The sequence below is a fragment of the Lygodium microphyllum genome, chromosome 19 (genome assembly GCF_053477565.2).
Source record: "Lygodium microphyllum isolate KBCC chromosome 19, Lygodium_microphyllum_v1.1.10, whole genome shotgun sequence".
In the NCBI taxonomy this organism is placed as follows: Eukaryota; Viridiplantae; Streptophyta; class Polypodiopsida; order Schizaeales; family Lygodiaceae; genus Lygodium; species Lygodium microphyllum.
Window position 1 is genome coordinate 55,870,266 of NC_141153.1, and position 72,089 is coordinate 55,942,354.

At 41.4% G+C, this 72,089-nt stretch overlaps 1 protein-coding gene across 4 annotated transcripts; it reads left to right on the plus strand.

Moving 5' to 3' along the window:
• The first annotated feature begins 13,159 nt into the window (after nucleotides 1–13,159).
• On the plus strand, nucleotides 13,160–52,213 carry LOC148019899 (uncharacterized). 4 transcript variants are annotated; one of them, XM_087700085.1, is made up of 6 exons: nucleotides 13,160–13,381; nucleotides 13,489–13,836; nucleotides 14,721–14,771; nucleotides 50,744–51,714; nucleotides 51,811–51,912; nucleotides 52,005–52,213. In XM_087700085.1, the coding sequence occupies exons 4-6, from the start codon at nucleotides 51,295–51,297 to the stop codon at nucleotides 52,059–52,061; spliced, it is 579 nt and encodes a 192-aa protein (XP_087556211.1). In that variant the 5' UTR covers nucleotides 13,160–13,381; nucleotides 13,489–13,836; nucleotides 14,721–14,771; nucleotides 50,744–51,294; the 3' UTR covers nucleotides 52,062–52,213. The 4 variants fall into 4 exon arrangements, 3 of the variants coding, with proteins under 3 accessions (XP_087556211.1, XP_087556212.1, XP_087556214.1); XM_087700086.1 differs by having other exon boundaries at nucleotides 14,730–14,771; XR_015694885.1 differs by lacking the exons at nucleotides 50,744–51,714; nucleotides 51,811–51,912; nucleotides 52,005–52,213 and adding an exon at nucleotides 44,789–45,830 and having other exon boundaries at nucleotides 13,164–13,381; nucleotides 14,730–14,771.
• The last annotated feature ends 19,876 nt before the right edge of the window (nucleotides 52,214–72,089 follow it).

Consider the following 72,089-nt stretch of genomic DNA (forward strand, 5'->3'; position numbering starts at 1 on the left):
TACGTGAATGACACATTCGCATACATTAACATAATTCAACGCGTAGTATTGCACTTGAGATTGTGCATAACCAATAACGTAACTCGTATCCGTACGTATTACTACTTTTGATGCATTCATACGTTAAACAAAAATTAGGAGTCGTGCGTTTCAAGAAACAAAACAAAACAACTTTACTCAATTATTTGAATTCAGTACATATTGCATGAGATATTATGTATAAATAAATAAATATTCCAATGTGACAGAGTATACAAAATTTTTTGGCCTTTCAAGTGCTATGGTTCTATAACACTCATTACAAAACCTTGCATCATTAATCTAGTAACCTATGGTGGAGTCCCCTTACCGTGTCAAAGCCGAATGATAAAATTCATGTCTTTATCTGTGATTGTGACACGCTTTGCATGAATGGCCACAAGCTGTGGTGCTAATAAATATTCTTGCACTCGCGCCCAAAATCTTCCCATCCCTTTTAGCTCCAAGTCTTGCATGACTTCCTGAACAACCTTATGAAAAGAACTTTTCGGGATGAGAAGCTCGTATCTGTGTTGGATTCTCCTTATCTCTCGAAGGGCGATAGTGCCCATTTTCCATCTTCTATTCTTCAGCAGTGGTCCTTGCGCTCTATGGGAAGCACCTGTTGCTGCACTAGAGGAGGTTCCACCTTGTGCTCCAGGTGGCGGGCCTTGGCGTGAGGTCTTCCCGGGGCCAAAACGGCGACATGCTTGCTTGGTGCGTGCCATGCAAGCTCAAGGAGGGCAAGACGGAGAAGAGATAGAGATTGGGGATGTGAAAATGGAGAAATCAAAGAAAGTAAGATGTGAAAATGAGAAGAAGAATGAACTTTTAATCCATTTAAACCCCAAAACCGAGTTAATGCAGCTTTATATGCACTGTCCATCATGTGATCGTAAATCCATAGCCTTTTATCAGAATGCGACGAAACTTCACATGCACACTCATTAGGTGGCCAAGAGCCCAAAACAAAAAAATTGAAAAAAAAAAGCCTGCAGACCCCTGGTCCGAAGTCTGGCATCTGGAGCCACTTTCCTAGCACACGCACTTGTTAGGTGGCCAAGAGTCCAAAACAAAAGTAGCTCCAAACGCCAAACTTTAGACCAAGGTCTGCATGCATTTTTTTTCAAAAAAAAAACTTTTGGGCTCTTGGCCACCTAACAAGTGCGTTGTGAAGTTTTGTAGCATTCTGATATAGTTTAGTATTTTAAAAATTATCCCACACCAAAATTATGGATGGATTGATAATTGAGAAATCAACATCATGACTACTGGCCCTTAGAAACTTCACACCACATAGACTATACAGAGACATCATGAGTAAAGTCTGCAACAAGAAATGGCAAATTTTTACATGTTTTTTCTATTGAAATTGACAGTGCTAACAAAAACTGTAAGAATTGAAAATACAGCAAAGATGCACAGTTAAAGTTGAGAGCGAAGGACAAGTATAAAATTTTAATTCATATTTTAAGGGTGCATACAATAGTTTTGCACTGGGACATAGTCATATGTCCAATGCACGAGGATAACACTATGCCAAAAAAGATAACATTACAAACTGTGTTCATTCCATTGGAACGAATGCATCCTTCACTGCTTGAAGATTTCTTACAAGTTGGAAGTCCTTGGGGGTTATAGTGATGCGCTTTGCATGTATTGCACAACGCTGAGCATCAGTCATCAAGTTAACTAAAAAGGCCTCTGCAGCACACTGTAGAGCATAAAGACATTCTTTTGTGAAGCGATCATGTCTATCCTAACCTTGTGCCAAAAACCACCTCTAGTTTTCTATGTGGTAGAGGTCTTGCACAATCTCGCGAACAAGTCTCAAGAAGCTCGCCTTCGGAATGATGAGATCAAAAGAGCGTTGATACCTCCTAATTTTTCTCAAGGCCACTATACCTGGCTTCCACTTGCGTTTCTTATGGGGATACTAAGGAGGACCCTTGTGAGGGTGGCTTGAGGAAGGTGGGTTAGGTTGAGAAGGTGGGTTAGGCTTGAAACTAGTAGATGCTCCAAGGGGCTGAACACGATATGGGGCTCTGAGCGGAAGCTTATTTGCAACTACCTTAGACCTAGCCATCTTTCCTGCACAAGAGATGTGAGAACTCAATGAATAAGATAGAAAGTGAAACCCTCTTTTATATAACCCTAAATGGTAAGACTCATTCACATAGATGCACACTCTCCCTTTCTCTCTTAAACTATGAATTACATTCACATTGAACACATTGTTCATCTTACTATCTTAGCTCTCTTTGAACCCATTTGCTGCCTTGTCAAAGCCTTGTTTCTAGCCATTTGGCATGGTTTTCTTTGGCACTTGAGGCTTCATAACGCACTCTTTTAGTGACACGATGTGATTCCATCATGTCTGCAGCCGATTCATCTGCACTTTCATTTGCTATCTTTTGCGAGAGTTTAGCTTCATTCGCTACTATAATCCTATACAACCAAGATAGCAATTGGATCATTGGATTGCTACCATTCACCCCTCCATCACGATCAGTTTTTCTTTGGTATGCACCATGTGCTATCCAATGTGAATTTTCAATCCCTTGTGTGGACCAAATTCCAATGTTTCCCTTTTCTGCAAAGCATGACCCATGTGCCTCAAGGATATGCTACAAAGACACATATTACACATGAGTAAAACTATGCTCAATAGTTTATACAATTTTAAAATATTAACTTAGTACGCACCATGTAATGTGTGATAGAGCTTTTGCCCCATGCTTCCACCATGTTTTCGTAGAAGCTATGTACAACATTGATACATTCTTGCTTATCTTCATTGTTAAACACCATCTTGCGAAGTAAGGGAGCCAATTTGTTAAGACTTATCCAAACCTTGGCTTTGGCCAATCTTGTTTTTCCTCTATTAATTTGATTAGGAACTGCAAAATGTAACTTTTTCCACCCATCATAGTTCTGCGGCCTAGGAACCATGACATTTCCTTCCTCATTGATGGGTGCTGAGAGAAACTTCCTAGCCTTTGCTCCTCCAAAGCAAGGCTTTTTTTGGCAAGTTACCAGATTTTCCTGATCTCTTCTCATCTTTTTCAATCGTCACACTTGATGCTTGTGTAGCCCAATTTCTGATAGCACTCGCTCCACATTCCTACACGTTTCAATGGCTTCTTTTTCTGGTTGCATCCTATAAGCAAAGCAAATATATTCATATACAAGTTTCTCCATGATTCTAACAAAAGCATGCAATGAATAAATGTGAATATGATCCAATGGAATGTTGAATATGGGCTTCCAAGTGGGATCTTCTCTATTGCGTGTCGGTGGAGCACTTGTCACCCTTTGCCAGTTCTTCTTTCCGTCCTTTTCGTCCACCCTCTCTGTCAAGCAATATAGGCATGGATTCTTTGTATTTGCACCATTGGAGATTCCACACATGCATTTTAAAGTTTTCAAGTTTCTAGCATGATGCCATTCAACCAAGTATTGACCATATCCTTCAACCGAGAGCAACTCACCATGTTTTTGACGATCGATGATGCTTGGAATGCTTGTGTATATAAAGAACAGTTGCAGCATCTCAAATGTTTCCTTAGAAACTTCAAATGCAGCGAGCCACCACATATTGGCGCTCATATTAAACACTAAAGTTCCTTGGGTTGTTCTTATCGAATTGTAAAGCTCTATTCATTAGAGTTACACTAACTCTTTCAAGCTCTACTCCTTTGATGACCTCACTTTCATTTAATTTTATAACAAACTGCAATTTACCATTACATTCCTCAACAGACATATTGTAGTACATTACCACTGCCGACTACACCTTGTACAAATCTAAATAGTATTTGTTGAGTTCGATGAACTTCACCTCATATTCATTTTTTGTCCCAACCTTTAGTGTTTCCATGCATTGAACATGCATGGGATCTCCTATTAGCTCTGAAACCTTTGTATTAAGTTACCGTCGGGCCTCTATTAACTTTGAAGGTTGAGGAAGAGGCACGATTCTATTTCTCTTCAGTACATGACCAAACCCAACCTTCACACCTTTGAATATCTTTGAGTAAGTCATTGTGCAAATACCTTTCCCTGTCACAAATAGATTGTGCATCCACAGCTGAGAACTCATTTGACACATCTTTTAATGTGCACCCAATCACCTTTTCCTTCACAGTCTTAAACTTAGGATTGCTCAAAGCGTTTTTCAATGTACTTGCCTTCAGCAATCTACTAATACACGATCCAACCTCACCCTCACCTATGTTCTCTTTCTGAGCTACCTTATATGCTTTGATTGGCTTCTTCTTTCGTTTGCGCTCCTATGTTAGCTTGCTGTTGATCTTTCTCAAGTCGTCCAATTGTGCCTTTGCCTCCTACTATGAGATACCAATGCCATGGATAGTGTCCTGCATTGAAATAATTTGATTGTTTTGTTGAATTATAGTGTCATTCAACTGTACCACTTGTTCTATGAGCTGTTGTATATGAAGTTGATGTGTAGCGATCACATCATGGCAATTTTTTATGGTTGCTTGGCAAGTTGTAAATACTTTGAATGCCTGATCATTGAGCCTCCTAGTATAACCGAGTAACCCATTTTCACCCTCACACATATACTTCAGCAAATTTGTGATTCCTGAGAAAGTTGGAGGTCTATTGTTTAAGGGGTCAATTGGGTAGATTCCCCCATCAACCCACAAATCCACACGTTTCAATCCCATTTGCCTATAACTCTGCAAAACCTGAGGGTTAACACTGGTATGATAGGTTCTTTTGAATAATGGGGTATATTCAATCTCTACCTCAATATGTAGCTCCTTCTTTCCTGTATTCATTTTATTATTAATAGAAACGGGGACCTACTTGGTTGTCATAGGAGGTGGAGTGGAGATGCACAGAGAGGCACACAAAGGTGCCAAGGGAAAGGAGGGTGTAAGTAATTCACTATGTTAATAAAGGTTACATAAACACATAGAAGAGATCACAATAGAGCCATGAGAGAGTATAGATATGGGAGAAAATAGCTCAAAGGGTAGGGATGTCTAAGACTTTTCATATTTTAGACATTTCTATTTTACCTCCAAAAACATCTCAAAAAAAAAAGAAATTTGACCACTTGGTTTGTTTTTTGACCAAAAGCTAGAATATAAAAAATCCCCAAAATATCTTAAAAGAAACTTTTGAAAATTCATTTTCCTTGTTCTTGATTAAAAAATTAATTATCTCGTATATATTAATCATTTAGCATTGAAAACAAAGCACCACACTCCCGTAACTAACTCCTTTTTTAATATAAAATTTGGTTGAAAAAGACTTCTTGAATGAGGAGAGAGAAGGAATCTGAGTATACCTTTGTAGATAATATAAAAAATGCAAAATGAGATTGCAAAGCTAGAGAGAGAAGAGGATTATTTTACTATTCTTCTCTCTACTTTTCCTTGTTTTAAGGAGGAGAGAGGACGGGCTAAAAGGCCCATTTGTGAGTTCATTTTTTTCCTAATGGTATCTTGCCATGATTTTACCGTCGCTTTTATTACGCGATCTTGTATTTATTTTATATATCAGTCTTATGGATTCAAGTACACTTTGCCTTCATTTTGATGACCACTGTACACTTTACTATAACTCTTTTGTATGGCCCAAATAAAGCACATAGTGCTATTTGTGGCAAGGCACTTGCACCTTGCTGCCATACAACAATTTTTTTTTCTTTGTAAAGGTCACTATTAGCATTGCAAATTTACTACATGTGTTGCTATTAGCGTCGCAAATAGTGACTCCCCTAGCGACGTCGATAGAGATGATTCTATGGTGTCGCTAATACTGACGTTTTTAGCGACAATAGGTGCAAATTTTGTTTATGAACATTTTCATCGCTTTGAACGCCGATATGAGACCTGTATCTTGTAGTGAGAGAGAGTGTGTGTGCGTGTGTATGAGAGAGTGAGTGAGTGAGTGAGTGAGAGAGTGAGAGTGAGAGAGAGTGTGTGTGAGTGAGTGAGAGGAGTGAGTGAGTGAGTGAGTGAGTGAGAGGAGTGAGTGAGTTATGACTAGGCCAGGCATTCCAGCAATACAGTCCAAGATGAATCCTAGTTGCACCAGGTTGTGTTGTAGTTGGCAGTTGTGTCCATGAGAGTGGGTGGGATGGTGCCATATATCTGATTGAGGTCAAGGTGTGGAACAAGCTTCTTAAATGTGACTCTATCATGCAGCTACGAGGCCTTAGGTGCATATAAATAACTTGTGGTCCACCTTGTCATATTCAACAAGTGATTGCCACATAAGCGAGTTGATTGGGAGGCATAAAAAATGTTTACCGGTGCCCCTTAGAAAAAAATTCAGCAAAATGTTAATACCCAAGGTGCAAAATGATGGACCTTGGAGGGAAGGGTTGAACCCCCCCACATTTGCCATAATAGTCTGAAAAAAGAATTGCTTACATTAGGATAACATGCATTTCATTGCAGTGAATGCATTTTGAAAATTATTTACCCGTTCATTTATGTCTTTTATTTTTCTAAATATATGCATGTGTGCATATATACATCCCACCCCTAAAATTGGCTGGTGATTGCCATGTTGTAGAAGGAACAAATGTGAGTGCAAGTTTTTTATCCAAACCGCGAGGCCTTGGCATACCACCTAGGCACTTGGGTACAAGAGAGGCTACAAGCAATCCACCAACCTCACCCGGCTAGTAGACAATGTGACACAATGATGGTAACAATAGGGCATTGATGTTGATGATTTCACAGATAGCACATGTCATAACGTTGGTGCAAGACAAGGGCCATAGCAATAGACCAATATGACACCCCTCATTGATCGATAATTCCTACCACTAGGTGCTTGTAAAGCAACAATAGTAGTTCACCGTGGAGCTCACGAGATAGTTAAGGTAGTAGATAAGAGTTAGGCCATGCCAAGGTCTTGAGACACCTAGGTGTGGTCATGGGAGTGAAGTCTAGGGTCATGTGGTCACACGGCCCTGGCATGCACCCACAATCACTTGGACCTTTAGCGCAGCCACATGAGACTGTCTACATTGAGTCGAAGGAGTTGAGAGGCACCTAGGCCACTTTATCGCTAGTAGCCTCCTTCTCCAATTATTTCCCATCACCCTTTCTATAAAGGACTCCCACCATCTTGCGTCGGCCCTCTTCTGCCCCTCCACCATTGCATTGCTGTAGATTTCAGAGAAAGACAGAGAAGAGAAGCTACTAACATTGTGCTCGATGTGTAGAGATGTTTGTGAGGTCTCTTTTCGAACGCACTATCGGCATGAGCCTCTCCTTAACCCACCTTGCAACACCTTGTGGCAGTTCAACTCTATGTGTGCCATTAGCCAAGTTTGCATTCTGTCAAGCTTCTACGATTTCAACCATGGCAATCGTTGCATTAGTGTAGATCCCTCTACTTTGGTATTTGTTGTGTTTTTTCAAATAGATATGGGTTTGTGATAATTAGTGTACATTTTTGGTATTTGTTGTGTCATGTGTTGTGTTTTTTCAAATAGATATGGGTTTGTGATCATAGTGTAGATTTTTGGTATTTGTTGTGTCATGTGTTGTGCTTTCCAAATAGATATGGGTTTGTGATGTGCATGTCATAACCCCCACCTCCCCCCAAAAAAAAAAAGAAAACCAGCATTCTAGGATATGATATCCCTAATTTTTTTTAAAAAAAGTAGATTACTATGTCATGCTCTTCTCTCCCGCTCCGCATCTACGCGAGCATCCACAAGGTGAACGTCCTCCATTCACTACATGCATTGCATGGAATCAATTGCACATTGAAATGGTTATTACATGTGTGCTGGTCGCAGGATTTTACAACAAAAAAAAAATCCACTTCCATGAATCCCTGCCATTGAATGCTTGAAAACTATACGGATACTTGGTTTTATTTCCTCTAGCATGACTTCATTTCCTTTCATTACATGTGTGCAGATTAAATTAATTTTGTGCATATACACATTGTTTAATTCACTACATGCTGCCATTCATGTCCATGCATAAGGCAAAAATTGTTTCTAGCTAGCACATCAAACAAAAAGTGTGCTATGTCTGACATTTCCATTGAGTGACAACACTTGCAATATTCTAAAATTATCGTTTCTATATTAAACAACGAATAGATTTTTTTGTAATGCATTCTTCTATACAAATCCATAAGACATTCAGAATCTGCTTGTTTTGGTTATGTAAACTAAAGTTAAGAATATCTGCCCTTTTATGTTACTGTCATTCATGGAAAGGAAACCTCATTTTCAATGTCACGTATCGGAATTTCTAGTTCTGTGACATTTATAAATGATTGACAGTGATATGATGCATCCATGAGTGGTTATGGTCAAAATTAATTCATGTTGCATTGTCCTTCTAAAATGCATCATGTTCCACGATCTTTTTTCCACAAAGATACACTTTTATATCTCTTATGCCTCCTTGAATGTGATGTGCTAAGATTTTAAAATAAGATTGCTGATTGGGCATGTCCTAACATGCATGATTCGTCTCCCACGTGGTGCAAAGATTCATTTTGTAGTGACAATCAAGATGCATATATGTCAAGTCTTGCAAGTGAACTGCAACATGTGGCTCATGAATTTCATCCTTCTGCCATGCACTCGTAAACAATTATGCATGTATCCATCATAACAATAAATCAAATCTTATGTCACATGGACTGATGATTCTTCTTATCATTGCACCAATAGATTATTTAACCATGTCTTGTGTTCTCACCTTGTGGATGTATGCACCATCCATGCTACACTTAGATGATTTGTTTTTTTGGTTTGGGTCATCTTTGATTGAGGAAACAAAGTTGTGTTGAAATATTTAGAGTCACATATTTATTGTTCATGCAATGCTATCAATCACTCTTTTATGTGTAGTTTGTGCAAAATGGATGTAGTTGCATTTCAATTTTTGTTTGTGTTTCTTGCATTGAGGCAAATGTATAGACTGATGTGATTTTGTTAGTACTTGCAAATCAACTCTTCATTGTATTCAATGCATGCACTATGTACTACTAGTTTCATAACACAATTAAAATCCATTTTGTGCTTAAGATTGTGAATACTCCAACATAAATGCACTATCACCTCAAAAAGAATGTAAGCAATACTTCATTTGTAGATACAAATTTTAGTTGTAAAGTTTGATTTTATTTTAGTTGCATTGTAATTTGAGTAGGCAAACTCAGTAAATTCAATGTTAAATTTTCTTGTGTTATAATTTGCATGGTCAAGTTTTTTGGCTATATTTAAATCAACACTTGCAAAATGTGGCCCTTTTAACCATAAACAAGAATGTGTGCTTGCATTTTTCCACCATGAACAACAAGAATATGTTTTCTTTGTTTCCGTTGCACTCGCAACGATTTCAAAATACTTTGCAAGTCTAGAAGTATTATGTGTTAGGACATTGAGCAAAAATTATATGTTTTTCGTAATTAGGTCCCCTATAAATTCCAAGGAAATGTATTTTCGTCTACCACTTGCCTTCTCTTCAAGACCCCCCCATGGTGCGAGGTCCACAAATAATGAAGTTCCATGTCCTTCCTTGCAAGTAGATCATATTTCCAATTTGGTGCATGCATATGTCATTTTGAAAAGTGTAGACACATGTAACTTCCACTGCCAAAATTTTTTGAACCATGATTTGGCTTTAAACTAAACATGCATGTCTTTGAATGGTAGGCAGTATGGCATTGTCAAGTAAAAATGTAGATATCACCTATGAGAAAGAATCATTTCTCAACAACCTTGAGGAGACAACCCTTGACTTTGGGAAAAGAGCATTGAGGACCAAATCGACTTGCAAGGAAGCATTGCAAGAAGTGAAACATGAGCTAGATGCAGTTATTAAAATGATGTCTCGCATGTTGGAAAATGGATTCCAGTCTAATCTAGCAGATCTTGACATGTTGAAATTGAGATTGCATGCGGCCATTAGGTACATGCATGCTTTTGAATATATACAAGACATTAATGAAAAAATGTTTCATGATGTTGGCTAGTCTGTTGTTGCTCATCGATGAAATCTTTGATTCCTACAATATAAAATGTAACACAAATAAAGTGATAGTACTATCCTTTCTTGATTCCCATCATATATAGAGTTGTACTAGGCTATATTTCCATAGATAATCATGCCCATATGTTTCTTGATTATCGAGTCTAGAAATGGCTGATTACTTGTGCATCAAATTGAGCTATGGATCCAAAGGACACATTTATAACTTATTGAAATAATATAGTAAGCGTAAAACAAATAGTGTTATTCTAGAGAATATAACTCCTACATTCCAGGACAAGTGATAAAAGGGATCATTTTTGTACTTGTTGAGGAAAGACCATGATAACCATCATCATATACCCATTTGTTAGCAATGGTATTGATTTGATGTTGTTTATCATATCAATAGCTTCATATGTTTGAAGGTAGGAAGAGGTCAAGATGCCTCAAAGTGGCCCTATTAATGAAATAGTTGCAAGAGGCATAATGAAGAGGTGCATGTGACCTATACGCAATATAAGTGGAAAGTGTTTGAGAACCTTCTGGTTTGTCCTTGCAAGTCCTTTCGATACCTGTTCAGCACCACACTTCAAACACATCTCCATAGTCCCATAGTCTCCTCGAAACAGCACACAATCATTAACATATGCATGGATACTGTTGTAGTCCATGCCAAGCTTTCGTAACACCAATCGTGTATCATCACGTGACTCAGGCATAGTGTTTCCAGGTGGTAATATATGATACTTTAGCAACTTGAAAAAAAGTAGAAGATGCCTTAAAGAGTACAGGAAGTGTTTCTTATTTTATAATAGAGTCAAAAAAATCAATGAAACATAGAATGTACTTGAACAACTCGGTCACACTCGCATCGCTCCACCCTTACTTTGCATGTGCACTTAAGAGCACAAGCAACTTCTTCATGGCGAGATACTTGGCACCAATCATATAATGGTACATACGCTTCTTCTCTTATGGATCAGATAACTCGGTGTCCATGGGAATCAATGCATTGATTGTTGCCTCTATCTCAGGTTCCAAGATTGGAGCAAGGTCTAAAAGGCCCATTGTCTCCTCAGGTATATTGAGAGTGTAGTCTGTGTGGCATATCCTCCAATTGGTGTATTGGCTTAGGTACTCCAGTCATTGCATGTCCACGAACTCTTCTCCCAATCAGCACCATTTTCAAGGGGAGGTAGGACCAACTTGATGTGTGTCACATGTATGGCCCCGCAATAGTTGGGAAAACTTTGTGAAACTTGGACTTTATTTGAGGCCATTGTAATAAATGTCTTCCATGTTTGCCAAAAGAATATGCAAAGTCTATACCAATTTTTGAAACTGTGGAGCATCTGCATCCAAAGTGTCCAAAGACATCTATGCAATGCATGCTTGATGATAGTTGATGGATATAGATGGCGACCTTCCGCTCCACTAAGAAAATCATGCTCGATGCATTTTGAAGATACATTAGAATCCTTCCTTGCTACAAGTCATCGCAAACAAGCAAGCAAAAAAGGTCAAACAATTCAATAGGAAGACTGAACACCTCTTTGAGTCTTGCGTCGTCCGCATGTGCAAAGGAGACATAATGGTTCCACTAGATTATCGTTGGATGATCTTGGTTTCACATATCATGACTCTAGTGGTTGTTGTGGAAGCAATGACATTTTGCAGCACCCACTGAGACCATAGAGGGACTTGCTACAGAAGTAAGGCCTCTTCATCCTCGCTTTTTCCCTCTCTGGATGAGACACAAGCGTGTTGGGTGCAGATATCTAGAGCTCGCTAAATAACAATTAGTATAGTCAACAAGGTTTGTTGGAGCATGAGGAGCATGAAGCTTGTTTGCACACCCTCGCTAATAGACCTGGATCAACATCAATAGATTGTAGGGTTGCATCATCTGATTTATTGGAGTTCACTAATAATGGTGTCAGCAGCCATGATGAATGAATCCATGCAGGCTATAAAATGAGGATAGAAGGGAAAGTGCAAAGGCTTAATGGTTTAGAGCTTGCATGAAGTTTGTGATAGAGTGATCTTGCGACTTTGTAGTTGGACTAAGTGTGGAAGAGAGACTATCAAAGATAGGATGGGAGATGCAGATACAATCTACAAACACTGTGGGGGCTCTGTTTGGATGTGCCCTTAGCTAATAGGCAAAGCCACCACTTGATTTGTAGGTGTCACAATGTTGCACCAACAACTTGCACGCACGCACGCACACACACACACACACAAAGAGAAAGTTTAAATTAGATAGTTTAACCTATATGAGAGAGAGAGAGAGAGAGAGAGAGAGAGAGAGAGAGAGAATTTTTTATTTAAAAAGATGTTTGGTTTAATTAAAGGGGAGAGAGAGAGAGAGAGCGCCTAGGCTAGCCCTACACATGAGAGAGAGGGGGGAGGAATTTAATTAAAAAAGAGAGAGGGAAAAGAAAGAGAGAGATTATAAGTGAGAGTGAGAGAGAGAGAGAGAGAGAGAGAGAGAGAGAATGTCTTACAATGAGAGAGAGAGAGAGAGAAGGGGAAAGGGGGCACTTTTAATTAAAAAAAGAGAGATTACATGTGAGAGAGAGGGGAGTGGAAATGGTTTTAATTTTAAAAAAAAGTTTGAAAAGAGATTGGAGGTTTAGAAAACCCTTTGGAAATTGGGGGCTTCCAACCAAAATAATATAGTAATAAAATGTAAAATGGTAAACCTTGCAATCAACGTTTCCTGAAGCGCTAGACGGGGTGCGACTGCGAGCCACCTGTTTTGAAGGGCGGGCCCCGTGGATGTAGATATTTTGTTCACGTCTTAATATAATATGTTAATGCGAGGCTACTGTTCTAGCACGTGCCCGTTGGAAAGGCGCAAGGGAATGTGCTTGAAGACGTCTCTCTCTCTCTCTCTCTCACTTGCAAGTTGCCAACTTGCCGTCTGTGTGGACCCTTGACTCATCAGCGTTGAGCGGAAACCGGAAAGTCCTTGGAAGGTGGCTAGCCGCATCAGATAAGCTGCCTCTTTTTCAAAACGTGAAAAATGACGCTGAGTCAAAGTCCATAGATTTCACTTTTGAAGGAGGCTAGCTGGCGGTAGATACCAGATAGATAGTAGGCAGGCGCATGTTCTCTCTATTTATGGGGCAGACTGGGTAGTTGAGGTGTGTGTGTGTCTTTGTCTGTCTGTCCGTGTCTATTCAAGTAACACAACAATACCCTTCTTTCCCTGCTCCAGCTTCCTTTCTCTCTCTTTGTATCTTCACAAACTTCGTCTCTCTTTGTCCCATTCGAAGCAATTAGCGCCATGGCCGCCACCTCCTCACGCGCAGGCTTGCTGGTGCTTGTAGCACTGGTTTTGGTGGTGCAAACTTTTGCATGTAGGTATTTTGATGCGAGAGAGAGAGAGAGAGAGAGAGAGAGAGAGAGAGAGAGAGAATATATATATATATGTCATTGATTGATTTTGGAGGGTGATAATTTGCAGATACGTTAGTGCTGCCCATCAAGTGCACCCACCCCCAAACAAGCGACGGGAAGCTGATAAGCGTAGAGTGCCCCTTCATTGCACGTAGAGTGCCCCTTCATTGCAGGCAGCACGACGCAACGCAACGGCACGGTCTGTCTGCCCCTGTGCCCAAGGCCCGATGAGGTGGGCAGATGCAAAGGCCGGACTTGCCGGTGCTGCACCACCGGCGTCTAACGTGGCTCTCTTCTCAACATGTTTGTGCTTCGCTTACATAGCTGCTAGCTGGATGCGCGCGCGAGGGTTGTGCACTGTGTATCCACGCACCTTGCCAGCTCTCACAAGGACGCATACATGTAAACTTTAAAGGTATCTTTGTGATTATGAAGCTCTGTGCGCTGGGAGTGATTACATTTTACATGCCTCAAGAATGAGTTACGTCCCACGCTTTACGTGCCTCCGGGCCCGAAACACAATTGAAAATTATTTTCATAATTACATGGTCTGTTTCCATTAAGATCTCTTACGCAAGCTTCAAACCTTGAATTGCCATTTCTGAAATGTTGGTTAATGTTGAGAGAGAGAGAGAAACTTGTGTACAATTGTATGCATAGCAATGAATACACGTAGATATCCATGTATATATATGTACACATGCCGGTACACACCCCACCCCAGCTCCCCAACTTAGATATAGCACTAGTGGTCTTTGAGTGTGGACATACCCAAGAGCGACACATTTTGGTGGTTTTCAATGTGAAACATTCCACTAGCCCACCACATTTCACAAGTACGCTAGCATCGTTCTATTACAAACACCTTAAGAGCATCGATCCCAATGCCACAACTACAAGATACTAATGATTGCAACATTTAAAAACTACGGTCAAAACATGTAAAAGAGCAATAGAGAGGGTAGAGAACGTGCTTAAAAATGCAAGGAAGAGAATGACAAATTCATTGAATAATAGTGGGATGTGCACTATAAGAATACTCTACTATACCAAAGTCTTCACCTAACGATTTTCACATTATATATGGCAATTTTTGTGGCAAAATAGTGACACACTTTTCATTTGAATGCAAATTACGATAGATATACCTATGGTAAACTAAAAAAACAAAATTGCAGATTTGCGGAGAGAGAGAGAGAGAGAGAGAGAGAGAGAGAGAGAGAGAGAGAGAGAGAGAGAGAGGGTGTGTGTGTCTCTCTGTGTCTGAGTTGATTAAAGCCACCCACCTCACATGGCTAGGGAGATCAGAAGCATGAAAGAGGACATGGAAGTACATCATCAAGCTTCAAGGTGAGTCCCCACTTTCTTTTTTTCTACAATCTTTTGTACATTTTTGTATATATATACTCCACTCTCTCTCTATTGTGAGCATTAAATAAATGAAATACTTTCCTCTGCCTTGCGTTCTCTTTTTTTTTTTGTGGGGGAGGTGGGGGGCTGCCATGTGGCGTCCGCCCCCCACCTCTCCTTAACTAATTAGTATAGATGTAGAAGAATAGGCTTAGGTTGGGAACCACTATAGCTAGCATGATACTCAAGTCATAGAGCTTCAACCCAAAACTATAACTAATAAAAAGGCAAAATATAGTGTGGTGGATACCATGTAAACACATTTAAAACCACAAATTTTATCCTCATATGACACCACTAAAACTAGGTTTGCTCTACACACATGCAAAACCTAAAATGATCATATCTTCTCGATACAGTGATTCAGAAGATGTTTTAATGTGGCAACTTCTCATTTTACACAAATAGGCCTAGTGGGAATATGGAATATATTTCCAACATCAATATTGTCCAAGGCATTGAATCCACAGATCGGACTACGGAGAGAAATTCAAATATTCCTAGGATGGAGCAATGTCTTAATAAGACAATTTCTATGCGTGAATATTGGACTACTAAGAAAAGAAAACAGAGAAGAAAAGAAATAAAAAGTATCAGGTTGAAAGATCTATCTTCAATGGATGAAGCAAAGCCAAGAAAGCGGATATGTATAACTATGGAAAAGTGTTGGCGCAAGCAAACACTAGGGCTTATAATAGGTACTTGAAGAGAGTTATTCCGATAGCTCTTGCTTTATTTGACTATTTAGGATTTGCAATCATTAATAGTTAATATCGAGAGAGAGCTTCTATGCAACATTTATAGCACACTTAGCCAGCTCAAGGTACCCTACACACATGAGCTCTTCTTGAAGAGATCTTATTTGATGATGGTGTTGAATAATACCAATGGCAATGGTATAATGATGATCGGATTCACTATAGGGGTCTATATCAAATGAGTTACACTCCCACTCAAAGTAGATTGCCTTTTTAGGAAAAGGGAAACGCTACAACTTCCTCCTCCCTTAACGAACTATTTATGGCATTAGGGTCGCTAAGACCTCTCCCTCATAGGGGTATCAAGCTGCTACGTTGAGGGGAATACCTCCTAAGGAATTCAGCCCACCGTCCAGCCCTTTAAGATCTTTTCTGTTTTTGGATCTCAACTTGATAATGTCTAGTAGGAAATAAGGGGTCTATTTTCGATGCTCTTTGGCATAAACTAATTGATTGGCCTCTAATTATAATACCAACGATTCAAATTTATCTATAGTCATCATCAAGAATATGCATAGGATGATTCATAACACTTTTTCATCCAATTCCATTCTGATGTATATCCATCTAATTAGATAAAGCTTAAGTCTCTGGACTCCAAAAGCTATATACTAGAGCTCTTACCTCACGATGTCATGGAATGTTTGGCATAGAGTGTGAAAGTCGGAGATGTTGAGATATCGAGCTCCACTCGTAATATGCTAGGGTGACCGTTGTGCATTTATGTCACCGACTTGTTAGTTGCAGATGCGGTTGGTGCACTGCCCATGAATAATAGCTAGATGATAGCTATCCTTATCTACTCTAGTTCGTGGCTCAGTTAGTATGCCACCTTAGTTAGTTGAGTTTGGTTTGAGACCCATATATAGGGTTCTTCTATTTCTCTGTACTAGAGTTCTTTTGGCTTACACAACTAAGAAGAGGAAAACTATTTTCAACCTCCACCTGTGTGTGTATTCTCCCATTGTGCAAGCAAGAAAGCTACAAGTGAGACTCCTTCCTTCTCTCCCACAATCTTGACATGGTATCAGAGCCTGGTTCATGGTAAGGAGCTCAAGAAAGCAAACCAAGTTCGCGGCGTTCTGGTAAGAGGACCAGTGTTGCTTTCATTTTTCGAGTTTGGAAGCAAGTCTCTGCAAGTAGCACAGCCGGAAAGTGCAAGAGTGCATTGTCTCTGATTGAGACGTCCTTCGTGGTGTAGCAAGAGGGCAGTATATGCTGCGGGTAAGGGCTTTAGCCCTTGGTTGCCCTGTTTTTTTTATTCGAGGCCATTTCGAGGCTTGTTTTGGAGGCGGAAGTTTTCCGCACGCACTCAGGAAAAGACCTTGTTTTTTGCTGTGCGACCACTGTTCTACAGTGATAGAATTTTTTGCAGTGTTCTGTAATGGTGTCTGCTTCTCTTTCACAGTTTGTCACTGAAAAGCTTGACAAGAACAACTTCCAAGCATGGAAGTTTAGAATGACGAATTTCCTTACGGGAAAAGAATATTGGGAATTCGTCGCAGGAAACGAAGAAGAACCAGTTCTTCCTGATGTTCCCAATCAACAACTAATGCATGCATTTAAAGGATGGCATGAGAGAGCCATAAAAGTTATGTACTGGCTATCTATCAGTATTTCAGACTCTATGATTATGCATATTCAGGATGCAAGTACGCCAAAGGAGGCGTGGGATACTTTGTCAAAAATGTATAGCACAAATACGCAAGCTAGGAAAATGCAGCTCAAGCAAGAGTTGCACAATGTGCAAAGAGAAAGATGAGCATCAATGACTACCACATGAAGGTGAAGAAGATTACAGATGCACTTGCTTCCATTGGGTCACCAGTGGAAGATGATGATTTAGTTTCTGTGACCTTGAATGGTCTGGGAAAGGATTATGCACAGTTCCGAACATCGATTTCCATCCGTGAAAGATTTCCTGATTTTGAGGAGTTGATTGCTCTTCTAATTTCTGAGGAGCAGAGAAATGGTGGTGCATCTTCTTCAGGAGGAACTTCAAAAAAAGCTATCTTCTACTCAAATGCTAGAAGAGGTGGAGGCAGAGGTAGAGGAGGCCGATCTGGAGGCCGTGGTAGAAATTAGAATATGCAGCAAACTGAAGAAAACCAGTCCTATGGAGGAGGACGTGGTAACTCTAGAGGCAGGGGGAGCCAAAGAGGTCGTGGTGGATGGCAAAGAGGCCAAAATGCAAACAGCAATGTTGAATGCTACTACTGTGGTAAAATGGGTCATATGCCTAAAGACTGCTATAAAAAGTAGAATGACATCATGAATGGAAAATTGCAACAAGGAAATTATGCATCTTCTAGTAGACAGGGTGATGATAGAAATGAGCATTTGTTTATGGTGCAGCACATGACCAATTCTGTGACAAGTGTAAAAAAAAGCAACGATGTGTGGTATGTTGACTCAGGTGCATCAAACCACATGACAGGTCATGCAGAATGGATGCAGGATGCAAGAAAAAAGGAAAAACCAGGATTTGTGGAGACTGGTGATGATACTGCACATCCTATTGTGCAGATTGGAAATATTCCTTTGTTTATGCAGGATGGGAAAAAGAAATACATGTCGGATGTATTTCATGTCCCGAATATCACCAAGAACCTGGTTTCTGTTGGTCAAATGGTTGAGCAGGGCTTGCAGGTCAGATTTAATTCTCATGGATACTTTGTTGAGGATATGAAAAATAAAGGTCACTTGATAGCAAAAGGAAAGAAGAAGGGTAGAATGTTTACGTTGGATGCAGACATGCCTGAATTGAGTGCAGCAATATTTGCACATGGGACCGATGTAGTTGCAGATATTGATATCTAGCATAAACGCATTGGTCATATTAATGTACAGCAACTTAAATCAATGCAAGCCCAAAATATTGTTGCAGGATTGCCTAAATTCAAGGTTGCAGAAATGCATAAGGTATGTGAAGCTTGTCAATTTGGAAAACAGGCAAGAAAACCATTTCCTAGACATGTTCAAGAGAGTAAGAAGCCATTGGAATTAATCCATTCTGATGTGTGGACTACTAAAGCTGCATCTATTGGAGGCTGTCATTATTTTGTTACTTTTATTGATGACTATAGCAGAAAAGTTTGGGTGTATTTTATGAAAAAGAAAAGTGAAATGTTTGGGCATTTCAAAACTCTTAAAGCTATGGTTGAAAAAGAAACATGCCTGCAAATAAAATGTCTAAGGTCAGATGGAGGGGGAGAGTACCTCTCAAATGAGTTTACAAGGTTCCTGCAGGAGCATGGCATAAAGAAACAATATTCATGCAGTCATACCCCACAACAAAATGGAATTGTAGAAAGGAAAAACAGGCATATTGGAGAGGTATCTCGTGCCATGCTCAACGAAAAAGACTTGCCAGATTTTTACTGGGCTGAAGTAGTTGCTACAGCAGTCTATATAATGAACAGGACTCCCACTGTAGCAATACATGGGATGACTCCAGAGGAGAGGTATACTGGTAGGAAACTAGATATTTCTCATTTGAAGATTTTTGGTTGCATTGTCTATGTTCATGTGTCAGATGAGTTGAGATCCAAGTTGGATCCAAAAGCTGACAAGTGCATCTTTATTGGTTACTCTCTGCAGCAGCAGAAAGAGTATAGATGCTATAACCCTTCTACTCGTAAGTTTACAGTGAGCAGAGATGTTATTTTTTATGAGATGAGTAGCTGGTATAAACCAGTAAATGTGATTGATGATGTAGATGCACAAAACGGTAATGCTGCACATAATTCACATCAGCAGTCACAAAATATTAGTGGACCTAGAGTGTCCTCTAGCAGTGGTTCACATTCTTCGCCATGGACAGGCAGATTGAGATAAGGAGAATCTCCTCAAAACAATGCAGATAGTGGTATGCAGGTTTCACGAAAAGGAAAAGAGAAGATAGATCAGGTCATGTTTGATATGAATGCAGGTCACTCTTATGTGGATGGTGAATCTCGTGGCTCAGAACAGAGTATTGATGATGAGTTGGGTATTCCTTCTATTGTTACACCTGGAGTAAGGAAGACCAGGGATGTTTTGAGAGTACCTGGGAGTGAACCTACTTTGCGCAGGTCTACCAGAGCTAGGTATCCTGTGGATAGACTGAAATATGATGGATTTACATCCATTCACTATGCCTATATGGTCAAAGTGATACAGGAACCAGAACCCACTTCTTTTGAGCAAGCCATGGAAAAAGAAAAATGGGAGAAAGCCATGGATGAAGAAATGGATGCCTTGGAAGCAAATGCTACATGGGAATTTGTACCTTTGCCTAAAGATAAGAATGCAATTGGTTGTAAGTGGGTTTATAAGGTGAAACACAATGCAGATGGTTCTGTGAATAGATACAAGGCAAGATTAGTAGTTAAGGGGTATGCACAAACATATGGCATTGATTATGAAAAAACATTTAGTCTGGTTGCAAGGATGGCAACCATAAGAGCAGTCATTGCTATGGCTGCATCAAAGGGATGGTCTTTACATCAGATGGATGTAAAGAATGCCTTCTTGCATGGTGATTTGCAAGAAGAGGTCTATATGGAGAAGCCACTAGGTTATGTGCATGTTGTTCATCCTGAGTTTGTTTGCAGGTTGAAGAAAGCTTGAAGCAAGCACCTAGAGCATGGTCTGACAAGATAGGACAGTATCTTGTCACTATTGGCTTTCAGATTTCCAAGGCAGATTTCTCACTTTATGTGAGAAAAACAGAGAAATGTATTATGCTACTTGTCATTTATGTTGATGATTTGATTATGACAGGTGATAGTGATGAAGATATCCTTCATGTGAAAATGCTATTGAAGTAGAAGTTTGAGATGAAGGATTTAGGAGAGCTGCGTTATTTCTTGGGCATTGAGGTGATTAGATCACCAAGTGGGATACGGCTCTTGCAGAGGCAGTATGGATTGGATATGCTGTCCAAATATGGGATGATAGGCTGTAAGCCTATTTCAGTTCCTTTGGAGCAGAATGTGAAGCTGAGCGTAGATACAGGTGAGCTTCTGGAAGACCCTACTATGTACAGACGCATAGTAGGAAGTTTGATTTATATGACTATTACCAGGCCAGATTTGAGCTATGTTGTTGGATTGGTAAGTCAGTTTATGCAGGCTCCAAGGAAACCGCATTTGGATGCGGCTAGATGCATACTCAGGTATGTGAAGTCCACATTGCAGTATGGACTATTTTATGAGACTGGGGTTCAGATACAGTTGCATGGATACACTGATGCTGATTGGGCTGGTAGTATTTCTGATAGACGATCTACCAGTGGATATGTGTTCTCTTTTGGGAGTGCTGTAGTCACTTGGAGTAGCAAGAAACAGCCTATAGTTGCCTTGTCGAGCACAGAGGCTGAGTATAGGGGTGCAGCAATGGCTGCATGTGAGGTAGCTTGGTTGCATAAGCTACTTTATGATATGCATCAGCCTACAGATGGGCCAGTTGTCATTTATTGTGACAACATGAGCAGCATACACTTGGCAAATAACCCAGTCTATCATGCTAGAACAAAGCACATTGAGGTGCATTATCACTATGCCCGGGAGAGGGTTTTACTAGGTCTTATTGATCTAGTTTATGTCAGCACAGAGGATCAGGTAGCTGACATATTCACGAAGGCATTGGGCGTAGAGAAGCTGTGCAAGTTGAGAGACCTGCTTGCTATGCAGGAATTGGGATTGAGCTCGAGGGGGAGTGTTGAGATATCGAGCTCCACTCGTGATATGCTAGGGTGACCGTTGTGCATTTATATCACCGACTTATTAGCTGTAGATGCGGTTAGTACACTGCCCATGAATAATAGCTAGATGACAGCTATCCTTATCTACTCTAGTTCGTGGCTCAGTTAGTATGCCATCTTAGTTAGTTGAGTTTGGTTTGAGACCCATATATAGGGTTCTTCTATTTCTTTGTACTAGAGTTCTTTTGGCTTACACAACTAAGAAGAGGAAAAATGTTTTCAGCCTCCACCTGTGTGTGTATTCTCCCATTGTGCAAGCAAGAAAGCTACAAGTGAGACTCCTTCCTTCTCTCCCACAATCTTGACAGGAGATGTACTGTCATGTGGATGAATTCATGCTTTAGCTACAGACTAGTAGGTAAAGGCTCCTTGCTTAATACACTTCTCAAACTTGCTCATTATCATGGTAATATGAGATAGCCCAGTGATAGTTAGTGAAGTCTTGGACAGTCATGATCATGTGGCTTGGTATAGTGGCTTTGTAGCCACTTAAGTAACTTGTTCTAGAGGCTAGTGATGTGAAGTGAATCATGAAGATCAAGAATACCATTCAATGCAAATTAAAGGGTGCCAATAGGACTGATTATGTGGCTGTTGTCCAACATGGCCAGAAAGCTAAAGGAGATGGCATGTTGTTAACCCTAGTGCAAAGAAAGCAAAAAGAAAATTAAAAGACATAGGGCAAAGTGAAAAAAGGTAGCTCAACTGAAGAAATAGGAGGAAAAAAGGCCAAAAGTGCAAGCGCAACCTTAAAAGTTCAGGGCAAGTGCAAAAGAGAAAATGTGCATTTAAATTAAAAAATACACTCTGAATCTTTGTAAAAAAGTGTTAGGCTTCCTCATATGCAATTTGTAAATGTAGAGGGGCATGGGTGAAGGCACAATGCAAATAGAAAGAGAATAGAAAAATCGGACCTAGGCTAAAATGGCCGGTATATAAAAAGGGATGGGTGCCCAAAGGGGATTAGGGTTAGGGTTTTGTATAAAAGGAAAAAAGTAAATGAAGAAGCTCATTCTTATGTGTGGCCAAAACTAGCTCTCCTCTTCTCTTTTTGTTCTTGTTCTTGTTTGCTTGAGCTTGCGCTTGAGAGAGGGAGTGCGAGAGAGTGAGTGCGTGAGGGTGAGGGACCGTGGTGGAGAAGCTCTCCATCTTCTCTTCTCTTCTCTTCTCTCACGCGTAGCAATGAATCACGGAGCTTGGAGCTTGAGGATTGAGTTTGCTTGAGGTTGCATCTTCTTGGATCATGGAGCTACCGAAGTGCTTAAGGGAGGAGGCCAAAACTAGCTCTCCTCTTCTCTTCTTCATCTTGTTCTTGCTTGCTTCAGCTTGCACTTGAGAAAGGGAGTATGAGGGAGTGAGTGCATGAGGGTGAGGGACCCTAGTAAAGAAGCTATCCATATTCTCTTCTCTTCTTCTTCTTATCTTCTCTTCTCTTGTCTCGCGCGCAGCAATGAAGCATGGAGCTTGGAGCTTGGAGCTTGAGGATCAAGCTTGCTTGAGCTTGCACCTTCTTGGATCGCCGAGCTACTGAAGTGCTTGAGGGAGGAGGCAACTTGATCGAGCATGGAGGTAATCTCACTATACTCATAGGTGTGAGAGCACATATGACTATGTGAGAGAGAGCCATTGCACTTGGCTTGAAACACTTGAAATGATAAGCGGTCCGTGAGTCTTGGTGGTCAAGCGAGAAGCTCCCACATTTTGGTTCCATTACTGGGACCAATGGATTCAAGATTTGCGTGCTTCTGCACTTCGAATCGAGCTTTGAAGTAGGGTTTGCCTTGAATCAATGCTTGAGATAGGTAGGAAGTGAGGAATTTGAAGGGGTATTCGATCTCCTTTGTAAGTAAAATTTTTTGATTTTTTGGATTTAGGAAGTAGATTGGAGTAGTATAAGTTACTACTTGTGATTTTAATGCATTTAGATAATGAAAAAAAAAACACAGTAGGGTTCTGATGTAATAGTAGGCCCAAAATGGGGTAAAAAATAGAGAAAAGAGAGCTTCAAGGCATTAGGAAAACAAAGAGAGAGAAGGGGGAAGTAACAAGGCAAGAGAGAAAGGCTTAAGAAGCCAATAGGGCAAAGAGAGAGCTTATTTTTCATTTTTGAGTTGAGGGAGAGAGCTTGACACAGAGAGAGAGAGCTACAGGGTTAGAAACCATTTCGTGCTTAATCTTCACTACCACACTTTTGAGCCATGTAAGTAAGCTCTAAGTGTGCTATTGTGTTGGATAATTGCTCCCAAGATCATAGATGGAAGATTAATCTAGACGTGTGTGAGATTTGGCAAGTTTTCATCATTCTAGAACTTGAATGGATTCCATAGTTGTCCGCCCAGTCTCGCTACCACTTGGACATAGTCCAAGTCACAAGTCCACTTGGATAACCAAAAGCCATTCGAGTTTGAGACTCGGACTCGGATGTCACTCGGATAGGTCCACTTGGACTCAGACAGTACACTCAAAATTGCAAATATACCCACTCGGATGGTCCGGTTAGACACTCAGACACAGTCCACATGAACTCAGATGGATACCTAGACTCAAACATTTGAGTCTGAAACTCAGACACTATCACTTAAATGAGCTACGCAAAAGTCAGATCTTGGAAAATTGGACCCACACCAAGGCATGCAAAGGCTAGGCCCAATCTAGACAACAATTTCCTAGGCCTCCAAACACATAGAACGCCTCATAGGGCCACCAGACTCATTGAACAAATATGCTACTCCTCAGACCACACGTCTAGGATGCTGTAGAGACTAGAACAAACTAGCTAGAGTGTTCATTAAATGCATCGAAGGATCAAGAAGAGTATGCTGCACTCTATTTTTTTCATTGGATTTGCACATTGCATCAATTAAACACTTGACGTGCATAGAAAAGCTGGTAGCCTAATTTCTCACATCGCACTTTGAGGAGCACACCTCTAGTATCTGAGTGCAAGTAACATTGAGGATTGTTTTGAATAACAAGCAATTCACCTAAGGTAAGATAAGTTGAACGAACCCACTAATAGGAGGAGACCCCCAGACATTGAATAGTGGCTAAGTATCCTAATTATCGAACATTGAGAGACTCGAATCATCAAGCCGTTTAGGGAGCAGAAACCAGCGCCAACTTGGAAAATGATGAGCTTGACTTGGGAGAATTCCTAGTCGACACCCATCAAACTGATGACCTCGTATGACTTGCAAACCAAAATGGAGCATCATGGTAGACCAATCGAGGATATCTTAGCCGATCTAGAGGAGGAGAGAAGGTTGGCAAGGAAAGCATTGCAAAGCATGGCTACCTACGACTGAGAGCAATGAGCTCAAAAGGTGAGACAAGATATAGAAATACATGAGGTTCAACAACTGAGAGCAATGAGCTCAAAAGCTGAGAGAAGATATAGAAATGCATGAGGTTTAACGTGTCTTAGCTCTTGCCAATAGAGCCAGGACATGACCAAATGGTGAGAGGGAGAGAGCCTTAGAGGCTAATCTTATGCTAAGCGAGCTTCTCACAAAGTGACTCTTAGACAACATAGTTGTGGAGCAGAGCAGAGAAACTCTAGCAATTACGTTGCTAGCAGGACTAGGAATCATCCCAAACTCTAGGAGCTAGACCAAGATACTTGTGGTTGCTAAGCAACTCGACAAGTATCAGCCTGACAATGACCCATATAGCTTTGTGGAGCAATTTGAGCAAGTATGCGAGGCGAATGGCCTCACCGATCGTTCTCAACTTGCACAAGCTTTCAGACTTTGCCTAGGAGACAAAGGACGAGTCTCATACACTAGTCTAAACAGTGATGAACGCAATGACTTTAATAACCTCAAGAGTCTCTTCATCAAGAGATTTCTGAGGTAGAATACTTTGACAACCTCATTGTTAGATTGATAAACATTCGTCAAAAGGATAAGGAGGATATCCAAGACTATGTCACCCACGTGCAAAGTCTCTTTAAGAGAATCACAGCCACAAAGCGGCCTAGCAAATGAGCAGTCTCCATTGTGTTCATAAGTGGAATCTGAAGTGAAGAGCTTTACTAGACCTTGGTGAGCAACTCAACCTTTCAAAGGGATGTGCTAGCTAGGGTATGTGAAGAAGCCATACGAGTGGATGACCTACTCAAGGAGAGGAGCTCAAGGCCCACAACCTGAGATAGCACTACCTCTAGAATCTCAGAAAGAGCTATGACTATTTTAGTGAAAGATCCCAATAGAGCACCCAAGGCAAGGGAAAGAGTATTGAAACCAGAGCCAAAAGTTGGCGGACGTGAAGCTAGAGTTGGCTAGGCTTCAAGAGATGATGAGAAGGCTTGCACGACCTCACGTTGTCGTATTGCTGCGCATTCGAAGTGTGTAAACCACCCAAAAGTTGTGCATGGGAAGTTGTGCATGGGATTTGGTACTTTGTACATACTTAGTTGTTGTGATAACATTTATTTTATGCGTATAAGTATAGTGGGGAGGAGTTGGAGACAAAAGTGGCGAATATGATGAGATGCTTTCAGCCTATGTTGAGCAAGGTTGAGTGGAAAGCACAACTGATGCTGGTGAACATGTTAGGACTTTGTCTTCTCCTTCTCTAGCTACATCAAAAATACCTAATGATAACCACATCCAGGAGTTGGAAAGAAGGAGGCTAAGCATTGAAATGTGCTATGAGAAGCATGGAGTTAACACTGTTACAGTGTGTGCTTGTTTTGGGTTACAATGTGTTGTTTACATGGGTGCCAAATATATGGAACGACATGCTCTTAAAGTATTCAGAATGAGACTTTTTGGAGTTGAGGTACGTGCTGTCCAGTTTGGTACAGGTACGTTGAAAGATGTGGCATCAGAAGCAATAAGATACTTGGTTATAAATGAAGAGACTACACATTATATTTTAAGGTCCGTAACTGGATCTCACCCTTATCCAATGCTGGTGAGAGATTTTCATGCCATTATTGGCAAAGAGACTTGACGACAGTGCTGCTAATGAGGGATTTCAAATGCTAAGAAGGGAGGGAAAAGAGGAGAGTGTGACGAAAAGGAGGGAAGGGGCAATGCTAATTGGGGAAGAAAGGTGAGAAAAAGCAGGGGAGGTCACGAACGGAAAGAGGGGGGAAAGAATTTGAATGAAAAAGCTTTTTCTGTCATTTTGGGATCTCTCGGTCTGTTTGTGTCTGTGGTGGGTCTACCTGTGTACCGCGGGTCAGCATTTCTGCATCAGGGCTCTTCCGAGATCGAGCTGCTGCTTCATTGACCGACCTGATCCGACAAATTCCTCCCGGTCTCAAATATATTATTGTACTTCTGAAACTATTACGAGGGGGAGGAGAGAGAGACTGCTGGAATGATAGAGAGGAAGCTAAGTGCTGCTGTGATAGTGATGGAGCTGGACGTAATCTTCGGAATTTGATGACGCAGTAAGACAAGGATAAGAGACCACGATGCAGGTGAAGAAGTGGAGGAGTAGGAGGATGGATAGGGAAGTGAAGAAGCAACTACGGCGAGAGTAGGACAATGTGCTGAGGAGACCGAGGAGCAGCAAAGCAGGGAAGGCATACAGGCACGCGGGCAGACATCACATGGATCTAGCGAGAAGGGTTAAGCCTGGCGTGCTCGATGCTGCCTTCAGGCTGATCACCTGAAGGAATTCTGTTTATGTCTGGTTGCTATCAGGTCTCTGGCTGAAGAAGTCTGGATGCATCGTTCTCTGGAAGTTTCCGTCTGTAGGTGTTGCCCTTCCTCAACGATGCAATCATTGAAGGAATTCTGATACATCCTTCTCTGGAAACATCCAACTATGTGCTTTTTCCCAACAATGCAGCAATATCGATCAGGAACAAATTTCGAGTTTTATTAGATGATCAGTCTGCTGATTGAGCACCTAAACTCAGCATTCCAGACCAATCGGAAGCTGCGGATTTGACCTCTACTGGGAGCACTACAGGGTTCTATATAACAGAGTGGGGAGGAAAGCAGCTTTCATGTTGGAGTCCCTTGCTGTCTATGAGTGCACCTTACGGCTATGTCTTCTGAACCTTTACTTCTAGCTGACAGCAAAGAGCTGTACATTACTGCAGAATGCAATTTCCAGATTCATTAGGAGGTGCCCTTGATCGGGTTCGGAAAAGCTGTAGGGCTACTAAAGGAATTGAAGGTGAAAGATAAGACATTTTAGGTTGGTCCCAGAGATGGATTCCAGATCGGTCGACATCACTGAACTCTGAGCAGCTGAGGGTTGAGACGCCATGTCTACAGTCTGTGGTTTTGATTGACGACTCCGGGATAACAGTTCCATGGGAGCTCAAACTGAAAATTGGATCCTGGTTCTTCTTCTTCTCTTCCTTTGAGTGTGCTTGTGCTACTACAAGAAGATCGAACTGGAAGAGCGATGGAGAGGGGAGAAACTTATGGATTCTTTCCCTTCATCTTCGATTCCTTAATCCAAGCGCAAACACTTCCAAGGCGAACTCGGAGAAAAGCGACAAACAGGGAATAAGAATAAAGGATTTCCAGTGCTATGTCCAATCAATAAGGAGAAATTTATTGGAGATGTTCATAATACTTGCTTCATTAACTTATTTAAACTAAAACCAAAACGACCAGAATTTGAACCTGTGACAGATGAAAGAACTTGTACTGAATCAGCTGTTACTGAAACAAATGATATCAACTACACTTTAGACAGTACAACAATGCCTGGTGAAGGCAAAGTAAAACTTCTAGATATCAAGACAGTGTACTGCAAAAGCAGATTAATAGAAGGTCCAAGAACATTGGTTGTATTTTCAGAAGAACACAATCAAGGAAAGATGGCAATAATCAAAACAGAACAGGGTATCTGCCATGAATGAACATGCTGAATTGAAGATCAGGATAACTGTCATGAATGAAGATGCTGAAGTAAAGACTGTTTTTCTTCCTACTTCTACTGTCAACATACACCTGAATGGAGACAGTTTATGATGAACTTCAATTTATTCTAAACATGAACTTCTTGTAACTCATTTAACAAACAATATGATGATCTTGGCATCAAATATTGTGTTATGGAGATCTTCTTGTTAGTCTTAATCTCTTGCTGTACCTTGAACCCCGTGTTCTGCAGCCCTTGCATGAACTCTACGACAACGTGCAATGCGTGCATTGCGGAGAAAACCACCTTTGACTAAGTGCATGGATCCTAGATCTAGACCCTATGCCAATTGCAGTAGGTTTGGCCATGATGCAATGCATTGCCAATATCCGAGGCAGTTTCCATACCTACAGCCATACAATCAGTCTTACTACCTAGGGAATATACCACTACATTACGGAAGGGGAGCTCCACTAGCTCTCCCAACACCCAATGATTCAAAGCCAGTTGTCCCTAGGATGGACATCAATTCCACATGGATCGATGTCCATCCACTAGCTCTCCCAGCACCCAATGATTCAAAGCCAGTTGTCCCTAGGATAGACATCAATCCCACATGGATACCTAGACCTCTTGGACCCATATTGTGACCCATCCATTGAGTGATGCTCCAATACATTACGTAGAGGAGCCGAACGAGGACAAAGCATACGTAAACCCTTATGTCTCATATGACGAAGAGGGTAATCCCAACTTAATGGATTTTAGACCAATGTTGGTGATGGTGTTGGGAAGTTGAAGAGGTAGAGATCTAGGAGGACAGAACCAGGAACCTATCGCACGCTAGACTTGTGGTCATCTAGGACACATCTCATCATGATGCCCCAAAAAGGAGCAAGCCAATTGAGAGAAGGTCGACCTGAGATGCCCTAAGTGTGGGATCACACACTTATACGTCGAGTGCCCTAGGTGGAAAAATTGTCCACTAGTTCGGCTATCATGCCATCTGTACCATTGGGATTGTTCAAAGTTGAAACACTCGATGGCAAAGCCACACCAATTCTGCTAAATGTCATGACCCCAACATAGGCAAACCATGCCAGTATTTCATTACCAGCACCTAGCAACCTCAACGTACCATGAATAGAGAAGAGAAGTCGTAGAAGAAGGAAAAAGAGGGTTAAGACGAGGATTATGCTTAAGATAGATAGTGCCACCATGTTACCAAAGGGGAAGCAAGTCACATAGATGCAGAAGCAGAGACATTTGCTCCTAAGACAACAGAAAAGAGAAGTGCCAAGGTTAGATAATATCCCGATATTAGACACCAATCAGAAGTGGTTGATAAGGTCAAGGAGTGGGTGAGAGAAACCCAAGTGCACGTAAAAGATGTGGAACCCATTATCGAATATGAGATCAATGAGCTCTCTAGTGTGAGGACACCGGTCTCACCAATTCAATTCAGATCAAGAGATGCATCTGCACCCCACGTAACATTGCATAGACAAAGCCTAGATGCCACAAGTGGATAGATCGCCCAAGATTATTGGCAAGAGAGTGTAGAGCCTAACAAAAAGCAAGCAGTTGGCAATTTGCTCATTGTGTTGATATCAGTCCCTACGACTTTATCTTTGGGAGAATTTCTTAGGCAGAACCCGACGCTATGGCAAGGGTTGAAGCAGTGGGTAGAACAACATGATGAGCTTGGAGTAACAGACTTGCCTGACCACAATGCAGTAACACACATACCAAGGTTAACCTTGAGCTCAGTCCTTAATCCTTTGCACATGAATGCCTTTTGGAAAGGGACAAAGATGCACACAGTCTTGTTTATCAATGCATTAGGAGATGCTACAAGAAAGGAAATTGTAGGCATAGGAGTAGGAGTCAGTGTACTCTGCCATACAATCATAAAGGCTTGGGGTAACCCACCTATGGAGACAACAAGGTTTAATGTCACTTTGGCTAACTGAATGAAGGTCAGACCATTTGGAGTGCTAAAAGCCTAGCCCTTGAAGATAGCAGGATTCCAGTTCTCAGTGAACTTCATAGTCATGAAGGGAGTGGACTACGACATCCTGCTAGGCCGACCCTGTATGAAAAATACACGAGTGATAGAAGATTGGGGTAATGGTCTCATATTCTTAGGCAACAAATTGGAGGCTGTAAGAGTCAAGATGGATACTTGGAAGACCACTCCAATCAACCTAGATGCCATCTCTATTATGTTGAAAGGAGACTCATAAGTCAACAAATCCTATGGGCCACTAATAAAGTATATCCCTTGCCTCGACGAGTGGGATTGGATGCATGTGCTAGCCACCATCGATCTACCATTCTCAGATAAAGAGGAGGATTATAAATAGGCTACCAAGGTAGCTAGTGAGTCCCAAAGAGTCACATAATCTCAGCTATTATCAAAGAGTAGGGTCTCATCATCAATATCACTCTACATGATGGCTAGGAGCTCTAGTAATCGACCAATACAAGTACACCTACCACACAAGTCTCCAATGCTAAACTTGCATGTAAATATAAGAGTAGCCACCATCACTGAGGTTGAGGAAGAGGATGAGGATGAAGTGGCACCTGTATACCTGTGCATATCAATCACTGATCACACGACATATGCCTTTGATGCACTCATTGATGAGGAAGCTGACAACAATATCCTTATGCATAATCATTGGACCCTCAATGGTCACCCCAATTGCACCCTACCAATGCCAACCTCAACCCATTTGGGGACAATCCTACCCACTATTGGGAAAGTGCAAAACAATAGTCTTTATCGAGTCTGAAAACCTACCTATGATCTTCTATGTGATACCTAACACTAAGGCCACTGGCAAGGAATCATTGCTAGGACGTGTATTCAAGAAACAATCACACTGTAATGTTGAGTATGACTCGCAATTGATTCACCTTGCCATTGGCAATGTTTGGATAGTGATGGCTTTTAGAAAGGATAGCGCAACTCGATCAAAACTTGCAATGCCACTAGTAGAGGAACCTAATGCAAGGTCTAAGGAGGGGGATCACAACTTGTCCCACCTTGCCAAGAAGACAAATCAACCGCAACCTAAAGGAGACAAATCCAAGACCACATCTAAGACCACTGAGTAGGAGCTCAAATGGGCGCCCAAACGACAACCACAACTGCCTAGAAGCCAACCCTCATGAACTCATGACCATAGAATATCACATCCTAGGGCTAGGAGGCAAAGCTGGTGCTATCGAAGTAGACGGACAATCAAGCTGCGATGGGTGCCCAAAGACCTATTGCATGCTCAAGGCTACTATGAAGGCAACAACTGGATTTGGTTGCCCAAGACTAGGAGCATTATGTGTGCTCCTCAATGGCCAACAGATACCCCATTGAACCTCCCATAAGGTAGGCATCAATAGTTGAGCTATCCAGCTCAACCACACCCCAACCTTCTACTACAGGTCTCAAACCCTACTATAAGCGGAGATCCATTCTTACGTTGACCATGGACCTAGCCACGAATATGGGGGGTGAATTAGTCACCTGCATCAGATGCTTGGATGCCACATTCACCACACTAGCCACCGGGAACTATAAATGGCTAGACTTAGGCCTCCTCCACAAAACATTAGCAATGGAAGTACAATCCTTGTCATGCACATGTTGAGAGGGCTATGAGTTTGTGTCTATCAAGATTCCCGAGATAGCCGAGGAATTGATTGTGGACAGTGAGATCTCTTGAGAGCAAGCTTGTGTACAACAACTGATCCCATCCTATTGTAAGAGCAAGGTCTCTACAACAAGCCAAGAGTTGACTAAGATAGCCAACTTTGACTCTTCCTTTTTGCAAAAATGGTATGGTTTGCATCTCCAATGGGAACAAGAGGGCTGCCAAATCACGTCCAATGCCGATCAGAGATGCTTTAATCAAAACTCATGCACGATCCTACCTATGTGGCTTCTACCTCATTCAGAGTCTTGCTAGCACGCGCAAGTAACCTTTAGAGGAATATGTCATGGATCACCCCTATTTCGATCAAGTTTTACATCTCAACAACTTTCTCAAACTGCATTTGTATTTTGTCCTCATGGAACACATAGCTGCGGATCACTTTCCACGCCTACAGACCCCAAAGACGATATCCCATCTCACTTGCATCTCCACAACCAAGGAAAATGCATTTCACACTTTTAGGATCTAGCTTATTACGTTTGTCCCTTGGGCACATAGCATAAAGCCTTACATCTAAAGACACCAAATGAGCAAACGAGGGAGGCTTTTCTGTCCATACCTCCTTTGAAACCTAGAAGTCAATAGTACCACCACAAGGTGATCTATTAATGAGATGTACGGTAATAAAGACTGCCTCAGCCCAAAAATATTGTAAGCATGCTTGGCTAAGCACGGACCCTCTTTTGGATAGTCGTATTCATACGCTCAGCCATACCATTCTGGGGAGGGGTGGTTAACTAACACTTAATATCATGCTCATCACAAAACTACTCAAAGGCACGTGAGACATACTCACCCTTATTATCGATCCTTAAGCATTTCAACCTATGCCCAAACTGATTCTCAGTGAGAGCAAGCCAATGACACCACTAAAAGACGTACAAGACATTAGATTTATGCTTTATGGGATAAGCCCAAACCTTACGTGAATAATAGTCAATAAATGTGACAAAGTACTTCACACTCCCTAATGACTGACAGGGAATGGTTCCACATACATCTGAATGCACAAGAGCAAAAGGCTCACCCATGTGTGGAATACCATACTTTTTATGCAAATTCCTAGTCTGCCAGCCATATAAACAATGATCACATGACTTAAAATGTGAGTAGTCAAAAGGCAAAAGATACTACAAAGCACTAAGCATTTTCATTTCCTTAGCCAACATATACCTAAGATGAGCATGCCAAAAAGATACATGTGAGATAAAACCCACTAATAAAACATGGTCAATAGTATAGATACAACCAAGGGGTAGAGGAGGTTGCAAGACTTAGCACCTCTTGCAAGAACAAGCCTGGTGTGAGTTATCTTTCATGCAGAATCACCAAAGCATATATGATAACTTGCATCATCAAGCTTCCTAGCAGACATAAGGCTTTTAGTGAGTGTGGGTACATGACATACACTATGTAGAAAAAAAGTGCTACCAAAGGAAAAATGTAGAGTGGCACCACCAATGCCAACAATGGCAAGAGACCGTTCATCACTAAGCACACAATACAAGATACACTGTGATATGTATGAAACCACTCACGGTAGGGGTCACATGAAAAGACGTACATGAATCCCCAAGAGCCAATACTGTGCATACATAGATTGACTCTTGATCAGCTAAGAGGCATCACATGAAGAGGCTGCTAAGATGTAGTCACCATGGGACTCCTCAAGCTGCATGACATTTATCTCCTCAATCTTTATGCTGGACTTTGCAGGTGTAATGTTGCAATCATTGGATTTCTCTTGCACTTTTTCTTTCCCCTTTTCTTTGTGCTTGTCATCGCACATCTTATGGCACTACGACCATATGCGCCCTGCTTGCCCAAAATAATGACATGTAAGATTAGACTTATGTCCACGAGACTTGTTGCACCCACATGATTTAGACCGGGACTTCCATATTGACCTGCCACCAAACCTAGATTCTCTTAAGATTGGGAGAGTGCCTAATGTCAAGAATCGTGTGATGCTCTAAATGCTCATAACCTAATGGATGCTCTATACACTTCTTCTTGCAATTCACCATGTAAGAAGGTATTCTTAACATCCATTTGTTGCAAGCTCCAACCTTTGGTTGCTGCCAAGGCAATCACACATCTAACAGTTTCCATCCTAGCAACTGGACCGAATGTCTTTTCATAATCTATGCCATATGTTTGAGCATAGCCTTTTGCAACTAGCCTAGTCTTATACCTACTAACTGAACCGTCTGCATTATGCTTGACTTTGTAAACCCACTTATAGCCAATAGCTTTCTTACCCTTAGGTCAGGATACCAAATCCCAAGTCTTATTGGCTTCTAATATAGCCATCTCCTCATCCATTGTTGCATCCCAATGAGCATGACCAATAGCATCCTCAAAACAAGTGGGCTCCACATCCTCAACTAGTTTCACCATATAAGCATAATGGTAAGCTGCATAACACCTTCAAAACCAAATCTTTTAATAGGGTATCTGACACTGCTAGATCTGCATACCACCAGATCACTCAATGGAGCCCTTACATTACTATGAGCTCTCTGTACACCTGGTATCCTGATTGAAGGAATGCCAAGCTCATCATCCAAACTCTCGAAACCACTAGAATCTCCATCAAATCCCAAATGACCGGTAGATACATCATTACCATCCAGCACTTTCTTATTTCCTTTGTCCTTCCCTACAACACTTATAGATCCACCTGAAGATGTGGGACGACTATTTAGTCTCCCAGACCAAGGGCTCACTATAGGTATAGTACCATATGATATTTCTGGTCCACTAAGACTGTGATTTTTGTTTTTCTTTTTGCACATAGCTATCTTGATCATTATCATCATCTAATACATCACCAGTAGGTGCATATCAGCTGTCCATCTCATCATATAACATCCCTGCTCACTCTGAACTCACATGTGATAGGGTTATAACAATGATATCCTTTCTGCTTTAAAGAGTACCCAATAAAAATACATTTTTTATCATTTGGATCAAGCTTCTTCCGTAGCTCATCTGGCACGTGAACATATGCAACACATCCAAATATCTTCAAGTGCGATACATCAGGCTTCTTGCCGGTAAATCACTCTTCAGGAGTCATCCCATGAACTACAGCTGTGGGAGTTCTGTTCATAATGTAGGCAGCAGTATGGACAGCCTCAGACCAAAAATGTTTGGGCATTTTTTTTTTGAGCCATTAATGCCCGTGCAACTTCTACAATATGCCTGTTTTTTTCTTTCTGCAACACCATTTTGCTGTGGGGTATACCTGTAAGTAAACTGCCTCTTTATCCCATGAGTCCTCAAGAAGCCACTGAACTCATTAGAGAGGTACTCTCCCCTCCATCTGAAGCACTTCACTTTTAATCCTGTTTCTGTTTCAATAGCTGCCTTAAAAGATTTGAAGTACTCAAATATATCACTCTTTCCCTTCATGAAGTATACCCATAGCTTCCTTGAACAGTCATCAATAAATGTGACAAAGTATTTGCTACCACCAAGAGATACATTCTGTGTAGGCCCCCAAATATCTGTATATACTACATCAAGTATATTTCTGCTCACTTCTCTATCATGCGAGAAGGGTTGTCTCGCTTACTTACCAAACTGGCATGCTTCAAGACTTTATGCAATTTTGCAACTCTAAAAGAAGGCAACCCTGTAACCAATCCTTCGGATTGCATTAATTTCAACCTTTGCACATTTGCATGTCCAATACGTTTATGCCATATTTCAATATCTGCAACTACTCATTTTTCTTTAGCATATATAGCAGCATCCATTGCAGGAATTCCAACATCTAAAGTGAACATTCGATCAACTCTACTTCCTTTTGCGACCAATCTACACTTATCATTAAAGTCTTCTACAAAACAACCTTTTGCATTGAATCGGACCTGCAACCCCTGCTCTACCATTTGGCCAACATACACTAGATTCTTTGTAGTTGATGGCACATGTAATAGATCTGTCAGACTCTTTGTTTGGCCATCATACAAGGACAAGGAAACCTTTCTAATGTGTGAAATTGGGTGGCATGAATCATCACCCGTCTGCACATAACCTGGGTTTTGTAAGTCATGCATCTCTCCAAACTATTCAATATGACTGGTCATATGATTAGATGCACCTGAATCGACATATCATACATCATGTGTCCCCTTTCCTATAATTACATTCATCATATGCTGCATAACAAACATACACTCATTTTTGTCTTCATTCTGTCATGAAGATGATGCATAGTTTCCTTGCTGCAACTTATCACTGCGAATATCATCCTTCTTAGCATAACAATTGGCTGCAATATGTCATGTTGTGCCACAATAATGGCAAACAATAGCAGAATTTCCAGAGCCTCTGTTTTGCCATCCACCTCTTTCTCTAGAGCTCCCCCTGCCTCTAAAGTTTTCTTTGCCTCCAAAAACCTGCATTTCACCAAACTGTTGATTGAACTTGTTTTATTGGTTATCGCCAGCACGTCCCATACCATAGCCTCTCGAAGAGGATCTACCACGTCTCCATCCTGAACTCAAGTAAAATGCTTAGACCTATTCACCATTTCTTTCAGATGAATCACCCTGCATATTGATCTCTTCAGTAATCATGAGAGAGATCAGCTCATCAAAATCTGAAAATGACTTCGGTACATATATTGAAGTAACAAATGATTTCCTTGCCTTCTCATTGTTAAGGCCACTCAGAGTGGATGAAACCAAATCATCATCATCCAGCATTGCATCAATCACTACTAAAGCATCTACAATGCTCCTCACCTTCAACACATACTCGTTGACAGACAATTTCCCTTTCTTCAACGCATTCAACTCTTGTTTGAGTTGAATCTTTTGTGCCTTTGTATTTACTAAAAACATGCTCTAAAAAATTGTCTAAGTTGCATGTAAAGTTTGTGCATTCCTGATATGTCCTAGCATAGTATTATTAATGATTGCAGATAGCCAGTACATCACCTTTTTGTCTTTCGCATTCCACTATTTCCATGCTTTTAACTCATCTGCAGTCGAAGGAATACCCAGCTCTGGCTCCTTTTCTTCACCTGAAACAAACTCATAAAGGCCCTTTCCAATGAGGAAGTTCGTCACACGAAACTTCCATGAAGGGTAGTTGTTCTTGTCGAGCTTCTCAATAATGGTATTTCCACTGTTCTCTGCCATTATCACAAACAAGGATATAACACATCAAGCTAGTCTTCTGCAATCTTTCACAACACGTGCACAACAATACACCAAGCAATCTTTTTCACTAATTGCTCAATAGTACATGTAATCTGCAATCTGTTTGCAAATAAACCTTATGTTTGCTTCCTGCAAACACCTCAAAAATTACGGATTCGCAATTTGTAACTTGCGTATCCACTTTCGGTCAATACAGTCGAAATCATAGTGTACCTTGAAACTATTGTCCACAACCTTGCGCCTCTAAAACAGGGCCTAAAACGGCCTCAGACTTCCAAAATAACTGCAGGAAAACCCTAAAGGGCTCATCTGCAGAATATATAGTGATCTACTCGCACACCAAATCTCACAGCAATCTGAGATTTTTGCTCGACCTTGCTTCCGGTGCCTCCACAAGCACTATCCAAGAGAAAGAGTGGAACAATGGGAAAGCTTCTTACCCTTTCTTGCTTGCTCGGACCTTGCTTCTTCTCCTTCACTTCAGCCTTCAAAATCAGCCTCTCTCAGTGGCGTGGCTCTGATACCATGTCAAGAATCGTGTGATGGGAGGATGTGCTAGAGCTGCTGTGCCAAACACACATTGTATACACAAGAGAAAGCTCACTCAAGAACACACGAAGAAAGATGGAGGCCAAAATATTTTCTTGCTGATTTTTCTTCTTCCACACATTATACAATATACACAAAATATAGATAAGATACAACATAAAGGAAAATGGTCTTCTAAGTCAAACAATGCATAACCGACTACACTAAACGACTGGCACTATATCTTTGCCAGCTGTAGGTAGGTGTAACAAACTAAATATAATAAGTGACGAGTTAGTGGCCATGTGAGTATCATAATGACCACCAACGTGCTAAGTGTAGACGTGCGGACCCATCTAGCCAGGCGGTCCATCATCAATGTTCGCACGTGTTGAGCTTGCCATCTCAACACCTAAGCTTGGAAAGAAGGTAGCTATAGCAAAAAAAACAACTGTATCCAAGAAGCTAGCAAGTTCCAAAACGCCTAGTGCTTCCAAGAAGTCTGATGCTATAAAAAAGCCTACTATTACTAAGAAGCCTAGTGTTGCTAAAAAGCCAATTGTTGCCAAGAGGCATGTTGTAGCCAAGAAGCCTAACGTTGCCAATAAGTGCATTGCTACTAAAAATTCATTTGCTACCTCCATAAACTATGGTTCTAAAAACGACAAGGGGAAGAGGCCTACTAGAGATGAGGGTGCACATAAAAAATCACCTAGTAAGAACTCTTCATACGTGAGCCACTTTGAGACGTTGCCTTCAAGCAATCAAGCAACCACTAGTTCTTTCCTCTTACTCAAGACTTTGAGTAGTCTCATGTGACCATCTACATCATATATCCACCTATTAAGACTCAATGAGTCTCTTTCTCCCTTGTACTTCTCTCGAGCTTATAACTTCTAGTTCCCTAAGTCATTTGATGAAGATGCGTCCCAATCCTTCTTTTTCTTTCTTCTATGTCATTGAATTTCTCCTTCATGGTTGGCCTCAATTCGGGCTTTGTCTAAAGCATTAGGGAGCATAGTAGCCAAAAATTCCTTCATCATATTTTGCATGGCGCCCAATTGTTATTTTGTGGAATGTCTTCCCCATCTTGAGGTACCTCATCCACACCATTCTTGGGCTCCATTACATACACCTCGTCCTCCTCTAGAGGTAGTATGCTTGGGCTACGCCCCTGTGCCTTTAAGAAGTCCTCTCAGTATTCTTTGTTTCCCTTATTTTTGTTGTGTCCACCCATGCTAATTAAGGGCACAACATTGACCCTTTGCACTCAAACTAACCCCATGCTCGAAGTAGGACTTGCCTATGTATGGGGAAAGCTTTGGTACCAAGTGTCACGCACTTGAAATGAGAATCTTGAAAATTAGCACTTGTCCCACCATCTGTGCTACATCCATGATTCACATTGTGAACTCTTACAAAGAATCTAACCACCAAAATCACAAGTAGACACTTTTTTTGAGCTTTGTTTGAATATAGTTGCTTGCAAGGGAGCATTAAGATAAAAATCAGTGTGTTTGTATTAAGAAGCTGCAAGCCCAAGTGGAAGAAGAACACATGGATGATTGCGAGAAATGCTTTTGACGCACTAAGTAGCTCCCTTTATGATGGCACATCTAAGTGTAATAATAGGTAATAGTTATAGGAGTGTAGTTAAGTTGTTCAACTAAGTAATCTAACTCTATTTCGATGGCATCTTGGATACTCCATTGGAAGCTGTAAAATTCGACAATCGCAATATATCATGCTTCAAAAAACTTTCCAGGTCTTTTGACTTCTTAAAGTGCATAACCGTTACGTAAACGCTATTAGAATTTTTGCCGTCGATAATAGGAACACGGAACAGATTGCTTAATGGGGCCGGAATGACGGGGTCTACCGTTTTGGTAAGGAATGCGCTCGATATTGCTTGGGTCAGATGCGTTCTGAGGACTGCAAGTCAGATGATCGGATGGGAAGGCTTTACCTCATTTGGGAAGAGCCGGATAAGACGTAGTGTGCAATGTGCAATCTACAGTATCAGATACTGTGGGCTCGATCATTTCGTCTACTTGGCTGATAATCGACTACAGGTTACTCAAATTTGTCTACATGACGACGAGGGAACTGGCAAAATGTCGAGGGATCAAGAGCTTCATTGTGTGGAGCGTCCTGTGCTGTAACACTCTATTCATGGCGGCGAAGGTAGTGCGACCATTATCACAATATCGTCGTTGCCGTTGTCTTCCTGACGACCATGGCTGCTGGCCGACCCCGGCTTCTTGGAACGAGCTCAATGCATCGGTCGACGGGCATCTTCTGGCGCCCTACCCTCCGGCATCGCTCTGCCATGATGGGGCCCACAAGGACGAGGCGGCCTGCCAATCAGCGATAGCCAACTGGACAAACCCCTTCTGGCGTTCTGGGCAGCCCGGCGCCATGCAGAACCTAACTGGGAATCCGATGGCGGCCGAGGCTGCCAGCTCAGCGCCGACCCGAGCACCCCTTGCTACCAGGGTGCAGTCCCGGCCTACGCGGTGGACGTGCGGGAGGCCGCGCACGTGCAGGCGGCCGTCCGGTTTGCCGCGCGGCACAACCTGAAGCTCACGGTAAAGAGCACCGGCCACGACTTCATCGGCAAGAGCACGTCCCCGGACTCGCTCAGCGTGTGGATGCATCACATGAAGGACATTGCCTTGCACAACTGGTTCGTGCCGGAGGGATGCGGCGCCGACGTCGCTCCAGCCGCGGCCGTCACGGCGGGCACCGGAGTCCAGTGGGACGAGCTCTACACGGCTGCAGACGCGTGGAACAAAGTGGTGGTCGGGGGGTTCTGCCGGACCATGAGCACCGGTGGCGGCTACCTGCGGCCACAGCGCCCTGTCGCCCCTGCTCGGCCTAGCCGCGGACAACGTGCTGCAGCTAACGGTCATGACGGCCGATGGCGAGCTCCGGACCGCGAACCCCTGCCAAAACCAGGAGTTGTTTTGGGCCCTGCGCGGCGGCGGAGGCAGCACGTTCGGCGTGGTGGTGTCGGCGACGCATAGGGTGCACCCGGGGCTGAGCTCGGCTGTCTCGGTGATGTATCGGGCAGACGTGAAGACTGCGGGCGCGTTCGAGGGCTTGCTGGTGCGCACCTTGGCGGTGCAGCTGGCGATGAAGGAGGCGGGGGCGTGGACGGCGTACGCGTTCATGAACGCGAGCTGGATGCTGATGTTCGTGGCGATGCTGCCGGAGTACGGCGGCGGGGGAGGGGCGGCGCCGTGCGCGGCTGAAGTGGCGAGCGGAATGCTGGGCCCGCTGCGAGAGTATGCGAGGGGCCAGCCGGCGGGGGTGGTGACGGAGATCGAGAGCGTGCGGGTGGTCCGTTCGTACGGGGAGTGGCGGCGCCTGGCGAGGTGCTCTGGCAGTCCGGACTTCTGTAACCCGGGTCTAACTGGTGAGGCCACCGGCGGCGACGCGACCCTCGCGTCGCGCCTCTTCCCGGAGACGGCGGTCCGCCGGCACCCGTCCAACATGGCGCGCATCTTGATGCGCGGCCTTTCGGACCCGCTCATTGGCTCCGCGCTCAGCCTCATGCTGGGCGGCGTCGCAGTGGCGCGGCACGGCCGGGATTCGAATGCAGTGAACCCCGCCTGGAGGGACGCGCTCTTGCACGTCATCTGGCAGCCGCCGTTGGGGGCAACGCAACGATGCGTGAGAAGATGCAGCGCTTGACGGAGATGAACGGGATGCTCCGTCAGTTGACGCCGCCCGGGTCCGGCACATACTTGAACGAGGCGGATTCCAATGAGGCCGACTGGCAGTGTTCCTTCTTCGGCGACCACTACCCTCGCCTCCTGCGTATCAAGCAGACTGTGGATCCCGATGGCCTCTTCGCGTGCAACAAGTGCGTCGGGAGCGAAGACTGGAACGCCGATCTCACTTGCAGAGCTTCGTAGCTACAACTACCCGACAGTATAAAGTCAGTACTTATCTCATGTGTGCTCGTATCATGACTAGTAACTGCCACGGTACAATAGACAATATATATGTCACGACTCACCACCTATATCATGACTGAAATATGTGAACTTGTATCAAGACTAAAGTTTAGCGAGGTAATATATAAAAGACGAATTTCCAGATTTTCTTGTTATTTTGAACGGTATCATCCAAGTAGTTTTACTCGAGAATTGTATGAAAGATATAACGAACAGAAATTCATTACTAATAGTGTTTGCCAAAACCCAAAAACTCTATATTTATACCAACTCTTATCTTAACATGTACCAAAGCCTTGAAACAAACTTGACATAGTCTTGCGCGACACACATTCCAAGATTACTATAATGATTAATATGACCGTCTTTTAAAAACTAAAAAATTAAATTATTTTTCTACTTTCTTTCCCTTTTATGTTACGTTCATCATGAGTTCATTTGAGGCAGGTAGGGTTCGGTGAGCATAGCTAAGAATTCAATGCACATTTACTTCGTCAAGACGTTGGACAACTATTGCCAAACTTGGACCACCTTCATGCCCTACAAGACCTCGTTGTGGTGACCTATGCTACATGGAGTGTATGAGCAAGAAAAGTAACACGAACATGGCTAGAGTAAGGGCTAGGACTGATAGGTGGCCATAATCTATACTCTCTTATTTTAACATGTATCAAGCTTGTAAACAAACCTAATGTAGTCTTACATAGCACATATATCCAAGAGTGCTATAGCAAAGAATACAATTTTGTCTTTAAAAAACTAACAAATTAGATTATTTCACTACTTTCTTTCCTCACTATTTTGCATTCAAAATGGAGTGCATTGAAGCATCGTATATTATCACAAGTTTATTTGAGGTCGATAGGGTGAGAGTGCTCAATCAAGTAGTTAAGGATTCAATGCACTTTTACTTTGTCAAGATGTTGGACTACTCTTGACAAGCTTGGAGCTTGATCACCTTTGTGGCCTATAGGACCTCACTGGTGACCTATGCTACATGGAGCTGATGAGCACGGAAAGTAACACCAACATGACCAAAGTAAATAAGTTGGCTAGAATCTATACTCTCTCTTATTTTAACATGTACCAAGCTTGTAAACAAACCCGACATAGTCTTATGTGCCATGCATTGCACAAGTGATATAGCAAAGAATATGTCTGTCTTTAAAAAACTAAATTATTTCACTACTTTGTTTCCTCTCTATTTTGCATTCAAAATGGAGTGCATTAAAGCACCATGTATTATCATGAGTTCATTTGAGGTCTATAGGGTTGGTAAGCGTGCAATCAAGTAGCTAAGGATTCAATGCATTTTTACTTCATCAAGACTACTCCTACCAAGCTTGGAGCTTGATCACCTTCATGCCCTACAAGACCTTGCTGGTGACCTGTGCTACATGGAGCCTATGAGCAAGGAAAGTAACACCAACATGGCTAGAGTAAGGGCTAGGATTGATAAGGTGGCTAGAAACATTGCACAAAAGGAGATGGCCAGGACTCCCACCAGCACTGGCATAGCCCCAGTGTAGCCCTGCCATGTGAACTTGCAGAACCAATATGTGTCCAACAAGATGTAGTTTGCTACCTCACTTGCCATGTCCCATCATCATCTCTTCTTAACATGCAACTCCTTTTGGCACATTGCCACCACAAACCTCGACTACTTTATAATGCATACTATCATGATGATGTAGCAGCAGTGTTGTTGCACCACATTGTCCAACTTCACCATCAGCAGACTCGATACTAGCACCACCCCCTTGATCTTTGACACGCTGTGGTGCAACCATGAGTTTGCATATGTGATCATTATTGTTTTATGTCTAGATTCTCTATCAAAGGCATTGGGTGCAACAGTGTCCATGTTGCCACTTTCAATATCCACCTTGTCGCTTTCAGTACCGCAAAGCTACATTAGTCTACAAAGAGTTGATCAAGGGTCATGTGCATGAAGGAGATTGATTATAGCAGCCATGGATCCATAGGTCATGAGTTGAAGGAGTTGTAATTGATGAGAGGGGGCGTTAAGATTTAAATTATCGAGCGAGCTGGGGACCATTAATTCTATAAGGTGGGCAAGGAGCTTGAGTTGGGTAGGAGCTTCTTCTTCTCTTCTTCTTCTTTGATTGTGCATTGTCACATCACTAAAGGTAATAGTAATCATAATGTGCATCATCATCATCATCGATCGACACCTACTAGCAGTGTATGTGAGGGAGTGCGAGGACTAGTAGTAGTATTGTTGCTTTGTCATGATGATAACATGCCTAACAACCCCATCTTGAAGGCCCTACTCACTCATGTCAAAGATGAGTTCGACTTCTACTTTCCAGACCCTTGGCCATCCCTTGCAAACCCCTCTTCTTCCAGTATCTTGACATTATCAACCAATCCACCTCATATAATCCTTCTTCTTAGGTTTTGGGATGTTATGATACTTATGTCTTGAGCTTACATTACTCTTTTCTATTTGGGATTTTGTTCTAGTTGGAGTACCTTAACATTTATGTCTTGAGCTTACATTACTTTTTGCAATTCAGGATTTTGTTGTGGTGGGAGTACCTTAACATTGATCATTGCAGTGCTTAGCTTATTAAAGATAGTAAGAGTCTCTTGTTTATGTATATATGCTCAGTTGGTTTATTGATACACTGTCTTTTCATACATTAATGAGTGTGGGTTGATAGATCACCCAGTACTTGCTCCTATCAAATGGGTTTTTCAACTAAATTGGATGCATTTTGGTTATATACTTGAGCTTCACTATTCACATACAGTGAGTTAGTTATAGATTGGTGGATCGTTGTTGCTTTTGGGGACCCCTTATACACATTTGGCTTATATGCATGCTACCCTTTTGCTTGGGAATGCATATATGTACCTAATATCTTTGGATCTTTGACATTGTTTGGTGCCTTGGTGGTTTATGCTCTTTCTTGACACAACTAGTTGCATTTTATATCCCAATTGCTATACTCATATTTTTCTACCATGGGAGCTTGTTATTTTTAGACTTCGTCTATAGCTACGTACTCTTTTACTATAGTTTTATGGATAGCAATGTTGAAATTTAGTTTTGAGTCAGTTTGTTGAGAGCAAACACTTGGTTTGAGAATAGTAATGCATTTTATTTTGTGGATAGCCATATATTGTATTGCATGCTACCTCCTACATTCAATTTTGGGCTATTTTGAGGGTTAATTTGCCATTCATTGTTTGGTTTGCAGACATAATGATGTTGGTTCAAAAGAAGAAAATTAGATCATCAAAATGCAATGCCATAAAGCTCAAAGAGTTTGATGTAGAGACTTGGGCTGATCTTGATGAGTTATGTAAGTTCACTATTATCTTATTTCTATTAGAGTAGGTTTATTTTAATGTCATTGAGAGAGAGGGTAGTGCTTGGGAGTTATGGGAGAAAATATGTAGTCTTTATGATAAGCAAAGTCTTAAAGTTATAATGGATTAAGAAACTTATGGATCTTTGTATGAAGAAAGGCATTGCTATGTGTATTCACGTGAATGTGTTTCATTCCATTTCTAGCCAGCTACTTACTTTGCATGGGATCACCTTTGAGGAAAATGTTAGTGCTATATTCTTGCTTGTCACACTCATTGAGTCTTGGGATACTTTCGACACTACCATAAGTACTAATGCTCTTGTAGATAGTTTTACACTCAAATTCTTATTGAGGACTTAAATAGGAAAATTATTGTTGCAGCCCATGCTCGGCTATAATGATGGAAGGTATGGTAATGATGACTGTGCAGAGGTAGAGTCACACAGTAGGGAAAGTGATGGATCTTGTGGGAAAGGTTGTAGTAAATCCCTTGGCCCCAAGTCATCTCTTACATATTATTATTGCAAGCATCAAAGCCTTATCTTTGCAAGACAATTAAAGGATGCTCGATATCATGTTTTCTTTGGTAAATTTTCATGGAAAATCACTTGTGGAAATCTTATTTTGAATAGAAGTATCAAGACTAGTAGACTTTTATCCCTTGTATCTAGCACATATGATCATGCTTTGGATGTGACTGATCTTTAACATGTATCTCTTTGGCATCATTGTCTTGGACATGTTTACTTCAAAGAAATGAATGTCTTGACTCATTTATAGTATCTCATGTCCCTCAAATTTTCATATTTTGATTTATATGATCATTGTTTATATAGCAACTAGCACTACAAGGAATTGGGCCTATAGCGACGCCGATTAGCGACGGCGGATATCGGCGTCGCTATAGGCGTCGCTATTGGCGTCGCAACTGGCGTCGCTATTGGCGTCGCTATTTGCGACGCAAATAGCGACGCCAATAGCGACGCCGCAGGGAAAAAAAGCGCGACCGAAACCAGAGCGCCGTTTTCATTTTCTTTTCTTCGCCTTTTGAGAGCGAGAGCGAGGAAGAGAGCGAGGGAGAGAGCCAAGGCTTTGTGAGAGAAGAAGAGGAAGAGACTTGCTGCCGCCGCCACCGCCACCGCCGTTGTTCGCGAAGGAGAGGAGGAGCCCTCGTTGCAAAGAGAAGTCGCCCACGCTCGCCATATCTCATTGGTGAGTCTCCCTCTCTCTTTCTTTTACTTGTTGAAGGTTTAAATCGTTCTCTTTTGTTTGTTTAGGAGAGGAGATGAAAGAGAAGGAGAGGGAGAGGGAGAGAGAGGGAGAGGGAGAGGGAGAGGGAGAGGGAGAGGGAGAGGGAGAGGGAGAGGGAGAGAAAGAGAGGGAAAGTGCATTCTCTCTCTCTCTCTCCCTTTTGCTTGTTTAATGTTTAAATTACTTTCTTTTTTGCTTGTTTAGGAGAGGAAACGAGAGAGTAAGAGAGAAAGAGAGGGAGAGGGAGAGGGAGAGGGAAAGAAAGAGAAAGAGAAAGAAAGAGAAAGAGAAATAGAGGGAGAGGGAAAGGGAGGGGGAGGAAATAGGAGAGGGAGAGAAAGAGAAAGAGAGGGAGAAGGAGGGAGAGTGCATTCTCTCTCTCCCTCCCTCTCCCTTTTGCTTGTTTAATGTTTGAATCACTTTATTTTTTGCTTGTTTAGGAGAGGAAATGAGAGAGAAAGAGAGTGAGAGGGAGAGGAAGGGGAAGGAAATGAGAGAGGGATAGAAAGAGAAAGAGAGGGAGAGTGCATTGTATCTCTCCCTCTCCCTTTTGCTTGGAGGATGTTTAAATCACTTTATTTTTTGCTTGTTTAGGAAATGAGAGAGAAAGAGAGATAGAGAGGGAGAGGGAGAAAAAGAGAAAGAGAGGGAGAGGGAGAGGGAGAGGGAGAGGGAGAGGGAGGGGGAGGGGAAGGAAATGAGAGAGGGAGAGAAAGAGGGAGGGGGAGGGAGAGGGAGGGAGGGAGGGAGAGGGAGAGGGAGAAAGAGGAAGGGAGAGGGAGAGGGAGGGGGAGGGAGGAAATGAGAGAGGGAGAGAAAGAGAGGAAGAGAGGGAGAGGGAGAGGGAGAGAAAGAGAGGGAGAGGGAGGGGAAGGAAATTTAAGATAATATACGTATTGATAATGGTATGCAATGTGCTTTGCATACGGCCACGTACTTCATCAAAATGAACCCAAAATTATTGTTATAGAAGAAGAAACCCTTAAATTGAGTATAGGATAATTTCTCTCAGGTCTTATGACTATGAGTAGAATTGATTGAAATAAATTTTATTACTATAGTTATAAAATTTCATAGATGGCGCGCATTAATTTTAAAATGGATTACTTATACTTAAAGCCGAGATATAACAAAAAATTATCCACCGGGACAAACAAATCGTTGAGCATGATACAAGGCCGAGATATAACATCGGAAAATCTCTCGACTACTATATACAATGCAAGGTCTATGGTCAACTTGCAACTTGACGTACATCTCCATAAAGCTATCCATTTAAGCCTCGTTTGCTGTAATGTAGATAAGATGGCAAACGAAGAAGGTCTTATTGTTCAAGACCGCGAGTCGTATCTTAATTAGCGTGTCCCATGTTCTTGCTCTCAATGCAAGTTGGCAATTAGACGAAAACGCCGATTGTCTATAGAACACGTACGACGATTTGGCGAGTTTCAATCTGAGATAATTGATCAGGCGATTGCAGATTTTCAGCAAACGGTAATTTGAAGTTAGCATTTTTCATGCATTGTACTCTCAAGCTAATTGAAAACCATACACAATAAGATTGGGTCTTGTTGGCAAATTTTGTATCCAGGGGGGTGATGTCTCGACCCAAGGGGGAGTGCACCCTTTGCGGCCAATTAGAAGAGTTCGTGGACGTGCGATGGATGGATTGCAGGAGCCAATCGACCACTCGCAAGGCCCATCTATACCGTCAATGCCAGAGGAGACAGACAACCTTCCCGACTTGCCTACAATCTTGGAGCCTGAGATGGAGGCAATGATCGATGCATTGATTCCCATGGATGTTGAGACATCTGACCCGCTTAGAGAGGAAGCATCCATACCATTATATGATGGGTGTCGAGTATCTCGGTTGAAGACATTGCTTGCACTCTTAAGTGTGCAAGCAAAATACGGTTGGAGCGATACGAGTGTGACTGAGTTATTCAGGTACCTTGCACATAGACTTCATTGTTTTTTTTTTAAATAGTATTATTGCAAACATGGTTGGATTTTTCAAGGTGTTTTATGATTTTTTCAGGTTATTGAAATATCATATATTGCCACCTGCAAACACCATGCCTGAGTCTCGTGATGATGCACGACATGTTTTACGGAAGCTTGGCATGGACTACAATAACATCCATGCATGTATCAACGACTGCATATTGTTTCGAGATGAATACGAGACTATGGAGACATGTCCAAAGTGTGGTGCTCACAGGTATCGACAAGACTTGCAAGGGCAAACCATCCCTCAAAAAGTCCTCAGACACTTTCCGCTCATCCCCCGCATAAACCACATGTTTCGCACGTCTGCCATGGCAAGCTTGACAACGTGGCATGTGCAGAATGGGTCCACGGATGGAGTGCAACGAATATCAGCAGATTCGCGCGCATGGAGCCACATTGACTCTACCTTCCCAGGCTTTGCGCGAGAGCCAAGGAATCTTCGGCTCGGTCTCGCCATGGATGGTGTGAACCCATTCGGTCTGCGCTCGACTTCTTACAGTGTGTGGCCTATAGTGCTTGTCAACTACAACATTCCTCCATGGCTTTCTACGAAGAAAGGACATCTCATCCTTAGCTTGCTCGTCCCGGGCCGCTACAAAGTAAAAAATATGGACGTGTATCTTCGTCCATTAGTCGATGAGCTTAAGATTTTGTGGGAGGAGGGGGTCACGGTGCAAGATATGAGCAGGTGCGATGGTCGGCGGTCAGCCAACATTCGAGCCATTCTCATGTGGACGATGCATGACTTTCCGGGATTGGGAGAGTGCTCAGGTGAGCAGACCTTTGTTCTTGCCGGTAATATCTATATTTTATTTCATTCAATCAAGTATTCACTAGATCGTGGATCGCCTTGCAGGTCTCGTTACCTCAGGTTATCATGCATGTCCATTGTGTGGGCCACAGTTAGACTCCCGAAGGTCACGAACCATGAAGAAGATGGTATATCAAGGACACGCCGCTTTCTTGCTGGAGGATCATGAACTCAGGGAAGGTTTTCTTGGACGACCTCCAGCACGTATGAACGCTGCAAGAAGCTGGTACGAGCTGAAAATGGTAAACCCGGAATCACATCCAAATAGAATGCGACGGTTCTCAGTTTTCTACGAGTTGCCATATTGGACCCACTTACAGGTCAACCACTTGTTGGATCCCATGCATATTTTCAAAAATGTGGGCAGCTTGCTATGGGACCACATCACAGGAAAGAGAGACACTATAGGGTCACGAATGGATTTAAAGGAGGTAGGTAAGATGGAGGCGCTTTGGCCGCAGTCGAGTGCTGAAGGGGGAGTGCAGCTTCCTCGCGCTCCCTGGGTTTTGTCTACCAAAGAAGAGCGCATTGTGAAGCAAGTAATCAAGTCTATCCGCACTCCGACGGGTATGATGCGTTCTCTCAGGTCCGCATTTTCTAAAGATGACCAAATGTCTGGGCTAAAATCCCATGATTGGCATAAGATATGTCAGGTTTGTGAACAGAATTTTGAAATTTGAAAAGTGACCATTATTCTTAATGCTTTCTCATTTGTGGCAGTTTGTCCTACCGATCGCGATCGCGGGATGCCTAACTCCAGAAATTCGCGGGGCCATTTACAAGTTGTCAACTTTGGTGCAATGGATCTCACAGAAAGAGATTAAGACGTCCTCTATTGAATCCGCAAGGCGGGGAGCAGTTGAGACGGTCTGTCTCTTTGAGAAATACCTGCCCACTAGCATGCTCACGATACAAGTTCACCTTCTTGTGCATCTTGTGGACGAAGTGGAGATTGCTGGACCTGTCCATACGCGATGGATGTTCTTCTTGGAGCGCTTCATGAAAACCCTGAAAGGCTTTGTGCGACAACGAGCTCGTCCGGAAGGTAGCATGGCGGAAGGTTGGTTGGTGTCAGAGGCGTTAGTGCATATCTCACAATGGCTACCAACGGTGGAACCAGACAATGAAATGCTATGGACGCTGAAGGACGATGACAGGCTGACTCGAGATGTGGTGGTTGGAAATGGGGTAGAAAAAAGAATGGATGCCTCAATGGAAGAGAAGGTGAATCGCTTTTGTATGTTGCACCATGCCTCCATGGAGACGTGGCTCGCCAAGTACCAGATTGCAAGGCAAGATCGAGAGGAAACGCGAGCTGAATTTCGACGCAGTACGCGTCACCGACCGATTCGATATCCCGAAGGCATGGAGGAGATGCCGCGTTTATGTCAACACGATGGTTGCATGGAGCAAATAGAGGGATCGAAATTACAAGGGGTGGAGGCCACCACAAGCTTGGAGCCCGCATCGGCTAACAATGATGGAAATACAAAAGTCGTAGAATTTTTTGAGAACGAGGCAGACTCGTTCTTTTGTGGTGACATGTCTATCGACCTTCCAGTGTATGCAGAGTTGTGTCAGGAGATTAACATGGGACCATAGAATACTTCATTCTTTGAGAATTGTATTACTCAATTCGTTGTTTAGATCTTCCATAAAGGTAGATAAGATATGCATTTTAAGAGGGATTTTTCAAAAATGATTTATATTAATGTGCTTTGTATAGTTTAAATTGATTATTCTAACATTATTTTTTATCTGTGCAGGTATCGACATTTTCAGGATGAGTCGAGGGATGAGCGATGAGGAGTTTCAGGACATGATAGCACGCATGTCTCCAGATCAGCTCGTGAGATTCAGAGAGATGGCAGATCAGGAGCTGTCTCATTCTTCGTCAGGGCGCTCTGCTAGATCAGCTTCAACGTGATCAGATGCTTCAGCTTCGAGGAGACGATCTCGATGCTCGCGACTTGGGCCAGAGGGAGGGACTGTGACTGCAGGAGGATCAGGGGGGTGCTGCTGTGGAGACACGGACGCGGTGTCTCCGTCTCGTCGTTCAGCTGGAGCTCGGTTACCTCCAGGATTCGTCACACCTGTGGGGACGTCCACTCCAGTTACTCCGGCTTTTGCGCAGCCGTCGGCAGATGGCACCCCTTTGAGTGGCACTCCAGGAGAGGGTACCCCCGTCGGTACACCGGATGTACAGGGGTCTCCTGGATATGCCCAGGAGCGTGGACGGAGATGGGAGAGGGCCCATACAAGGCATACTCCTAGGGATTATGGATACCTAGTGGATGGCAGATCAGGAGCCATCATCATGAATGATGAGGGGAGGAGGGTGATGGCTCGCATGAGGGAGTTGTGCCAACAAGTTTTTCGGCACAACGTCCTGGATCATTGGAGGAACATATCGGAGGGGAGCAAGGAGTACATAGTAGCATCCTTGCACGAGGAGTTCCCGGTGCCAGCCACAGTGGATAGATTCTCTACGGGCTGGATGATGGATTGCATACGTGCATACATGTCACATAGACGATCCGACGCACGCAAGGCAATCAAGAGTGGGGCTCCAAAGCCCGAGTGGTTAGATGCAGACAACTGGCGCCGACTGAGGGAGGAGGCTACAAATTCGCCAGGACGTTGGAGTCAGCAGCGGGAGGCGGCGAGGGCACGAATCGAGGCCAGATCGGTACATCATCTTGGGAGTGGCGGCCACAGGACATATTTGGAGGACTTTGTAAGTTTCTCTTTTGTTTTGCTTATTTGTTTTTTTGAGATATTCTTTGTACTGACAATCATGTTTCTAACAGTTAGCATTTTGTTTTCTTTGCAGCACTCCATTACAAATCGCGATCCGCAAGGCCTTGAGACTCGATATGCAGAGAGGCACGGTCTCAGATCATTGATCGACCGATTGTATAGACGCGGCGGCCCAGTAAGTCACTCATCTTTCTTGTTCGTAGTTACCATGAGATATTTGAATGCATTATTGTATGGTGGATTGATATGTTGTTTCTTTTTCTGCAGAATCCGTTTGATGCTCCTTTGCAGCGGGAAGAGCTTTCGGGGGACGACGATTTGTAGCTCGCCCTTGGATCCTTAGAGCTCACATACCTTTAGTTTTTAGTCGCCCGATCTATGTAGACATTTTCTATGTATTAGTGATATTGTTTTATGATTGTACCAATCGCATTTTATGCGATATCATGTATTTATTTCATCTATCAGTTTTATGATTTCAGTATACATTCTTTTTGTTTGCAAACGCTTTGTATGCAGCAATGCAGAAACTATTTTATATGGCTCTCATATAGCACATAGTGCTATATGTGGCAGGGCAGCTTGCTGCCCTGCCACAAAATTTTTTTTTTCTCTGTTACCGTCGCTATTTGCATCGCAAATTTACTGCACGCGTCGCTATTGTTGTCGCTATAAGCGTCGCAAATTGTCTGTAACCGTCGCTATATACGTCGCTATGTGCGTCGCATTTGTGACGTATATAGCGACGCATATAGCGACGATTCTATGGCGTCGTCAATAACGACGCTTTTTGCGACGACGGGGGCAAATTTTGTTGTTTGTATTTTCGTCGCTTTAAACGTCGCTATAAGGTCTATATCTTGTAGTGTAGACTCCTAATATACATAAAAGACCTAGTATCTTGTACATGGGTGAGCCTTTGGCTCTAGTTCACTCGGATATTTGTGCTCCCATGCCCTATCAATCCTTGGGTGGTGCATAGTATTTTATTACATTCATTGATGATTATTTGCATAAAGTTTGGGCCTATCCCATAAAATAGAAGCTGAAAGTTTTTCCTACACTTTAGTACTTTCTTGCTATGGTTGAGAACCAATTTGGGTATAGAATAAAATGCCTAAGATTTGATAATGGAGATGAATATGTCTCTAAGGAATTTGAGCTATTTTGTGATGGGAGGGGTATTAAGCGCCAATTGAATAACCTTTATACCCCACCCTAGAATGATATTATAGAGCATATGAATAGGATTATTCAAGAAAGAGTCTATAGTATGCTTCATTAGGCAGGCTTACCACATACTTCTTGGATTGAGGTTATGCTAATGAGCTCATTACTTATGAGGAGACTATGCACAGAGGTATACGTGGGATCTAGTTTCACTATCTACTAGTGGAAAACATACATTGCTATGCAAGTAGGTGTATAAGTTAAAGAGCACCGCTAGTCACCCTAAGCCAACATACAAGGCATATTTGGTTTGCTAAGAACTTTAAATAGGAAAAGAGAGTTGACTTTAATGAGACATTCTCTCTTGCAGTTAAGATGACTTCCCTTTGCTTGGTTTCGGCCTTAATTGTGTAGATGGATCTAGAATTGTATCAAATGGATGTTAAGACAACTTTCTTACATGGGGACATGCATGATGATATCTATATGTAGCGACCTAAGGTCTTTGTAGAAAAGGATAGGAAGCACCTAGTGTGCAAGTTGAGGAAGAGTTTTTATAGACTTACGAAGGCACCTAGAGAGTGGTATCATAAATTTTATACCTTTATACATTCACAAGGTTATTCTAGTAGTGATATGGATCCATGTCTTTACACAAAGAAGACTCGTGATGGTAGCTTCATCATTTTGATACTATATGTTGATGACATGTTGATTAATGGGAGTGTTCATATTGAGCTGAATGCTATTAAGACTTAGCTCAAGAAGAGCTTTGATATGAAGGACGTGGGTATGCCTCTCACATACTTGGTATGTGTATCACACAAAAAATTGCCCTAAGGGATTCCTCTACTTGTCAGACATGGAGTACATTTACAAAGTACTTGAGCGGTTCCATATGCAAGATGATAAGCCAATTGGCACAACTATAGACTTGTGCCTTTACTATGGCAGCCAGGATAGTAGAGTCATGGACTACATAGACTTTGAATATGTAGGACATGCAGATAGTAGGAAGTCCACTATTGGCTATGCTTTCATATTTTCTAGAGGTGTTGTTTTTTGGATATCTAGGGTGCAGAAATACACTACCTTATCTACCACCAAGGCTAAGTAGATTACAACCACATTGAGGCTTGTAGGGAGGCCCTTGGTATCACAAATATGTCTTCTATATGGCATTTGGACTTTATAAAGCCATCCAACTAGTCTGTAATCCAGTCTTTCATGTAAAGACCAAGCATGCTGAGATCCATTACCACTTTATCAGAGAGGTGGTTGAGGACAAGCAGATAGAGCTTGTCAAGATCTCTACAAGTGAGAATCTTACAGATCTACTCATTAAAGTCTCCCAGTGGAATGATATGCCTTCCTTAGAAAGATAATGGGTGTAGAATGAGATGACGTCTATTCCTCATCCTATTATACTTACATGTACACATTATACATTGTCTTTTTTTCTTATTTTCTCCTCACTCAAGAACATTCACCTTTAAGTGGAAGACTGTTGGGAATTAAAGGCTATCTATGCCTAGCAGACTACATTTATCTTGTACTTACTACCCACACACTTGTACAAGATAGGTAGCATCCGACTACATTTGTCTTGTACTTACTGCCCACACACTTGTACAACATCGTTAGCAAACCGCCCATCACTATCACTTTATTTTTTATTCTTACTATGCCAATAGAATAAGAGAAGGCAAGTCACACATTGTGACTATTGGAGTTTTCACATGCTATCTTTCTCTCTCTCTTTCTCCAACCTATATAGCTCTTGCTTTTGCTTATGCTCTCATTCTTTCTTAGTCCTTCTACCTTTCATACTACAAGTGGTGGCTACCCCCATAATTTACTATCATGTTTATACTATGGAACAATAAAGGGAAGGCATGTTACACATTGTGACTATTGGAGTTTCCACATACCGGTCTTGCTCTCTTAAGTTTGAACATTTATAGCCATTGTCTCTTGCTTCTACTTGAGCTTCTCTCTCACTCTCACTCTTGGTCACCCTTTCAACTAGTATTAGAGCATGCATTCATGGAGCTTCATCCATTCTTCTTCAAATCGAGAAAGAGCTTCAAATAAGCTTCCATGATAGCCACACCTTCTTCCATTTGAGGTAGTAGAAGCTCCACACCTTCTCTAGCTTCTTCCCTAACTCCAAGAGGTCATTTTGACTATTGCCTAGTGACATTTAAGGTCAACCACCATAGCAACAGGAGAAGACCCAGGAGCAACCCCTACAATTTTTGACACATTTTAAGGGGCCTACCTTGTTGCTTTTGCATCCCATAATTGCTCTAGCCTTCTTCTAAGATGCTTCACCTAGTATTTGGGAGTCCTTCTCGACTTCTTGGACTCATTTTTAGTCTCTTTTGAGCATAATTTCGAGTTGAGATAATCAACCATTGACTTATTATTGTGGATATACTTGTTGTTTATATTCTAAGAGGTAGAAAAGTCTTGAAGATTTATGCTTCTTTGATGCTAATGAATTGAAAATTCAATGGTAGGATGGTGTATTAATGCTCAAGAAGGTTGTACGGATGAGTCAAATCTTGCTTTTCTTAGCTATAAGAAGATTTATTGATGTCATAAATAGTGGACAACAAGCATATGTAGCAGAAATCAATGATACACATGCTTTTATGTCACTCAAGAATGCTCTTGGATCAAATGCATGCCTACCACTGTTCATTATGTTGAATATGTACTTGCTTGAGCTTTGAGCTTTGATTTTAGGCTCTATTACAGTAATACTTAGCAAAGATTGCATTTTTCAGTGCTTTACCACTTAAGGCCTTTGATATTTTTGTTATTTGTATGCTCTCGGATGTATTACTTGGCATTATTGGACTTTCAAATGTCATGATGTATATGTATTGGGCTTGCTTTGCTCTTGGCTATGCTAGTTTTCTTCCAATGGGAGTATTTTTTAGTTTTCTATTGCAAACCTTGGCCTTTGGAGCCTATGCGATCTTTCTTTATGCTAATTGGTATATGCAGAGATTGTTCTTGCAACAGCCATTGATCACTATATGGGAAGATCTCTATTTGATATTTTATTCTTGAGTACTTCCTACTGTCAAGTGGATTGTTAGTCATGGATACATGCTTCATTATGTAATGAGCTTCCATGTTCAAACATGAGTAGTGAGTTGGTTATAGTGTGGTAGATCTCACAGGTGTCTGGAGATCTCTTATGCATAGTTGGCTTATGTACGTGGTTACCCTGTTGGGATGTATCTATATCTAACACATTTGGATTCTTCGATATTATTTGGTACTCAAAATTGCATGCTCCAGACACTTTTAGTTGTATTGTAAGTCATGTTGCTATCTAGAATTCCTTGGTAGTGGTGGGAGCATTCTATTTTGGACTTTTGCCTACAATTGTCTCATTATTTATTGTAGTTTTAGTTAGATATGAGAAGAAGCCATGTGTAAGCATGAACATTGGTTGGGTCCTAACTTGTATGTTAGATGGCGTCTATGTGATTGGATGGAAAAAAGGCGACCTTTGTGGATCTAGCCTTCAGGTTCATAATATGGTAGGATAGGTCGACTAGACTACCTTCCCCAGTTATAAAGTTATAAAAGAAAGACCTCTTCCAAGTCATCATCAATCTATCTTTTATCTAGTTAGAGTTCTTCTAGCTAGCCTTAAGCTCTTCGCCTATATTAGTAGTTTGGATCTCTATCTAAGCTTCACAATGGAAGCACATGGGTTGACAGAGCCATCTTTGTATCAATTTATTTGAGATTAAAGCACTTTCTATTCTTCTCATCTTTGTTGTGTATTCTCTACTCCTTGCTCAGATTCTATTTGTTCTGCCATTAATTTTTACATTTTATGGGCGGAATTATTGAAATTCAATTTTGAGCTACTTTATTGAGAGCTTTTATTTTGTGGACAACAATACATTAGGTTATCCTCCCCTTGTTACATTTAGTTTTGGCTTAGTTTTTGGGCTAATTTACAGTTATTATTACGGCACTCCATTCTATCTTCGCTTTGCAATCATAATGGTAGGTGCTTCTAGGGACAATGTCATCTTTAACATTGAAAGTGGATGACAATATATAACACATCTATGTTTCTTGGTCAATTACGTGCGATTGGATCTATCTTTACCCCTTAGCTACACGTCCATGAGTTTTTGCATTTACCCCTTGTCCCTCTCTCCTTCCTTCTAGAAAACTATTTAAAGAAGGGACTCTGTTCACAATTGGGATATCACAATGACAAAGAGTCTACACTCAAGAGATTGAGACTGACACTTAACATGAGAGAGTCATCGAGAGGTGAGAGAAATTCAATGTGAAGAGATATCGCTCGTTCATGTGCCTGCATCAAACCTTTGAAGCCCTTCTTTCTCTATTGTATTTTTCTAACCACCATGGTCCCACGTAAGCGTGTTGACATGACAAGACTATTGACCCACCAAATGTTGAAAATATGGTCGAGGTATATTATTTTATTTTCCTAAATAAATGGTGTTGTTTAAATTTTTTTCCTAGAAATTCTTCTAAATTGGAAATTAGATCTTATATTATCTCCATTAGACTTTTAATTATCAATAACTTTCTAAAGTAGAAATTTAATTGAAACTATGTTAAAATCCTTTAATTTAATAGTTTAAAGTAAAAAATTATTTAATTAGTTTAAAAAGTATTGTTAATTAAGTTATAAATAAAAGAGCCTTTCAAAAAATAAAAAAATTTGCATTCAAAATTAAATTAGTATATACAAATCTACTTTTGTTAAAAATATAGTTAGATTACTTTAAAATATTGTAAAAATTTAAAAATGTAATATTTTAATAATATAATTTATCAAAAAAATTGGTTTTTTAAAATGATTAAACTCTTATGCAAGTTTTTGTTAACAATGCCATCAAATAGTTGATAAAAATTAATATTTTAATATCATACCTTAGAAATCATGCAATAAAAGTAATACTTTTACACATGGCATTCATAATTTTGTGATTAGTGAAAAATGTGCAATAAATCATAAGTTGTTTTTTTATATTTATTTTTTGAAAGAAAAAAATTAGATCCCTTGTTATTATGTTAAATTGTATTCATGCATATGGTACATTATTAAAGTACATTCACATGCACACCATTAAATTCAAATTTATGAGTTGAATTATTAGTGAAAGAATGGAAATAATTGATTTTTTTCATAGAAAGCTTTAAATTTACTTTAAAAAATAATGAAAAATTTTGGTATGATTCTTATTTGGAAAGAAATAAATGTTAGGGATTTAAACATTGATTGTGGTTACATTTAATTTATTGAAAAATATATTGTAATTACCTTCATGCTTCCACAATTGGATGGGATTGATGCATGAAGCTATCCCCATGGCCACCTTAGATACTCCTTATCCAAAGTTGTATATAGACTACCTACCTAAGGTGATCAACCACCGTTTGATGTTTTGTATAGGAAGGTTCTCCCTTAGATGGGGGCGAGAACCATGATAAAAACTAAGCAACCCCATTGAGTTTTAGTTTGTAAATAGATGGGCAAACGTTTGGATGATCAATGGTAAAAAGTTTAGAAAATTGGGTGAATGTTAAGAGAAAACCCTTTTTTGGAGCTATTTTTGGGTGAATTATAGGTCAAAGTATGTAAATTATATGTGGCCTATTTTTTGACTTTTCAAGCCAAAAATTTTAGCTCGATGACCAAGAAAACTTTCAAAAATAGCATTTGGGCTAAAATTCACCCCCAGTGTTTACCTTGGCGAGAATCGATAGGCCTTTGGTTTAAGATTGTAATCTCGATCTTGGTTCCTAAGATAGGGAGGGAAACCTATATGAGTTCAACATGGTTGTGTGGCAACCTAAATTTTTGGGTTGAATTGCTCCTTGGAGCAATTGTAAATATGGCAACCTAAATTTTTGGGTTGAATTGCTCCTTGGAGCAGCTGTAAATATGATACTAATGTTAACTTCTATGTTTTTTAAGAAGGATTGCTTTAGTGTTCATGTTTAATGCCATGTAAAGACGAATTAGGGAAGTTTTTTAAATGTGTTCCCACAACATGACTAGCATGGAAGCTCACAAAATTAGAAAATGCCACATTCCTTATGGGAAGTGGATGGATGGACTTTGAGACAAATTTGTCATACAATTGGGTGGACTTACCTGATTAGCTAGGTGGCTTTCCCCAATATTAAAAAAGGTTCAATAAATGTGACTATTCCTAGGATTGAGTCTTAGAACTACTTAAGCATTGTTTTAGGGGGGCGATGTGAGATTGTGCCTTGTGGGAAAAGGGGCCTTATCTCCCCATTGAGTACTTAGCCTTAGATATCATGAGCTAGCCACCCAAATATAAAGCTATTTTCCTTGAACTATTTTCAATAAATTACTATAGGACATTTTTAGTTTGAAAATTTCATATTTGTATTCTTTGATGACATCTTGGCCTATTTTAAAGAAGAAGAAAACCATTTGCCAAAGACTGCCTTTAATACTTTTGAATTTACCGATATGCTCTTTGGTTTAACTAATGTGTTAACTACTTTCAATAAATTACTATATGACATTTTAAGGCCATACCTAGACGAATTCATCCTCATATTCTTTGATGACATCTTGGCTTATTTTAAAGAAGAATAAGACCATCCAAGCCACCTTGGAATCATTCTTGAAACCTTAAGTGTGAATAAGCTTTATATAAAGACAAGTGAATGTTCCTTCTTCAAAAAGGAGATTGAGTACTTAAGCTTCATTGTCTCAACTAAAGGAATCTCAATTGATCTAGCTAGGGTGAAGGATATCTAGGATTGGCCACCTCCATAGATTGTATGTGAAATATAAGAATTCTTAGGACTCACACGATGGTAGTATTGTTGAGGGGAATATGTGCCAAGTCACAAACCACAAGGGTTACAGGGAAAAAAATACTCTATATATTACTTTGCAAAAGACTTTGTATACTATAGACACCATCTTGGATTACAAACAGTCTTTGATAGCCCAAAGCATCCACCAATGGTAGGCAAGTAGCAACCTTAAGCAACAAACCCTATATCAAAACCCTGAGAATAGTAGTCATATCCTGACATTAGGAAAAAAATGAACTCACAAATGGTCCCTTAAAAATAATATAGTTTAAGATGTGGGCCTTTTGGATTGTCCAATAGGAAGGCTAGATGTTGACATCCATGGAGAACGCCAAATTGGGGAATATGGGAATTTCCCATAAGTTTGGGACACGTGGTCAAATATTTGGATTTGTCATAACTTGAACACTATAACTCAAAATTAAGCGCTCTATAGCTCAATAGATTCTATCTTTCAAGTGCTTTCCAATGATAGGTCATATCATATGGTTTTGAGAAACTTATGGGCATGTTATCCGGGTGCCACCTTTTTAGTATTCAAAAAATGGGAATTGGGAGATTCCCAAACTCACTAATATTGTGTTGGAGGGTGAATCTTCTCTCTCCAAATCTTGGGTTTTCTATTAAAAAAAGGGGTAGTGGGGGATTAAAAAAAGGAAAAATGAATAGTACACAAAATTTGAGTTTCTCTCACCTCATATTTTTCCCCTTTTTTTGGAGAATTTTCAATTTCGGTTTTTTTTCCCTTTCACGAAATCAGTTTGACCCAAAAGTTGAGTAGCAGACCACTTTCCCTCTCTTCTCTATACTCGTGAATTTTCATCTCCATTGAAGCTCCCTGCTGAGAGTAATTAGGGTTTTGAGCGTTCTCCTTACCTCTGCACTTTCTTCTCCATGTAGCTCCAGATTTTGGGCAAAACCCAGGTGCCCATCTCTCTTTGCATTTTCTTTTGTTTGCTATTTTTTCAATAGGGTTTTATGTCGGTTCTTACTGTTGTTGTTGTTTTATTGCAGAGGTTGTTTGGGGCAGGAGACATAGGTGCTCATCTCTCTCTCCTTTCTTTCCTCCCTCTCTCTATGTGTTGTTTCTCTTTTATGTTGTACTTTCAATAGAATTTGATGTTGGTTCTAATTGTTGTTTTCTTGCAGAGTTTATTTGGAGCAAGAGGCAAAGGTGTTAATCTCTCTCTCTGTTTGGTTTTTTTTTGTTGATATCTTTTCAATACAACACAATGTTAGTTCTAACCCTTGTTGTTTTGTTGCAGAGATCATTTTGAATGACATTGCATACGTGCTTATCTCTCTCTCCCTCTCTCTTTCTCTGTCTATGTTTCCTCTTTTCTATTGTTTTTTCAGTATGCCTTTATGTAAATACTAACTCTTGCAAAATTGTCTTTTGCAGATATCAATTTGGGCAAGATTGGATAGGTGCTCATTTCTTTCTCCCTCCTGCGTACTCACACAAACTCTCTCTTTCTTCCTCTCTGCATTATCTCTTTTCTACTATCTTTACAATAGGGTTTGATGCTAGTTCTAACTTAAGGATCAATTGTTGTTGCAACAGTTAACACAAGGTAGAGCAGAGATTCTGCAACTCAATTTATAGGTAAATCTACCATATTTTGTGGTGCCAAAATTTATTCATTTAATTAGTGACTTTTATATTTGATGGGATTGATGTTTTCTTATATCCATCATTTGCAATGGGTTTTGATTAGCAATGATTCAATCTTATCTTCAGCAAGTCAGCTCTTATAGGTAAATTGGCCTTGTTTTGTATTGCTTCTATTCATGTAGTTATCAAGATATTTTTTTCTAAAAGGGATTCAAGCAAGTATTTTTGTTAAAAAGGATTCATGCTGGTGTTTTTTTGTACATGTAGGTATTGTACAAGGTTTAGGGGAAGCATATAATTCTCCATCAACTATTTTGATGTGGTGAGTGATTCTTTTGTGTTGGATGATATGGATTTGGTGGAAGTCGATGGTTCAAAAATCCTCTGCTTTATTGGTCTTATGTGTCCATTTGGATCTCCATGCCAATTGGCAATGATCCATGAAACTCTTATATCATATAATCCATATAACACACAATGTGTTGTGTCTTAGAGTATCTCTGGTGTCAATCCAATGTGCCTATTAAGATTTACATGCCATGTGGCTGCTATCCTTGTAACAACTACTCTATAATACCCACATTTCATACAATGTATTGAGTCAAATCAGACTCCTCTTCATTATAATAAAATTTATTTTGGCAAAATTTTTTGAGTATTCTTGTGCTATTCTTTTCATTATATTTCATGTAAATGGTATGATTAAAGTGATTTCTTGAAATTAAATTTATACTTTATGTTGATGTATATATCCACATGCATTCCGATATCGATGTTTATGTCTGTTTACAAAAGTGTAAACATCTCTTAATGCCATGTTGATTTGTATGGCATATTGGTGATTACTGGACAGACTTAAAATGCTTATTATTTGGGGGTTAATACATACTTCTTTACATCTAATGTGTAGGTTATAATACTTGAGAGAAGAACATGCATTCTCTTGATAGAAGTACGTAACAAAAAAGATAAAGAAGGGAATTGGATCACTGATATGTATCATTGCTCGTCTTGGGTACATATACGTCCAAGTATGAAGGGAGCTTTCAACGAGAAAGCATCTGCAATTGCAGATGTATCAATGCACTCGAAGGGTAAAATTTTATCTCTCAGAAAAAGGAATGTTGATTCTCACCTTGTAACAGAGGCGTTTGTACAACATGTATTCATGCAAAAACAAATACATATTGCGCCCACTGTGCCCTTTCAACGAAACATTGCAAACAGTAAGTATTTGCAACTCATTGAGAATGAGAAATTTCATGATACTATGTAATAAATTGTCTTGTATTTACAGAAGTATACCCTTCGGATTGCTGTGAGTGGCAAAATGTTGAGAGTTTCACTGGTTCTTTTAAGTGTTACAACCTTGAAATTGGTAGATTTCTATTTGAGGGGCGTACAACTAAGCAACTCGCAGAGGACCTTGTTTTTTTCTATGACTCCAAGTACATATTACCCAAGGGGAGTCAAGAATATGGAACCCTTGAGTCTATGCACATATCGAATCTCAATAGCATAGAATGGCCTTTGTGTAGTAGCGACATTTTGATCATGTGTAGCACAAAAAATTCAGCAGACATATTGAATTCTATGAAGCCAAGCACCGGTTCAAAGAATGTACATCTAAGCTGGTTCATACCAATTGCAATTTTTGCACACATATTCAAGGAATGTAAGGGTTTGAGACATACCAAAAGCACGTATGCCATAAAAAATACATAAGAGGATTATGTAACAAGGATTCTAGGCAAAACTTGGACATAAAAAATAACTCACAATCCTGACACAGTGGAGTGTCGAGTCACAACAAGGGACATGGCTTTCAGGTAAACAATTTCTCTCTTAGTTGACTATTATCTTACTTTGGGGTGAATCGGCTAACTTTCCTTTCCAATTACAGGTACTTTGTCGCACGACAAACTTTATGCCTAGTGTTCAAGTATTGTAGATGGAGGATGCTCAAGGGTAAATGGTTGTGCCTTGATCAAGACATGCGTGAAAGTGCAACTATGGATATTACTGTCATTTGTGAGGGCCGCGAGCCCCAAGTGTTGCAAATGGAGGATGATTGGCCCTTGAGTATAATGCGCCAAGAAACTACAATTTTAATGCAGAATCTACCTGTTAGCTTCTATTTTAAACTAGATGGTAGGAAAATTTGAAGCCGAGCTGAGGATACTATTATCAGCAGAAAGTGTATGGCTCCATATATTTTAGAAATTATAGAGTCTCCCTAAAAATCCCAACACCATAAGTTGTAATATCCAACACTTGTAAATTTTTGGATTTTTTTGGCCAATAGAATATTGTCGCTTACAAACTTGTAATATTTAAAAATTATAGTATTTATGCAAAATCATACACTTGTTATACACTTTCCACATCAACACATTTGCATATGGATGTAAACTTTACAAAGATGTAAGTAAAGCCATAACTAAATATCGTATGCGAACAACCCTAAATGGTTTAAAACTTAAGGTTTTTAAGGTAGAACTAGTTTAGTTCTTATTTCATTGTTTCATTTCACACTTTTTCTCTTCATTTCTTTATATCCACCACATCCCTCCTACCTGCTATGATGGATGCTCGTGCATACTTTGATGAGTGGATCCACAAGACTATCTTTGCCAACCAAGGTGACGAGATATTCCAGGTTTACTCTAAGAACTTCAACCTTGAAAGTGTGCTCTCATCGCTGGATCCCCCCCTTTAGGTTTTGGAAGACTTTGTGAGTACCATTGCTTCATGCACATACTACATCAAGGGATTCGACATGACTTGGGTGCCTATGCAACAACTCATGGTATTTCAAGCAGGGAAGAATGACCAAAAAGTGGTGAATAGGTGTCTGGCCCATGTGGATCCTTTGCATAGGGTATGCATTGTTCCCATGGAAAGTGCACCAGGTACATCACCCTTGGATCTCGTGGAGTGTGATTGTGCATTGGCAATTTACCTCGTTGCATTGGATACACCCCTAGAGGAGGAGAGCGATGAAGATACAACTCCACATGTTTTTTCTATCACATACATGGGAGAAGAACCGATTGAAGAGCTCATGAATGTTGAAGAGGAACATCGAGTGGTGATAGAGCAAGGGTTGGCTCTCATGGTTCCATCATCTTCTTCAACAAATCCAACCTTGCCTCCTTCACGCCCATTGAAGTAGATGGTGTACAATACCTGCTATTGTTGGATGTGCTACAATACTTGGAATTGAAGGAAGAAGAGTTGTTTTCCTTCCTAGTCAAGGATTGAATGGAAGACTTGATCAATTATGATTACATGGATGTGCATCCAATGATGGCAGAGATTGGAAGATACGATGGCACAAGCTTAGATACAATGAGTGCCATCATAGCAGCACAGGAGCAGATTACCTTGATTGAAGAAGATTACCTTGTGTTGCCAGATTTCAAATTTGAAGCACTACAGCATGATCTATTCGGATCAAGGCTCCATCATCCTACCAAGGAGTTTGTAGATCCCTCTACCCAAAGAGGTGCCTCCCTAACACACAAGGAAATGAAGATACAAGATGATTTGGAGAAGGTGAGATTTCTAACTACCATATATTTTTATGCAATGAAACTTGATGCTAGGGTGTATCGGGTCCCCCGGAGTCCACCGGTGAAATCTTGGCAAAAAATGATGCCTGCACTGCCCTGTCCGAAGTCTGGCAGACTTCGAACAGGGTAGCTGGAGGCATCATTTGTCTCACCCTCGTCTCGCCAGACTTCGGAGAGGGCAGCTGCAGGCATCATTTTTTGCCAAGATTTCACCGGTGGACTCCGGGGGACCGGACACACCCTACCATCAAGTTTCATCACTTTTTGATAACTCTAGGTTAGTCGCTAAATATATTGTTTGATTTGACTTTGTCATTCAGGACATACAGTATGTCCTGAATGACAAAGTCAAATCAAATAATATATAGTATGTCCTGAATGACTTTGTCATTCAGGACATACTGTATATAGATGAGTTTGGATCAAGGCAAGGAGGAGCTCGACATGCGGATCGACGCAAGGATTCAGCTCTTAAGGATTATATTGGTAACCTTGTTGCAGATTTGATGGTTTTCCATAAGAAGTGCTCACCAGGAGGGCAAGAAATAATCATGAAAATTCGAGCTTTGACCAAGTTTGGACCTTTTCGAGCGATACTTGTGACATCTAGCTTGGAGAAGGTGGTGCTAATCAAGCGGTCAAAGCTTCTTTACTTGTTTGACCAAACGCGGGGTGGAGCAATGTGTGTGCTTGCGACATTAGGCGACCTCGCTAAAGTGTCATATCCGCTTCTCCTAGAGAAAGAGCTGAAGGGGGAGCGCATCATTTTTGAAGCAAAGAAGGAACTTATATTTTCATCGCAAGCTGGCCCCTCCTCTCCACCGATGAAAAAGCCAAGGAACAATTGAGAGTTCTTGTTGGCTATCGGCTTTTTGTATCTACCATCACTAACAACCATCACATGTATTTTTCTTGATGAATATAAGATACTTTACTTTATCCTTACAAATAAATATTTATTAAATAAATGTGCAGTTCATATAAGTGTGACAATAATGTGTGGTATGTGAATGGCGCATTCGCATATGTTAACATAATTCAACACGTAGTACTGCACTTGCGATTGTGTAAGTGTGACGATAATGTGTGGTACGTGAATGACGCATCCGCATATATTAACATAATTCAACGCGTAGTACTGTACTTGCGATTGTGCATAAGCAATAACGTAACTTGTATCCATACGTATTACTACTTTTGATGCGTTCGTACGTTAAACAAAAATTAAGAGTCATGCGTTTCAAGAAACAAAACAAAACAACTTTATTCAATTATTTAAATTCAGTACACATTGCATTAGATATTATGTATATATAAATAAATATTCCAATGTGGCAGAGTATACAAATTTTTTTGAGCTTCCAAGATGTTATGGCGTTGTAACACTTAAACTTTGTATCATGAATCTAGTAAACTATGGCGGGGTCCCCTTGCCGTATCGAAGCCAAATGATAAAGTTCATGTCTTTATATATGATTGTGACACGCTTTGCATGGATGTCTACAAGATGTGTATCATCCAACAAGTCAATGATAAACCCCTCTACAGTGGTTTGTAGGGCCTCCATGGCTGTAGCAGTCCACCTTCCTGCTGGTGGGCCATCCCGCACTCGTGTTGTAACATCCCCCGTGTGTCCCCATGCCTTCCCCATGCGAACCACCCCCTTTAAATTTTTAAATTTCTTTGAAAATTTTTTATCCCTCTCTCTCTTCTTGCTGATAGCACGTTAGGGAGAGAGAAAGAGAGGGAGTGAAGTGGGAGAAGGGGGGGCATGCAGCCCCCCAGATGGCGGGGAGCACCGTCTCCTCCCCCCCATAAGCCATCTCTCCCCACCTTAAAAGGTGGTAGTGCCCCCTCCCGGCGTCAAACGGAGACCCCCCCTCGTGCTTCGTCACCTTCCCCCCCGTCGGTTGCAGACTGCACCAGCCCCCCCAGGCTTTGTTAGGAACCTCCCCCCCTTCATTCGCCAGGCAGCTGTGCCCCCTCCCCCCATGATCGGAGAGAAGAGAGAGAAGGAGAAGAAGAGAAGAAGAAGAAGAAGAAGGAGAAGAGGGAGAGAGAGAAAGAGAAGGAGAAGAAGAAGGAGAAGAAGAAGGGAGAGAGAGAGGGAGAAGGAGAAGAAGAAGGAGGAGAGAAGGAGGAGAGAAGGAGAAGAAGATAAGAAGAAGTGGGAGAGAGAGAGGAGAAGAAGAGAAGAGGAGGGAGAGAGGAGAAGAAGATAAGAAGAAGAAGTGGGAGAGAGAGAGGAGAAGGAGAGAAGAGGAGGGAGAAGAGGAAGAAGAAGAAGGAGAAGAGGGGAAGAGAAAGAAGAAGAGGGAGAGAGAGAAGGAGAAAGAGAAGAAGAGGGAGGAGAAGAAGGGGAGAAGAGGAAGAAGAAGAAGGAGAAGAAGAGGAGAAGAGAAAGAAGAAGAGGGAGAGAGAGAAGGAGAAAGAGAAGAAGAGGGAGGAGAAGAAGGAGAAGAAGAGGGAGAGAGGAGAAGAAGAGAAGAAGAAGAAGAGGGAGAGAGAGAGAGAGCTTTGGAAGGGAGGGAGAGAGGAGGAGGAGGAGGAGGAGGAGGAGGAGGAGGAGGAGAGAGAGGAGGGAGGAGGAGGAGGAGGAGGAGGAGGAGGAGGAGGAGGAGGAGGAGGAGGAGGAGGAGGAGGAGGAGGAGGAGGAGGGAGGAAGGGAGGGGAGGACGCTAGTTTCCTGCGAAGTATGGCACCTAAGAGGCGCACGTCCCGCAACCATGTGAGTAAGTACGATTGAGACGGGGCCATCGCCACTAATGGGATCTCAACCGATGGGAACCAGGTCCTAGACTCATATCCTCTGCTGAATTTAAGCTCGTAATTTGACTTCGTAATCCGCCTTTAACATGTAAAAATATTATTGCAAGAGTAGATTGCATCGATTAAAATGATAACAATAATAATAAGATCAAGGAAGGTTGCATCGATGGAAGTTGTAAATTTTGTCACACTCAATTCATGGAAAGGAATAGGTTATTGCATCCTGCTTTTTACACATTCTCTTGATGGATCAATAGAAGTTATTCTCAACTCTGTTATCCTACCAATTAGGGCACACTATGTCGAAATAAGGGAATTAAGGTTTCGACCAATTCCCGATTTAAGCAAATCGTCAATTGCCAATTTGCAATTGTGGTTCCCAAAGTTGTGCAACACAACTTGGGACGGAAAAATTCTCTTGTTCTTCCAAGAAGGGGAGACTTACACACTAGGGTAAGGACGTCCTAGTGGACTCAATGCGCAACAACATTTAGGAGTTAGATAGGTAAGCTATCTAGGGAAAAATTCCTAAGAAGTTGATGCTAAGGTCATTGGAAAGGGAAGATCACTAGTCCATAACTCGAAAAGCATGAGTTGAATTGGCATTCGATTATGTAGATTCTTGTTCCTTACAAGCAAAGGCGTGCTTAGGGGAAAACCCCAATTCCCAAGGTATCGGATCTTGCGGGTTGCAATCGACCTAAGGAAGAATGCTGAGGGTATTCAGGAAAGGAACTTCACCTTAACAAGAATGTTGTACAAACTACCAAACTTGTCTATGTTTATAAGGATTTCTACCTTAGAAAAGGTTGTAAATTCCTTGTGCAAGTGTCTTGATACATCCAAGTTAAATTCTGGTTGTGCATGCAATGGGATTGCGATACCTTGAAGCAAGAGGTTGTGCATTCAACTATTTGTTAATGTGGTTTTGGATGTTAATCCAAGTGGGGTGTGATTGATGATTTCATGGCCGGGTCTATGATGACTGATTGCCATGGGAACAAAAATGATGTTTTCCTAGTTAAAGGATGTTAGGTTGGTTGTTTCAACTTGATTGTTCCCGAAAGGATACTTAAGGATTGGCTGTGGTTTTGGATGAATATCCAAGAGATTATATTTTCATGACGGAAACTGTAAGGATAAATTGCCATGGGAACAAAAGGGATGTTTTCCCTAATAAATGTTATTGGGCTGGTTGCTTCAACTGTGGATGATTTCCTAAAGGGATAATTAAGGAAGGATGGCGCTAGCTACCCCCACGAACCGCTAAACCCTAACCAAGGGGGTTATGAATCCGCGCTGGGAATGTGGACTAAACCCGACGCGAGAGGTCTCTCCGTGGAAATTACTTGGGGTAGGAGGACGCTTGGGTGCCACGGGGGCTCTGACCGTAAATCCCAATGCCTTCGGACCCTACACAAGTGTTCTACATGACTCGAGATGGGATCTCGAGGCCTTGATACTAGTTACAAGGTAGAATCTCGGTAGGATAAACCTTTGGGTTTTTATTGCTGAGAGATGGAAGGATTTTTCTGCGGAGGCAGAAAGGGAGACTTAATCCTCTTGTATGGGCGGGAAGCAAACATTAATCTAAAGATAAGTTAAGAAAGTGTTTAATCTTGCTTTATCTTGTCTTAGTGTCTGTGCTCTAAATTATGTAAAGGAACCTGTGATTAATGGGTTAATTAAGGAAGCTGCTTTTATGTGTCAAATATAATGTGGTAGATAATTAGATAACTAAAACAACCCCCGAGGGAAGCATGATGGATGTGACTGTCGGGTCCAACCTATGGCAGGGTAGTCTTGGTTAGCCGAGAGCTTTCTTCAATGGAAATTATTTGATGCGAACGTTAGATAGACAAGGACCTTAGAACTTGTAAGTTAAAAACCTGATTCATACCGTTTTAGGGGATCGGAATGGGACTATGCCCTACGGGCAGAGAGGTCGAGCGATGCATCCCTCTCGTTTCCATTCTCTTTGAACCAAGTGTGATATGAGTCTGCTGACTACAAGGAACCTGGACCTCAGGTCGATCCTAGTGGGAACGGCTGGATAAGTTTTGTTGCAAGGCAAAATTGAGAGACCCTACTTGGCAAGCCCCATGTCATTCCGTGGGAGTGCCAGGTGGCATCTTCTAGAGATATCTCTCGATGGACTGCTAAGACATGTCCCGCGATTTGAGGGGCAAGCACATTACACGTGCCCAAAATCTTCCCATCCCTTTCACCTCCAAGTCTTGCATGACTTCTCGAACAACTTTATGAAAAGAAATTTTCAAGATGAGAAGCTCGTATCCGTGTTGGATTCTCCTTATCTCTCGAAGGGCGATAGTGCCCGGTTTCCATCTCCTCTTCTTCTGTGGTGGTCCTTGTGCTCTATGGGGAGCACCTGTTGCTACACTAGAGGAGGCTCCACTTTGTGCTCCAGGTGGCGGGCCTTGGCATGATGCCAAAACGACGACATGCTTGCTTGGTCCGTGCCATGCAAGCTCAAGGAGGGCAAGACGGAGAAGAGACAAAGGTTGGATATGTGAAAATGGAGGAAGCAAAGAAATCAAGATGTGAAAATGAGAAGAAGAATGAACTTTTAACCCATTTAAACCCCAAAATCGGGTTAATGCAACTTCATACGCACTATCCATCGTGTGATCGTAAATCCATAACCTTGTATCGAAATGTGACGAAACTTAACACGCGCACTCATTAGGTGGCCAAGAGCCCAAATTATGCCAAGAAAGTGGCTCCAGATGCCAAGCTTTGGACCAGGGGTATACATGCACTTTTTTTCAAAAAAAAAAGGACTCTTGGCCACCTAACGAGTGCGCATGTGAAGTTTCGTTGCATTTCGATACTGTTTAGTATTTTAAAAATTATCCCACACCAAAATTATAGATGGATTGATAATTAAGAAATCAACATCACGACTACTGGCCCTTAGAAACTTCGCACCACAAATTATACAGAGGCATTAGGAGTAAAGTCTACAACAAGAAATGGCAAATTTTTGCATGTTATTCCTATTGAAATTGACAGTGCTAACAAAAACTATAAGTAAGAATTGAAAATACAGCGAAGATGCACAGTCAAAGTTGAGAGCGAAGGACAAGTGTAAAATTTTAATTCATATTTTAAGGGCGCTTACAATAGTTTTGCACTGGGATATAGTCATATGTCCAATGCACAAGGATAACACTATGCCAAAAAATATAACATTGCAAACTGTGTTCATTCCATTGGAACGAATGCATCCTTCACTGCTTGAAGATTTCTTACAAGTTGGAAGTCCTTGGGAGTTATAGTGATGTGCTTCGCATGTATTGCACAACATTGAGCTTCAGTCATCAAGTCAACTATAAAGGCCTCTGCAGCACATTGTAGAGCATGATGACATTCTTTTGTGAAGCGATCAGGTCTATCTTGACCTTGTGCCAAAAACCACCTCCTGCTTTTTGTGTGGTAGAGGTCTTACACAATCTTGCAAACAAGTCTTGAGAAGCTCACCTTCGGAATGATGTGATCAAAAGAGCGTTGATACCTTCTAATTTCTCTCAAGGCCACTGTACTTGGCTTCCACTTGCGTTTCTTGTGGGGATGCTAAGGAGGACCCTTGTGAGGGCGACTTGAGGAAGGTGGATTAGGTTGAGAAGAGGGTGCATCTGAGCTAGTAGATGCTCCAAGGGGCTAAACATGATATGGGGCTTTGAGCGGAAGCTTATTTGCAACTACCTTAGACCTAGCCATCTTTCCTGCACAAGAGATGTGAGAACTCAATGAATAAGATAGAAAGTGAAACCCTCTTTTATATAACCCTAAACTGTGAGACTCATTCACATAGATGCACACTCTCTCTTTCTCTCTTAAACTATGAATTGCATTCACTGACCCACATTGTTCATCTTACTATCTTAGCTCTTTTCAAACCCATTTGCTGCCTTATCGAAGCCTTGTTTCTCGCCACTTGGCATGGTTTTCTTTGGCACTTGAGGCTTCATAACGCACTCTTTTAGTGACACGATGTGATTCCATCATGTCTGCAACTGATTCATCAGCACTTTCATTTGCTCTCTTTTGCGAGAGTTTAGCTTCATCCGCTACTATAATCCTATACCATTAAGATAGCAATTGGATCATTGGATTTCTACCATTCACCCCTCCACCATGATCAATTTTTCTTTGGTCTGCACCACGCGCTATCCAATGTGAATTTTCCATCCCTTGTGTGGACCAAATTCCGATGCTTCCCTTTTCTACAAACTATGGCCCATGTGCCTCAAGGATATGCTACAAAGACACATATCACACATGAGTAAAATTATGCTCAATAATTTATACAATTCATACAATTTT

Excerpts from the sequence above, each read along its gene's own strand:
- LOC148019899 (XM_087700085.1), top strand. The coding sequence starts at position 51,295 with ATGAATGATGAGGGGAGGAGGGTGATGGCTCGCATGAGGGAGTTGTGC. Across the intron at positions 51,715-51,810 it reads GGACATATTTGGAGGACTTT|CACTCCATTACAAATCGCGA; the intron begins GTAAGTTTCTCT and ends TTTTCTTTGCAG. Across the intron at positions 51,913-52,004 it reads TGTATAGACGCGGCGGCCCA|AATCCGTTTGATGCTCCTTT; the intron begins GTAAGTCACTCA and ends CTTTTTCTGCAG.